This window comes from Vicia villosa, unplaced genomic scaffold, assembly GCF_029867415.1.
Source record: "Vicia villosa cultivar HV-30 ecotype Madison, WI unplaced genomic scaffold, Vvil1.0 ctg.003400F_1_1, whole genome shotgun sequence".
In the NCBI taxonomy this organism is placed as follows: Eukaryota; Viridiplantae; Streptophyta; class Magnoliopsida; order Fabales; family Fabaceae; genus Vicia; species Vicia villosa.
The window spans coordinates 17,654-89,742 of NW_026706197.1; the positions used below are offsets into that span (position 1 = coordinate 17,654).

The following is a 72,089-nucleotide window of genomic DNA, read 5'->3' on the forward strand; positions in this document are numbered from 1 at the left end:
CTGAACTTCTGGAACTCAAGTCTCAGATTAGTCTCAAATACAAAAAGCTGAAAAAGCTATTTGAATTTGAAACAAAGAAGCTTGAGTTGGAGAATTCTGAATTAAAAGAAAAACTTTTAAAATTATCCAATAATGTTGGATTTCCTTCTGATTCACAAAAATCCACTCCTAGTCTAAACCATATTCTGAAAGAATATGATTTAAGTTTCAGGAAGTTCTTATCTAGAAGTATTGGCAGAAGTCAGCTAGCTTCTATGATATATGCTGTGTCTGGAAACAAAAGAGTCGGCATTGGTTTTGAGGGTGAAACCCCATACAAACTTGAACCTGTTGATGAAATGAAATTCACATACAAGCCATTGTATGATCAGTTCAAGTATGGCCACTCCCATGATATTAGGCACACTTCACATGCTCAAAGCTTTCACATAACACACACCAAAAAGCATGTGACACAACCTAGGAAATATCATGAAACTCACATTAAAAATTATCATGCTGTTCCTCCTATTGCTTACAATGTTAAACCCAAGTTCAATCAGAACTTGAGAAAATCTAACAAGAAAGGACCCAAGAAAATGTGGGTACCTAAGGATAAGATTATTCCTATTGCAGATATCCTTGACTGCAAAAAGGACAAAGCACAACATGTCATGGTACCTGGACTCTGGATGCTCACGACACATGACAGGAAGAAGGTCTATGTTCCAAGACCTGGTGCTTAACTCTGGAGGAGAAGTCAAGTTTGGAGGAGATCAGAAGGGCAAGATAATTGGCTCTGGAACTATAAAGTCCGGTAACTCTCCTTCCATTTCTAATGTACTTCTTGTAGAAGGATTAACACATAACCTCTTATCTATCAGTCAATTGAGTGACAATGGTTATGATATAATCTTTAATCAAGAGTCTTGCAAGGCTGTAAATCAGAAGGATGGCTCAATCCTATTTACAGGCAAGAGGAAGAACAACATTTATAAGACAGATCTGCAAGATCTTATGAGTCAGAAGGTGACTTGTCTTATGTCTGTTTCTGAAGAGCAGTGGGTCTGGCACAGAAGATTAGGTCATGCTAGTTTGAGAAAGATTTCTCAGATTAACAAACTGAATCTGGTCAGAGGACTCCCTAATCTGAAATTCAAATCAGATGCTCTTTGTGAAGCATGTCAAAAGGGCAAGTTCTCCAAACCTGCATTCAAGTCCAAGAATGTTGTTTCTACCTCAAGGCCATTAGAACTCTTGCACATTGATCTGTTTGGCCCAGTCAAAACAGCATCTGTCAGAGGGAAGAAATATGGATTAGTCATCGTAGATGATTATAGCCGCTGGACTTGGGTAAAATTCTTGAAACACAAGGATGAGACTCATTCAGTGTTCTTTGATTTCTGCATTCAGATTCAATCTGAAAAAGAGTGTAAAATCATAAAGGTTAGAAGTGATCATGGTGGTGAATTTGAGAACAGATCCTTTGAAGAATTCTTCAAAGAAAATGGTATTGCCCATGATTTCTCTTGTCCTAGAACTCCACAGCAAAATGGGGTTGTAGAACGAAATAATAGGACTCTGCAAGAAATGGCCAGAACCATGATCAATGAAACCAATATGGCTAAGCATTTCTGGGCAGAAGCAATAAACACTGCATGCTATATTCAGAATAGAATCTCTATCAGACCTATTCTAAATAAGACTCCTTATGAATTGTGGAAGAATAGAAAGCCCAACATTTCATATTTCCATCCTTTTGGATGTGTATGCTTTATTCTGAACACTAAAGATCATCTTGGTAAGTTTGATTCCAAAGCACAAAAATGTTTCCTTCTTGGATATTCTGAACGCTCAAAAGGCTACAGAGTATACAATACTGAAACATTGATTGTAGAAGAATCAATCAATATCAGGTTTGATGATAAGCTTGGTTCTGAAAAACCAAAGCAGTTTGATAATTTTGCAGATTGTGATATTGATATATCAGAAGTTGTTGAGCCAAGAAGCAACGCATCAGAAGCAGAGCTTCTCAGAAGCAAAGAATCTGAAGATCAAGTATCAGCTTCTCTGGAGGATCTAAGCATTTCTGAAGAACCATCTGTCAGAAGATCATCCAGACTCATCTCTGGTCATTCAGAAGATGTCATTCTTGGAAAGAAGGATGATCCAATCAGAACAAGAGCATTCCTTAAGAACAATGCAGATTGTCAATTAGGTCTTGTATCTTTGATCGAGCCAACTTCTGTTGATCATGCTCTAGAAGATCCAGACTGGATAATTGCTATGCAAGAAGAACTGAATCAGTTTACAAGGAATGATGTTTGGGATCTTGTTCCTAGACCAGATGGATTCAATATAATCGGCACAAAATGGGTCTTCAGAAACAAGCTCAGTGAGAAAGGTGAAGTGGTAAGGAACAAAGCCAGACTGGTGGCTCAGGGTTATAGTCAGCAAGAAGGGATTGATTATACAGAAACCTTTGCACCAGTGGCCAGGTTAGAATCTATTCGTCTATTAATTTCATTTGCCACTCAACATAACATCACTCTTTATCAGATGGATGTTAAGAGTGCCTTCTTAAATGGTTATATAGATGAAGAAGTTTATGTCCATCAACCTCCTGGTTTTGAAGACTCTATGTCTCCTAATCATGTTTTTAAACTTAAGAAATCATTGTATGGATTGAAACAGGCTCCCAGAGCTTGGTATGAACGCTTAAGTTCTTTCCTTCTGGATAATGGTTTCACTAGAGGAAAAGTGGACACTACTCTCTTTTGTAAAACCTTTAAAAGGGATATTTTAATTTGTCAAATATATGTAGATGATATTATTTTTGGAACATCTAATGCTACACTTGGAAAGGAGTTTGCTGAGTCTATGCAGGCTGAGTTTGAAATGAGCATGATGGGAGAACTCAAGTATTTCCTTGGAATACAAATAAATCAAACATCAGAAGGAATGTATGTTCACCAAACCAAGTATGTGAAGGAACTTCTGAAGAAGTTTAATCTTCTAGACTGCAAAGAAGCCAAAACTCCTATGCATCCAACATGCATTCTAGGTAAGGATGAGGTAAGTAAGAAGGTAGATCAGAAGTTATACAGAGGTATGATTGGATCTCTTCTATATTTGACTGCTTCTAGACCTGACATTCTGTTCAGTGTTTGTTTGTGTGCTAGATTCCAATCAGATCCTAGAGAATCTCATTTAACTGCTGTTAAGAGAATTCTAAGGTATCTGAAAGGTACTACTAATGTTGGCTTAGTTTACAGAAAATCTAAAGAATACAACTTAGTAGGATTCTGCGATGCTGACTATGCTGGAGACAGAATTGAAAGAAAAAGTACTTCAGGAAGTTGCCAATTTCTTGGAAGTCATTTGATCTCTTGGTATAGCAAGAAGCAAGCAACTATTGCTCTATCAACAACAGAAGCAGAATATGTCGCTGCTGCTGGTTGTAGTACACAGATGCTCTGGATGAAGAGTCAGTTAGAAGATTATCAGATATTTGAGAGTAACATTCCTATATTCTGTGATAATACTTCTGCTATATGTTTATCTAAGAATCCTATTCTTCATTCAAAAGCTAAACATATTGAGATTAAACATCATTTCATAAGGGACTATGTTCAGAAGGGTGTTATATCTTTAAACTTTGTTGATACAGACCATCAATGGGCTGATATCTTTACAAAACCCCTGGCTGAAGATAGGTTTAAGTTCATTCTGAAGAACATCAGTATGGATTTATGCCCAGAATAAGAAGATGAGAAGTTCTTATGTATGAGTATCTTCTGAAATGAAAATGGATTATTTTTTTTATATCAGAAGTTCTGATTGAAATCTTTTAGAAATTATGATTCGGTTATTACTAACGTTTCATTGTCTAAGTTGATTCAGAACCTCTTTTAAAGCAAAACAGCTGTTACGTTTTTATCTCGGGATGGTAAACCTGTCGTTACTATTCATGGATAAACGTGCGTGCAGTTGAAGGGACGCCGACCATAGGTAACTGTGCTAGTCACCTCATTTGTCTTTATTATCTCTCCTCACGTCACGTAACATTAAATGCTATTCATCATTAGTTTCATTTTATTTTCTTTTAAATACTCTTCAAACACTTCTCCTTCCCTCTCATATTTTCTCTATTCACTCTATCTTTTTGCATTCATATCAAACCCTACCTGTTCATTTTCTGCAAATCCATCATGAACTCCTCATCAAGCCCAGGAAATCATGAAAATGATCAAAACAACAAGAGAAAAGCTGTTGAAACATCACCTTCCAAACCCAAAAAGATAAAAATCACCTATGATCCTCTCAAGGTGAATCCATTCGAAGCAATGTTATCTGGAAACTATTCCAGACGTGTGTTTCAACCCCCTGGTGAAAGCCCTCCATCATCTCCATCTTCTTCCTCATCTTGTTTCCTTCTAGACTCAACCTCCTCTTCATCTAACCTTTCCTCTCCCTTAACCCATTCCGAAGAAATCTCTTCATCTTCACCCGCTGAGAATGTTGTCTCTGATAAAGATTGTGGCAGATCTGCATCAGAACCAAGTCTCCCTGATCCCTCGCCTGGAAGCCCAAGAAGCAGTCAATGAGGCGTTTCACTCCTTCATGGCATGCTGGCACAGACTTTGTCTTAGCTAGGGTCTTAGGCTTTGGTCTTTGTAGTTTTCTTTTCCTTGTTGCATCTGCTTGTTAAACATCTTCATGTAATATCTTTTGATTATAAATGAAAAAGTTTCCTTGTTTTACATTCCAGTGATTTTATTTGTCGTTTTATACATCTGAATCTTTTGAAATATTCTTTTTGATGTTATGACAAAAAGGGGGAGAAGATAAATGATAAATGATTTGATTAAATCTATCAGCTGCTGGGTAAAGCTCCCACACATTCACTAACAAGAACTGCAAGTTCTATATGGTTTAAGTGTTTTGCAGGTATAAAGAAGTGAAGAAAATCTTCAAAGCAAACACAAGAAGCAAAACCATGGAAACTGAAGCAAGCTGAGTGCTATCAAGCTTCAGAGATCAGAAGCAAGAAAGAAGAATGAATCAGAAGCACTGATAATAGAATTTGATCCATATTTGTCTATTTGTTCTGACAAAATTCTATTTGCTCTGATACATATAATGTTATGGCTCTGATACATATAATGTGTTCGAATATACATTTTATGTTCTAACTCGTTCATGCTGACTTTTGTCGTTTAGTTTTTGTTCTGTAACATTTCAGGATGTAGAGATGCTCTGATGATGCTCTGGTACATTCAACAATGTTCTGATACAAATCTAGCATGAAGTGATGTTGGTAGAAATTCAAGCTCTGAAGCTATCCAAGGGAAGCAGAAATTCAAAGCTGTGAATGTTCTAAAGATCCAGAAAACTCAAGTTCTGAAGCTGTCCTAAATGGAAGCAGAAATCAGAAGCTGTGAATGTTCAGAAGATCAAAGAAATTCAAGTTCTGAAGCTGTCCTGAATGGAAGCAGAAATCAGAAGCTGTGAATGTTCAGAAGATCAAAGAAATTCAAGTTCTGAAGCTGTCCTAAATGGAAGCAGGAATCAGAAGCTGTGAGTGTTCTAGGGATCTAAAGAAATTCTAGTTCTGAAGCTGTCCTATGGAAGCAGAAGTCAGAAGCTATGAATTCTCTGAAGACAGAAGCTTATATGATCGTCTCTACCGAAATAATCAGGGAAGTCTTTTATTAAAGTTCTTCGAGTATTTATTTCAGGGGGAGATTATTTATCTCAGGGGGAGATTGTTAATCTCAGGGGGAGACATATTCATATGCTTATGCTATAGCTGTGTAATTTGTCTTTTGCCGTCTGTTCTTTCTGATCGCAAATTCATATCATTTATATATGTTTTTGTCATCATCAAAAAGGGGGAGATTGTTAGAACAAGATTTGTTCTGATCAATTATCTTAGTTTTGATGATAACAATAATATGAATTTTGCTTAAGATTATATGGTACTCTAATCCAATGCAATTTCCTTTTCAGGAAATATATAAAGAGTACGCATAATTCAGCGCTCAGAAGCTTTGTCTCAAAGGGTTCAGCATGCAACATCAGAACATGGTCTGGCAAGACATCAGAAGATGGTCGAAGCAGAATCAGAACATGGGTCTATGGAAGCATCAGAAGAACAAGAGAACAGAAGCACTGAAGTTCTGATGGTATCACGCTCAGAAGCACTTCAAGGTCAGAAGATCAGAAGATGCTATGCACCAAGCTGTTTGACTCTGATGATATTCAAACGTTGTATTCACAAACATCAGATCAGAAGAAAGTACAAGTGGCAGGCTACGCTGACTGACAAAAGGAACGTTAAAAGCTACTAAAGGCTACGTCAGTAGACACAGCGTGAACAAGGCTCGAGGTAGTTGACAAAAGCGTATAACATTAAATGCGATGCTGTACGGAACACGCAAAGCATTAAATGCATTCAACGGTCATCTTCTCCAACGCCTATAAATATGAAGTTCTGATGAGAAGCAAGGTTAACGATTCTGCACCAAAACAACTCATATTCAACTTGCTGAAACTCTGTTCAAATCTAAACTCAGAATCTTCATCTTCATCAAAGCTCACTATATTGCTTTTGTAATATATTAGTGAGATTAAGCTTAAACGATTAAGAGAAATATCACAGTTGTGATTATCGCTTTCAAGAAGCAATTGTAATACTCTTAGAATTGATTACATTAAGTTGTAAGGAACTAGAGTGATCGTGTGGATCAGAATACTCTAGGAAGTCTTAGAAGTGATCTAAGCAGGTTGTAACTAGAGTGATCGTGTGGATCAGTAGACTCTAGAAAAGTCTTAGAGGGTATCTAAGCAGTTGTTCCTGGAGTGATCAGTGTGTGATCAGTAGACTCTGGAAGACTTAGTTGCTGACTAAGTGGAGAACCATTGTAATCCGTGCGATTAGTGGATTAAATCCTCAGTTGAGGTAAATCATCTCTGCGGGGGTGGACTGGAGTAGTTTAGTTAACAACGAACCAGTTGAGCCATATCCTTTTGTTTGTTATAACCATATCTATAACCCGCAGCCAAACACTTGTTAGAACAAGATTTGTTCTGATCAATTATCTTAGTTTTGATGATAACAATAATATGAATTTTGCTTAAGATTATATGGTACTCTAATCCAATGCAATTTCCTTTTCAGGAAATATATAAAGAGTACGCATAATTCAGCGCTCAGAAGCTTTGTCTCAAAGGGTTCAGCATGCAACATCAGAACATGGTCTGGCAAGACATCAGAAGATGGTCGAAGCAGAATCAGAACATGGGTCTATGGAAGCATCAGAAGAACAAGAGAACAGAAGCACTGAAGTTCTGATGGTATCACGCTCAGAAGCACTTCAAGGTCAGAAGATCAGAAGATGCTATGCACCAAGCTGTTTAACTCTGATGATATTCAAACGTTGTATTCACAAACATCAGATCAGAAGGAAGTACAAGTGGCAGGCTACGCTGACTGACAAAAGGAACGTTAAAAGCTACTAAAGGCTACGTCAGTAGACACAGCGTGAACAAGGCTCGAGGTAGTTGACAAAAGCGTATAACATTAAATGCGATGCTGTACGGAACACGCAAAGCATTAAATGCATTCAACGGTCATCTTCTCCAACGCCTATAAATATGAAGTTCTGATGAGAAGCAAGGTTAACGATTCTGCACCAAAACAACTCATATTCAACTTGCTGAAACTCTGTTCAAATCTAAACTCAGAATCTTCATCTTCATCAAAGCTCACTATATTGCTTTTGTAATATATTAGTGAGATTAAGCTTAAACGATTAAGAGAAATATCACAGTTGTGATTATCGCTTTCAAGAAGCAATTGTAATACTCTTAGAATTGATTACATTAAGTTGTAAGGAACTAGAGTGATCGTGTGGATCAGAATACTCTAGGAAGTCTTAGAAGTGATCTAAGCAGGTTGTAACTAGAGTGATCGTGTGGATCAGTAGACTCTAGAAAAGTCTTAGAGGGTATCTAAGCAGTTGTTCCTGGAGTGATCAGTGTGTGATCAGTAGACTCTGGAAGACTTAGTTGCTGACTAAGTGGAGAACCATTGTAATCCGTGCGATTAGTGGATTAAATCCTCAGTTGAGGTAAATCATCTCTGCGGGGGTGGACTGGAGTAGTTTAGTTAACAACGAACCAGGATAAAAATAACTGTGCAATTTATTTTTATCTGTCAAGTTTTTTTAAAGCTACACTTATTCAAACCCCCCCCCCCCCCCTTTCTAAGTGTTTTTCTATCCTTCAACACTTCCAACTCTTGCTCGGCATAAATGTTGTGGTTTTTAGAGTGGTGCTAAAATCTAAGTTTGGGGTAGTAATCATCAAAGAAGAGGGCAAGTAAAAAAAATGAAAATAAAATTTTTGAGACATATGAAGGTATGTCCCACCAAAAAAAAGAGAGAAAAACTTGCCCGAATGAAAGACTCAGTTACATTAAGCACTCACGGAAGAATGAGTGAAGCAAAAGAGTCTAAGTTGAATAAATTCCCAGTGTAACAAGTTGAGCACAATTACGAGAAACACAACATGAATGTCGAACCCAAAACCAATTGTTTATCCATTTCCTTGTGTATCCCACCGTACCTAAACCCCATTACAACCCAGAAGACCTCGAAAAGTGTGTGAACTTTGTTAGTGTAGTGAAGGTAGAATTTATTCAAAATTAAGAGTTGATATTGCATATCTTTATTTCGTGAGTGCACAACACTTTAACCCTGAGAGATTTGGTGAGAAGTGTGAAAAAGCTTGCAGGTAAAAAGGTACTCTGAAGTGGAAGTGTGGTAGAAAGTTTGGTTCGGCAAGCCAAAGATTCTATTAGAAAGGTAGACGCAAGTTGCAAATAACATCGGTAGTGTTGTGGAAAGAAAAATCCAGGGTGACCTCTGTTTGGTCTCTTGCATCGCTTGAGGACAAGCAATGAGATAAGTTTGGGGTTGTGATCGGTCACCATTTCTACCTAATTTCTATCATGGATTCGGTCTAAATTTGTTGATTCGGTAACACTTTGATCAATGTTTTATTGTTTTTGTTTAAGTATTTCATGTTTGATTGTTTTTATGTTTACTTTGCATTATGTTTTAATTTAAGTTATTTAGATGCTTTTGATGCCGTTTGGTTAGTTGTGTACAAGTTTCAGCTTTGAACAAGTCATCTTAAATGTTGAAGCAACCATGAAGGAAGGAGACGCAAGAGAAAGATGAAAATTCAAGGTTCTGGGGTCAAACACGGCCGCCCGTGCTTCCACGCACGGCCCGTGTCAGATGATCAACTCTCCTCCATACAAAATCCAGGGGCGACACAGGGCCGCCCGTGCTTTCACGCACGGCCCGTGTCAGGATGGCTGGGAGCAAAAATAAAAATAAAGAACAACACGGCCACCCGTGCGTCCAAGCACGGCCAGTGCTGCTGAGAGCGTGAAAACTTCCAATTTTAGGGCTTTTTCATTAAATCTCCACCTTGAGGGCACTTTAGACATTGCGTTTGGCTGAGATTTGTACCTAGACTATTTAGTTGAGTTTGAGAGAATTATTGAGGTACTTTTTGCATCATACGATAGAAAATCACAGAAGAGAGAAGATAGCTTCATCAAAAGTTTTGGAGACGGAGGAATTCAAGGGTTTCCGCCATTGAAGATCAAAGTCACCATTATTTTTGAGTAATGTCTACATTCTTTATTATGTCTTTCTTGAATATTATGAGAGGCTAAACCCCCCAATGCTAGGGGGTGGTCCTGATTTGGTTTTGTAATAACGATGAATTTGTGATTTCGTCAATACATTGGTTTATATTATTCAGTTAAATTATGCAATGTTCTTCTTGTTTTCTTTATCGGTCAAATAAGGATTAATCTATGGCTAACAAATACAGGACTGTAGTTGTTAGGGTTTGTGCATAATTTGATTATAGTAGATATCACCTAGGACTAGGGATACCCTATAATTACCACATAATCTTGATTATATAAAAGCTTGGTTTCAATTTAGGTTCCTACCGATTTAGGATTTAGGTTGGAAGACCAAAGGTTTTCTCACTAAGGACTTAGGAGGAAACACCCTAAGGATGTGGTAACTGAATGTTATGAACTTGTTGAAGAGATCTTAATTCTGAAGTGTTGCATGCCAAATCAACCACTCACCCTAGCATCTCATATATTTGATAACAAAAATCAATTTATTTTCTCATTATTTTTCTTTGCAAGGATTCAATCCACAAAACCAAAACATTAATCTTTTGTTCAATTGAATCATATTTTACGAATCTGTATTTCCTACGCAGTCCTTGAGATCGACATTCGGGGAATTTCCCCTATTATTACTACAGAGGCAAAAATAGTACACTTGCTATTTTTCCGATCATTTCGCCGGAGGAAATAGCCAGACAGACAATGTTGGGAAGGAAGTCGAAGACGTTTCCAAAAATGTTACAGGAGGTTTCGTCGGAAGTGTTAACATAGATTTCGATGGAGTTGTTTCCGGAAGCAATGATCGAGATATTTTCATAAAAGCTACTGGAGACAACACCAGAAAAGTTATAGGAGACGACGTCGGAAAGGTTGTCGGAAGCAGTTTTAGTATAACAGAAAATTTTTCTGGTTCTTTCTTTTCCTCTATATGTTTTTCTGTAGTTCTCTGATCATATTTTTCTTTCAGTTTTCCTCTATATGATTGTAGATCCGACATCAGAGTCATTTTTGAAAACGTCACTGGAGATGTAGCCGAAAGTAGTGTCGGAGAAGATGCCGAAAATTTCGTCGAAGAAGGCGCCAGAAATTTCGCTGAAGGAATTATGTGTGAACCAGAATTTTCTTTTTCTTCTGTGTGTTCCTTTGTAATTCTCTTGAATGCATATTTTTCTTTCAATTTTTCTTGTGACTTTTTTCATTGAATCAGAAAGATTTTGAATCTGTTCCTTCAACTCCTCTCTATATTTGTTTGAGATCTCATGAGTTTCAATCAAATATTGTTTTAGAGTTTCTAGTTGTTGGTGAAATGTTTCTGGTTGTGAATTGAAATTTTGAGGTTATTGTTGATATGAAGTGTATGGGTTAGGTGAATATGGATATGATGTATATGGGTTAGATTATATATGTGGTTTGATTGTGACAGTGGAGTAATAAGGAAGAATGGAATGATGATAAAATAGTAATGGAGCACTAACATATGAAGGGATGAAAGAATATGGATATGTCATGGAAGGATTGAAGTTCAAGGATGAAAGCAACAATTGTTAGGAAGCAAAATTGTAACCCTAACAAAACGAATAAAAGCTGTAAAATAAAAGACAATAAAAACTAACTAAAAAGATAAACTTCAATTGATTTCTTTGATTCCCTAAAATGTATCAAAGACACTACATATAAAAGCTCAAACATTAAAAGAGCCCAATTCAATAACACTTAAAAATAAAGACTAACTAATATTAAATACTAAATTAGCTTAATACCTAATTTATCTAATTAATAATAATTCTCTACTCTGGCATGATGGAAGTCACCGTAACTTTGATTTCTCCGTAGCTTGGTGACGTTTTACTCTTATCTCATTATAGAAGATTCAATTTCATTATCCCTCAACGTTATTTGTTATAAGGTGTCAAAATAGGAAATTGTGATTAATTTAGAAAACGGGTTATGGGTTGGTAACAATGAGTGATGCAGAGCTTGTATTATGTTGGAGTAAAACTAGTGTCTGCTTCTGATTATGAATATAACATTTGTTCTAGCATAAAATCCTTATCTTCTGTATGATCTTTTCAATTGGAATTGTGGTTTAGTCTTATGCGCTTGGATAGATCCATTATTTGAGTAGCTTCCTCCTACTAAGATTATTAGTTTTGCAAGTGTTGAGTCAGCTAGGGAGAATCACGCTGCTACAGGGCTGAGTTGCTACACGGAAACATTGACAGGTAAATGGAAAAGTACAATACTTATTGCAGGTCAATTATATGTTGTGATAGCTTTGATAGATGCATTTTCTTCCCTACTTGGATTACACCTCCCAGATGAGTTGGTAGTTATCATATGCATTGACTTGGATTCCTCTTATTCAGAAGCTGGAAGCTAAGTTGGTGATCGCGACTTTACGTGTCTATTAATCTTATGACTGCAAGTGCACAGTCGTGTCGTGTAGTTTTAAAAGATATCGAATCCACAGGGATTATGAATCGATCTACCGTTATCTAAGGTTACTATGTAAAGCTAAGGCTACTAATATTTTGATTGTTTCTAAGGGGAAGTGATTGTGAATTCTAAGAAATATAATAATAGATGGATATCAGTATGTATTTCGTTTAACTTTAGGTGATCCGAAGGTCCATTGGCTAATGTATTAATTCGATTAAAAATCTTTATTAATTCAATTGATTAAAAGTCCTCCTCTCAAACTCTCGCTCTGTTGATTTAGACTACTGTCCTAACTCGTAATGTACGCTTTCGTCATCCCATTATATTTTAGAAAAGCTTTTTGGAAACAACGTAATTAATAAAATGCTTGTGTTTATGAAGTTGTTATCTACTTAAATCTCCTAATCTCAAACTTTCGCTCTGTTGACTCGGAACATGCTAATATCCCTAACGTACGCTTTCGCCATCCCGCGCGGGTGTAAAAACATTTTTTGAAAATAAATAAGTTCTAATTAGTTTTAATACGCTTTCTCCATCCTTAAAACTAATGTCCTATGTCTACTATCCAGTTAAAGATCTCAAACTTTCGCTCTATTGATTTTATCCTTTGACCGTCTTAACCCCTCAAACTTTCGCTCTGTTGGTTTTAAGACTACTAATTAAATTAGACATACAAACCAAAAACAAGTGATATTTAATAAAATATAATTAAGCCAATTTATTTCGGATCCCACGGTTAACTTACTTTACATACCGATATCTTAGTTAATTAGCCAGACATATTAATACGGTTAGGCATGCATAAATTAATTTGGTTTATAATAAAAGGCATGTTAAATGGCATACAATATATCATGCAATAACAATAATAAATAAAGCGGTAAATGATAAACCTGAAATAGAATAAATCTGAATTGAATGGAATCTTGAAGTATCAAACTTCCACCACAGGTTGGCTGGATCGTTCTTCGGAAATTAACGGGCAGAAATTTAAAACAAGGAATAAAAAGGATAAATCTAACGTACGGCTAGATTTATAAAAGGTTCACAACAATATCCGGTGTGGAAATTGCTGTGAGAAAATTAAAGCAGTTGAATTGAAAGCAAGAAAGTAAATGATGGTCGCAGAATAATTTCGGCAGCACATCGTTAGCAGAAAATCGGACCCCTTGAACTGAAGTAGCAGCCTATATTTATAGGTGAACTTTTGCAGTTGGATTCCGTGAATGTAGCACTTCTGGGCTGGGACTCGGAGACGCACGTCTCCACTTCTTTAGTGAGACTCAGCAAAACAACTTGAGACGTGCGTCTCAAGTGGAGAAAATATAGGGGGAGTTGGAGACGGACGTCTCCTCATCGTGACGTGGCAGAGAGAGACGTTGGAGACGGGCGTCTCCACGTGCTCTTTAGGTCTTTCCAGCTCCTTCGTGGGCTGGTCTCTCTCTTTGGGCTTTTGGGTCTCCTTTTTTTGCACCCCTTTCTTACTTCAGCACCCTTTTTCATCTTTTAGGTACAAATAGTAGTCATTTAGCTCCATTTCTTCTCCTTTTCACAAATAATCTCAATAAGAGCGTAAAACCTGAAACAAAGCAAATACTCGCATAATATCATAATAAAACAATATAATTAACGGAAAAGGCTATAAATATTTATGGATTTTAGGCTAAATATATGATATAAAATCGTGTTATCAAATTCCCCCAGACTTGAACCTTTGCTTGTCCTCAAGCAAATAATAAGATAAAAACAGGAGGACAGTGAAATGAAATACACTTCCACCACGTCGTTCGGTCATACTCAGCTACAGAGTGTTTTCGTTTGAAAATTATGCGGTAGATCCTAGCAATAGACTTACAGTAGCGACACTAGACAACTCCCAGCGTGCATACCAATCCGAATCATGCCATTATAGCTTGACCTTGACTCATCATCATGTTTTACCCTTTTCATTCGCGCGCAGTCACATTAAGCCCATTATCTTGACACGCACATAGCAGAGTAGCCGGTTAGTGACTATGATCCTTCTTATGGAGTTCTGGCACATTTATGTGGTATACTCCTTAGCGCTCATTTGTAGATTGTGGGGAATCGGACAATAGTCCTTCCTACCAAGTTCAGTAACAGGTAACTTCTGAACCAATCAACAATGAGTTTTTAATTTCTTTGTATTTGAGATCTGTGACCGTTAGGTTAAATGATCTAGTGAGGATCACCTTACTTAGTAGGCACATTTCTATTAACGGTTAAGCACATAATTATAATTATAAGGATCATACACTTATATTCATCGACTCTCTGCGTAGTTGGTGTCTAAGACGGTGCCGACTGCTAGAATAAACTAATAAGTGTTACTTCAAAAATTAAAGTCGATGGTTTTTGGTATAAAGGGTACTCAAATCAGTTACGCACACTTGGGGGTTTTAGAGTGTCGGGACGATAAGGGTATTGTCTTGAATCTTTATTGTGATTTCTATGTGTTAAGTATTTGAGTAGCTTCGTACTTCTCGAACGTGTGGGGTTATGCGTTTATCGTTTTGGAGTAAAAAATTTTGTTATGGCTCAAGAAAGTGGAAGAAATTGTAATAGCCACGGAATTATACATATAAGACTTGAAATTCCATAAATATGCTTTATTGAATTTGAAAGGAAAACATTACAAGGAAAGAAAATAAAATAAAATAAAAGGAAATGATAATAAAGCGAGTAATACGACTCCCCCAGACTTAGATGATGCAGTGTCCTCAATGCATGTGAACTACTCCTCATTGTTGCGGTTGCGGGAACTGCTTGCGCCTCTTGTACGAACACGACGACGTCTATCAGTAGGAGAACCATTTACACGAATGTTAAGATCATGCAATTGTGTAGCAATTTCGGTGTATTGGCCTTCGTTCCTAATAGCGTAGTCACGGTGCTCTTGTTGCATCTCTCGAATAAGACTTAGTGTTTCGTTTTGATTTGTCTGCATAGCTTGAAAGAGTTGGTCTTGGCGTTGAATTGCAGCATACATGGCATCGAGAGTAATAGGAGGAGGATTGTTTTGAGGAGGTTGGTTGAAATCAGCTTGTGCTTGGTTGAACTCTTGTTCCATTGCATCCACTGGCTCATTATGATGTTCAGGTTGGTTTTCTTGAGGATTTTCATTAATAAGCCTCCAACGCTGAACGTAACGGATGTTGATTTGCTCTGGGCATGGCAGGATGACATTTGGAATTAGAACTTTGTTGATGACCAGAGTGTAGCGGCCATCATGACGGGGTGAAACCAAGTGAGAGTCACGACAGTAAGTGAGATCGAGGGATTGAGCAGGCATCATGAGGTGGGAAAGTGAGATGAGGTCATCAGCGAGACCTAAGGCACAGGCCAAGGTAGTAATAATGCCGCCAAACAGGAAGGGGTTTGTAGCGGGGGCGTTGAAGCAGCCTTGGATGTGTTGGAGCATAAATGGTGCGGCATTGAAACGGATATTATTTAGCGCACAGTATAAGAAAAATAATTCATTTTGGTTTACCTTGTGGTTGTTGGATCTTGCAAAAATAGTGTGACCCAAGACACGTTGAAAATAACGTATAGCGGGGTTTTGAATATGAGAAGCATGAAGGGTCCTCCAACCGGTAGGAATTTTTCCAGTCAATTAAACCAAAATTCGAAAGCGAGTTCCTCCCAAGGTCGGCCATTTAGTTCTTGAAAGATTGTGCGGTGAGAATTTGGTGCAATGTTAAAATGCAAATACGTAGCAACTGTTTCTTGATCCAAAATAAATTCACGATTAAACATCCGAAATTGGATGTTACCGGTTAAAAGTGGTTGATCAGAAGGAGTGTTGTAATGGAAAGAGCTTAAAAAATCTAAGACGAGCGGCTCATAAGTGGGTACGGGTTCGGTACAGAGGTGGTGTAGGCTAGATTTTGTGAGCAAACGGGTGACACCATCTATCAGACCCAGAGTTTCTAGACATTCGATGTTCACGAATTTCGTGGGGACAACCGAACATTCATAGAAAGCGAGGTATTTGGTTCGTTGAGCATTGTCGTCTTCCTCTCGAAAGATAATGTGTTCAAGGTTGGGAGGAGGTCTCTCAGGGCGTACGCTTCGAATGATTGAACACGGAGGCATTGTGTGTTTGGAAGGAGATAATGTGGAGAAATAGAAGAGTAGAAAAAAAAATGGTTTGGAGGTTGTGGAGAAAAAGAGTGGTGGTGGTGTGGTTTTATAGTGAGGTTTGAAAATGGTGGAGTAAATATAGAATTGATAGAGATTTATGGTGGTGTTTGAATTTTGAATGGAATGGAGAAATGGGAAATGATGTAGAGTTAAAGAGGTGGTGATGGAGGATGAATGTGGTTTATGGTGTTTAAATGGAAGAAATTATGGGGAGAAGGAAGAATATTGAATGAAGAATTTTGAAATTCAAAATTCAAAATTCTTAGAGGGAGAATTGATGCCTCTGCGTGGTCAACGAAGCATAGCAGCTGCTGCCCTTGGGAGACGCGCGTCTCAGGCAGGCAGTCTGCTGGGGGACAAGATATGGAGACGTGCGTCTCCTGTCTGTAACATGCAGATGGGTGGTCCCACAGGGGTGGAGACGTGCGTCTCCTTAGCCTAGGGAGTGGTTTTCACGCATGTACTGGTCTGGACAGTTTCTGACAGGTACAATATAGTGTGATAAATTGTTCAGAATAGTGTCATATTTTAATACTATAAACAACAAAAATAATGGTAACCAAGCTGAATATATAATATGCGTTCAGGAATATATAGCAGTTAATAGCAGTGCAGTATAACACAGTAGCAGTAAATGAATATAAATAATGCATTAAAATTAGAACTGGTACTGAGTGCTGATAGAAACAGAATGTAAAAATGCAGAAAATTAAATTCTAAACTAGGAATTGGAAATTGCTAAAACTAGAAATAAAATCTAATAATCTAAGCGTCAACATCTAGCCACGTCTGTTGTTGTGCACATTAGAATAAATGTGTTTGAAGACTTCGTCGAATTGAGCATTGACGGTGTCGATGAAATTGAAGAAGTGAATTTGCAGAGTGTGTAGCTCGTTGCGCACATGTTGTACTTTGTGTTGCAGTGCATCGATGGCTTGCCCATGCGTGTTCTGACTAGGAGCAGGCTCGATCCTTAGAGGAGCATTTCTTGGGGCCACTGATTCAGCAGATGCAGCAGGTTGTTGTTGTTCAAGCTCGACGTCAGTCATGTCTTCAGATTGAATTTCTTGTGAACCAGTAGGAGTCTCAGGCTCATACTCAGGAATGGCTTCATCTTCAGGTAGAGGCTCATATTCAGGCACATGATCATCCACAGGCATAGGTTCGGATTTAGGTTCAAGATAATCTACGGGTATATGTCCATTTTAATAATATCCAGGAGGAGTGTCAGGTTCAAAATCTTGTTCTGCTACATACATGTCATCATCTAAATGTTCATAAGCTTGTGGTGTTTCTGGAGATGACTCTCTTTCAGGGATTTGATCATAGTAAAGCCAGTTAATAGGGTTGTGCACACTCGTCCTCAGATTCGTTAAGGTGAACTGATCTAGTACTTTATTATCAATGAGTAAATCAAACTGATCAGGTCCAAGGTTACCAATGATACCTCGATTAAAGCAAAAGCGAATGTTCATAGAGTTGTAGGAACCAAAAGGTGTCAATCTAAGCAGTGGTTGTCTCAGACCTATAGCATTTGCAATTATAGTGACGAATCCGCCGATCAGAATAGGTGAAACTTCGTCTTGCGTGATGCGTTCGAAGTTTGCTAGCATAAATGCGATAGCGTTGACTGGACGATTCTGAGAGGTGCAGAACATGATGAATAACTCTTCTCTAGAAACTTCAGTGACATTTTCGGGTTTACCAAAGATGTAGTGAGCGATGATCTTATGCAGGTATCTGAAAGCAGGGTTATGAATGTTCTCGGATTGAAACTCGTTCTCTTCAGGGTTATCGTTACCAGTGATCTTACCCCAAAATCTTTCCAACTCCCAGTAGGCAAGACTTTCTTCAGGGACTGTGGTGTATGCATCTGATCCATGAGGGATTTCCAACATTTCAGCAAAATCTCGGGTGCAAAACTGATATTCTAATCCAAAGAGTCGAAAGAGGATAACTCCTTTCCTCAATCCTTGTCCACAGTTAGGCAGATAAGTCAAAGAGCTCAAGAATTCCAGAGTGAGCTTTCGGTAAGTACTAAACTTGCGGAACAGGTGAGAACCGGTCCAACCGATTTGGTTCAGCAAATGCATGACGCTTTCTGCGATACCTAATCTTTCCATAGTCGGGTGGTGAGGATAGCGAGTCAAATCCATTTGCCTCTCAGCTAGCTTAGCATATCTCGCTTCTTGCCCTCTACCACGGAACACAACTTCCATATTGTCAACTTCTTGCATCTTGATGAGTTAGTAGTTAAGTAAGCCTATAAGTTGAAAATATGAAAATTAAGTTAGAACTAGGCTAGTGTTGTATAAAAGAAAAATAAAGAGAAAAATAAAATTAAAAGTGTAACAAGTTATAATAATAATTATAATTATAAAAAGGAGAGATTTTTTTACGATTTAAAATAGCGGTTATAATTATAATAATTGTTATAAGATATGGAAAGAAAAGCATAAAAACAAAAAAAAATAGGAAAATTAAAATAATTCAAAAATAGAATAGAATATTTTAAATAAAAGATTAAAATAAAAATAAAACTGTGGGTTGTCTCCCACCAAGCGCTTTGTTTTATGTCGTAAGCTCGACGATTTAAAATAAAGATCATTTTTCTGAATGAGCGGGCAGCTCGTCAAGTTTAAAAATTTGAATGTTTTCGTCGTGTTCGAGATGATGGTAATACTTAAGACGTTGCCCATTTACGACAAAAGGTTTGAAGGTTTCTCCTTTGATTTCTATCGCTCTGCTCGGAAATATGTTCGTAATTTCGAAAGGACCAGACCATCTAGATCGTAACTTTCCATGAAATAATTTCAGTCTAGAATTAAATAATAGTACTTTATCGCCTGTGCTAAAAATTTTCCTAGATATACGCTTGTCATGCCATTTTTTCGTTCTTTCTTTATAGATTTTGGCGTTTTGGTAAGCGCCTTGTCTAAGTCCGTCTAATTCGTTTATGTCTAGAAGTCGTTTTTCACCAGCAGTAGTGTAATTTAAATTTAAATTCTTAATGGCCCAATAGGCTTTATGTTCTAACTCTACCGGAAGGTGGCATGATTTTCCATAAACGAGTTTGAATGGGGTGGTTCTGATGGGAGTTTTGAAAGCTGTTCTATAAGCCCATAAAGCTTCATTTAACTTGGATGACCAATCCTTTCTAGATATAGCAACAGTTTTCTCCAATATTTGCTTTATTTCTCGGTTAGATACTTCTACTTGTCCGCTTGTTTGTGGATGGTATGGTGTAGCTATTCGATGATTTACTCCATATTTTCGAAGGAGTTTTTCAAGGATTCTTGAAATGAAATGAGACCGACCATCGCTAATTACCAGTCTTGGCACACCAAACCTAGGAAAGATAACGTTTTTGAAGAGTTTGATCACTACTCGTGTATCGTTTGTAGGAGAGGCGACAACTTCTATCCATTTCGAAACGTAATCGACAGCTACGAGTATATATTTATTTCCGAATGATGATAGAAACGGACCCATAAATTCTATTCCCCAGACGTCAAATATTTCTACTTCTAGGATGCCCTTTTGAGGCATTTCGTCACGTCTCGAGATATTTCCGGTTCGTTGGCACCTATCACAATTTAATACGGCAAAGTAAACGTCTTTCCATAGGTTGGGCCAAAAGAGTCCAGATTGGAGGATTTTGGCGCAGGTTCTAGATGTGCTATGGTGTCCTCCACATGGTGCTGAATGACAATGTGTTATTATACTTCCTATTTCTTCCTCGGGTACACAACGTCTAAAGATTCCATCGGGGCCTCTTTTGAAAAGGAGGGGGTCGTCCCAATAGTAATGTTTTAGGTCATGGAAGAATTTCTTCTTCTATTGGTAACTTAGATCAGGAGGAAGTACACCAGCAGCTAGGTAATTTACGAAGTCCGCATACCAAGGTGTGGCAGAGCGGGCCAAAGCTACTTCTACGAAGTTGTTGGATTTAGTGGTTGGATGGTATGGTTCTAATTCGTTAGCTTCCAACTGAGCGATGAGTCTTTCATAAGGGAAATCATCATCGATTGGTACTTGTTCGGGTTTCAGATTTTCGAGTCGAGAGAGGTGATCTGCTACGACATTTTTCGGTTCCCTTTTTATCTTTAATTTCTAAGTCGAATTCTTGTAATAAAAGGATCCATCTTAACAATCTAGGCTTGGCGTCTTTCTTGGTTAAGAGGTACCTAATAGCGGCGTGGTCAGTGTATATGATTATTTTGGCTCCTACCAAGTAGGAACGGAACTTATCCAACGCTAATACGACAGCTAATAGTTCCTTTTCTGTCGTGGCGTAGTTCATTTGAGCTTCGTCTAGGGTTCTACTCGCATAGTATATGACATGTAGTTTCTTATCTTTTCTTTGCCCTAGAACGGCTCCTACAGCATAATCGCTTGCGCCGCACATTATTTCGAAAGGCTCACTCTAGTCGGGAGGTTTCATAATCGGCGCAGAGATTAATGCTTGTTTAAGCGTTCGGAATGCTTCAGTGCATTTATCGTCAAAAATGAATTCGGCATCTTTCATCAAAAATTCAGTTAAGGGCTTGGTTATTTTAGAGAAATCTTTAATAAAACATCGGTAAAAACCAGCGTGTCCTAGAAAACTTCTTATTTCTCTAACTTTTTTGGGAGGTTGAAGGTTTTCGATGATTTCGATTTTTGCTTTATCTACTTCGATCCCCCTATCAGATACGATGTGTCCAAGTACGATTCCTTGTCGAACCATGAAATGGCATTTTTCCCAATTAAGGACTAGGTTAACGCTTAGGCATCGTTTGAGTACCAATTCAAGGTTTTCTAAGCATGTTTCAAAACTTCCTCCACAGACAGAGAAGTCGTCCATAAAGACCTCCATTATTCCATCCAGGAAATCGGCAAATATTGCCATCATGCATCTCTGGAAGGTTGCGGGTGCATTGCAAAGTCCGAAAGGCATTCTTCTATAGGCGAATGTACCATAAGGACAGGTAAATGTGGTCTTTTCTTGGTCGTCAGGGTGAATAGGGATTTGGAAAAATCCGGAGTATCCATCCAGATAACAGGAATGTGAGTGTTTAGCTAGGAGTTCGAGCAGTTGATCTATGAATGGTAAAGGGAAATGATCCTTTCGAGTGGCTTTGTTTAGCTTCCTATAGTCAATGCACATTCTCCATTCAGTTTGGGTATGTTGTGCTACAGATTCGCCTTTTGCGTTAGTGATTACAGTAACTCCTCCTTTCTTTGGTACGACATGATCAGGACTAACCCATTTACTATCGGATATTGGATATATGATTCCGGCTTCTAACAGTTTTTGGATTTCCTTTTTAACCACATTGCTTATGATGGGGTTTATTCGTCTTTGATGCTCCCTAGAGGTTTTGCAATCTTCTTCGAGCATAATGCGATGCATACAGAGGGAAGGACTTATTCCTTTCAGATCTGATATGTTATATCCTAGAGCGGTTGGGTATTTTCTTAGGACAGTGAGTAGTTTTTCAGTCTCGGTTTGTCCTAAATCGGCGTTAACTATGACTGGTCGGTTAAGTTCTTCGTCTAGGAATTCGTACCTAAGGTCGGTAGGTAGTGTTTTAAGTTCTATAGTAGGTTTCTTAGGTCCAGGTATAGGATCAGGAGTTAATGCTAAACATTCACTCAGGTGGTTATCTTGATATCCCACGCCAGTTGTCATCTTCAAAAATAGGCGGTATAGGAATTCTTAGGATCTCTGTTTCCTTATGTGGTTCGGATTTTATTTCATCTACACACTCGTCGATTATGTCGGCAGAGCAGCATGTGTCAATTATAGAAGGTGCTTTTAGGAATTGGGAAAGAATGAATTCAATTTTCTCTTCTCCTACTTCGAAGGTATGCTTTCCTCGTTTAACGTCTATAATTGCACCAGCGGTTGCTAAGAATGGTCTTCCTAATATGATCGGGATGTTAGAATCTTCTTGGATATCCATTATGATGAAGTCAGTTGGGATGTAGAATTGGCCTACACGCACAGGGATATTTTCTACCATTCCTACAGGGTATTTAACTGAACGGTCAGCTAGTTGAAGAGACATTCTCGTTGCCTTAAGCTCACCCAGATTTAGTTTCTTATAGGTTGAAAAAGGCATCAAACTAACACTAGCTCCTAAGTCGCACAAGGCTTTTTCTATAATAGTCTTTCCTATTACGCAGGTTATGGAAAAACTACCAGGATCTTTTAGTTTGGGAGGCATGTTATTTTGGATGATAGCGTTACATTCAGCGGTAAGTGTTACAGTTTCGTTATCCTCGAGTTTCTTTTTGTTTGATAGAATTTCTTTCAAGAATTTAGCGTACGAAGGCATCTGAGTTATAGCTTCTATGAAAGGTATGGTTATGTTTAATTGTTTTAGAAGTTCTACAAATTTTTTAAATTGCGCTTCGGTTTTGGATTTAGCTAATCTCTGAGGGTAAGGAATTGGTGGCTTTTAAGGTGGTGGTGGAACATAAGGTTTTTCTTTTTCAGGTTCCACTTCGGTGTTGTTCTCATTGGTCTTAGCAGTTTGGTCATCAGTTGATGTCTTTTTGGTTTCCTTTGGCTCTTGTTGTGACATGGGTGCGTTTTGAGTTCTAGGATCGATAGGTCCATCGTAGTTCGTTCCACTTCGTAGTGTTATCGCGTTCGCATGTCCCTTAGGATTGGGTTGTGGTTGAGCAGGAAACGTGCCAGCGGGGGCAGCGGTAAGTGCTTGTTGTTGAGCTACTTGTGAAATTTGAGTTTCTAACATTTTGTTATGTGTAGCTAAAGCATCTACTTTGTTCGATAATTGTTTTAGTTGCTCACTATTATGGATGTTTTGATTTAGGAAGTCCTTGTTGGTTTGTTGTTGGGAAGCTATAAAGTTTTCCATCATGATTTCTAGGTTCGACTTCCTAGGGGCGTTTTGAGCAGCTACAGGCGCTTTTTGATAGCCAGGTGGGACAACAGGTGCTTGTCCAGGCGGGTACAACGCATTGTTGTTCTTATACGAAAAGTTTGGGTGGTTCTTCCATCCAGGGTTGTACGTGTTCGAATAAGGGTTTCCTTGAGCATAGTTTACTTGATCAGATTGGATACCAGTCAAGAGTTGACATTCGGCAACTGCGTGTCCAGTCAATCCACAAATTTCGCAGTTAGGTGCTACAGCGGTGGCTAGAGGAGTGATGGTTAAGTTTTCGATCTTTTGAGTTAAAGCGTCTACTTTAGCGTTAACGCGGTCTATACCACTTACTTCGTACATTCCTCCTTTGGTTTGGGTTTTCTCTAGAGCGGCTCGTTCTCCACCCCATTGGTAATGGTTTTGTGCCATGTTCTCTATGAGGTTGTATGCTTCATCATGGGGTTTGTCCATTAATGCTCCGCCAGCAGCGGCATCTATAGTCATTTTAGTGTTATAAAGTAAACCACCATAGAAAGTATGGATGATCAGCCATGGTTCGAGTCCATGATGAGGGCATAGTCTAAGCATGTCCTTGTATCGTTCCCAAGCTTCGAAGAGTGATTTGTTATTCTGGGTAAATCCGTTGATTTGACCTCTTAGCATAGCGGTTTTGCTAGGCGGAAAATATCTAGCTAAGAATACTCTCTTCAATTCGTCCCATGTAGTTATGGAAATAGAAGGTAGGGATTGAAGCCATGCTCTAGCTCTATCTCTCAAGGAGAAAGGAAAGAGCCGTAATCGAATAGCTTCGGAACTAACGTTGTTAGCTTTGACAGTGTCGGCATATTGCACGAACACAGATAAATGGAGGTTGGGGTCGTCTGCAGGGCTTCCAAAGAATTGGTTCTGTTGAACAGCTTGTACCAACGAAGGTTTCAGTTCGAAATTGTTTGCCTCAATCGCAGGTGGTGCGATACTTGAGTGCGGTTCAGCGCGTGAAGGAGCGGCATAGTCTCTAAGAGGACGAATAGCAGCCATCTTTATCTTCGGGGTAATTTGATTGATTTGATCAGTAAAGATCAATTCCTGATTAATCGGAATTGGTGCTACTTCGGGAAGATTGCGAGCTTGACGTTTGACGTTAATAAAACGTTCGACCTCGTTAATTCGTTGTATTAAATCTCCTCCTTGTGAACGAGTATTTGGCATACAATCGTTCAAAAAGAAAGGAAAGAATTGCCCTAGTCTCTACTGTGCAACAGTGAGTTACGATATCGACTTAAATAGTCCCCGGCAACAGCGCCAAAAACTTGATCGCTACTTTACGTGTCTATTAATCTTATGACTGCAAGTGCACAGTCGTGTCGTGTAGTTTTAAAAGATATCGAATCCACACTATGAATCAATCTACCGTTATCTAAGGTTACTATGTAAAGCTAAGGCTACTAATATTTTGATTGTTTCTAAGGGGAAGTGATTGGGAATTCTAAGAAATATAATAATAGATGGATATCAGTATGTATTTCGTTTAACTTTAGGTGATCCGAAGGTCCATTGGCTAATGTATTAATTCGATTAAAAATCTTTATTAATTCAATTGATTAAAAGTCCTCCTCTCAAACTCTCGCTCTGTTGATTTAGACTACTGTCCTAACTTGTAATGTATGCTTTCGCCATCCCATTAGATTTTAGAAAAGCTTTTTGGAAACAACGTAATTAATAAAATGCTTGTTTTATGAAGTTGTTATCTACTTAAATCTCCTAATCTCAAACTTTCGCTCTGTTGACTCGGAACATGCTAATATCCCTAACGTACGCTTTCGCCATCCCGCGCGGGTGTAAAAACATTTTTTGAAAATAAATAAGTTTTAATTAGTTTTAATACGCTTTCGCCATCCTTAAAACTAATTTCCTATGTCTACTATCCAGTTAAAGATCTCAAACTTTCGCTCTATTGATTTTAACCTTTGACCGTCTTAACCCCTCAAACTTTCGCTCTGTTGGTTTTAAGACTACTAATTAAATTAGACATACAAACCAAAAACAAGTGATATTTAATAAAATATAATTAAGCCAATTTATTTCGGATCCCACGGTTAACTTACTTTACATACCGATATCTTAGTTAATTAGCCAGACATATTAATACGGTGAAGCATGCATAAATTAATTTGGTTTATAATAAAAGGCATGTTAAATGGCATACAATATATCATGCAATAACAATAATAAATAAAGCGGTAAATGATAAACCTGAAATAGAATAAATCTGAATTGAATGGAATCTTGAAGTATCGAACTTCCACCACAGGTTGGCTGGATCGTTCTTCGGAAATTAACTGGCAGAAATTTAAAACAAGGAATAAAAAGGATAAATCTAACGTAAGGCTAGATTTATAAAAGGTTCACAACAATCTCCGGTGTGGAAATTGCTGTGAGAAAATTAAAGCAGTTGAATTGAAAGCAAGAAAGTAAATGATGGTCGCAGAATAATTTCGGCAGTACTTCGTTAGCAGAAAATCAGACCCCTTGAACTGAAGTAGCAGCCTCTATTTATAAGTGAACTTTTGCAGTTGGATTCCGTGAATGTAGCACTTCTGGGCTGGGACTCGGAGACGCACGTCTCCACTTCTTTAGGGAGACTCAGCAAAACGACTTGAGACGTGCGTCTCAAGTGGAGAAAATATAGGGGGAGTTGGAGACGGACGTCTCCTTATCGTGACGTGGCAGAGAGAGACGTTGGAGACGGGCGTCTCCACGTGCTCTTTAGGTCTTTCCAGCTCCTTCGTGGGCTGGTCTCTCTCTTTGGGCTTTTGGGTCTCCTTTTTTTGCACCCCTTTCTTACTTCAGCACCCCTTTTTCATCTTTTAGGTACAAATAGTAGTCATTTAGCTCCATTTCTTCTCCTTTTCACAAATAATCTCAATATGAGCGTAAAACCTGAAACAAAGCAAATACTCGCATAATATCATAATAAAACAATATAATTAACGAAAAACGCTATAAATATTTATGGATTTTAGGCTAAATATATGATATAAAGTCGTGTTATCAGTTGGGCAATTGGAAAAACAAATTTTTGAGTTTAGGTGGTAGAACAACCTTGCTTAAATATGTTTTATCTAGCATATCCATTTTTCTGCTTTCGTTTCATCGTGCCCCTAAGAAGGTGTGTCGGGATATCCAGAAGATTCAATCTAGTTTATTATGGGGAGAAAATGAGGGAAAGAGAAAGATACATTGGGTAGGTTGGGAGAGGATTTGTCAATCGGTGGAGAAAGGTGGCTAAGGGGTGAAGAAGGTGGACGACTTCAACACGACTTTATTGTTAAAGTGGAATTGGAGAATTTTTAAGGGCGAGAAAGCATTGTGGTTGAAAGTGTTGAAAGCTAAGTATGGAAACATTCAATATGTTATAACTTCTGGTACAACAGGCAGAAATTCTCGAGCTAATTTGGCGTGGTGGAAGGACATTGTCAAGTTGGAAAATCCGTCCGCGGTTTCAGTGATGGTTGGCAATTTGTTGTACGCTCTTGGGAATGGTGATATTATTCTGTTTTGGGAATCGTTGTGGTTGGGAGACATTAGTTTAAAGGAAACTTTCTATGATTTTTTTGTCGTCAGCTTGAAGAAAGGTATGAAGGTGGGAGATATGGGAGTGTGGGACGGTGACGGTGATATGTGTGGGTGTGGGGTGATCTTGGCATTATGGAACAAATCATGGATGGTAATATTGATAACACGCAGCAGCAATTATATGACTTGATCGCGGATGTTACGCCGGTTAAAGACCAGTTGGATAGGCCGTTTTGGAGACTTGATTTGGTTTCGGGTTACACTTCAAAAATAAACTACGATATGGTTGCTGGAAGTGTCTTTTTTGGGGATACAAATGATGGAATGGCGAAAGCTTTTAACGCTATGTGGTCCACCGATGTGTCGTATAGCATTAGAGCTTTCGTATGGAAATGCTTTCTTAATATGGTACCAACTAAAGATCAACTCACTCGTCGTAGAATTCCTTTGTCCACTTCTGACCTCAATCGCGTCTTATGTTCGGAGGTACATGAATCCTTAAACAATCTTCTCTTTTTCTATCCGATTTTAGTATTGGTGTGGAAAAATATGGCTTCTTGGATTGGGTTGGTTCCGAATTTTGATCCTTGCACTTGGAGAAAATTTACTTTATGGGGAGATTGCGTTAGGAAGACTAGAACAAGGAGGAGAAATGAGGGAATCATTTGGGCGGCGGTGGTTCGGGGAATTCAGAATTTAAGAAACGACATTATCTTTAACGAAGGGAAATGTAACGTGGATGATCTTATTTGGAACGTTGAGTTGATGGCTTGAAAATGTCTTTCAACGCAAAAATTGTGTTTACCAAGTGTAATTTCTATGATTTTAGTAAAAAATCGTTGTTTTACTTAAAATAAATTACAATTAGTTTGTAATTTTTTCGGTTTTGAGTGTTTGTGCTCTCTTTTTGTAAACGGGTTCGAATATTCCTAAAATTCAATTTATAGAATTTCTTGTTTATAAAAAAAATCATTGACGCACGTTTGAATAAAACATCCTACTTGTTAACATTTTAAAAAAAAGGTAAATTGGTCATTTAATAAAAAAAAATTACCTAATTAATAATTACCTAATTAATAATTTAATTAATCTTTATTATTCATCAATTGAAGCTCATAATTAATAAATAAATAATATAATAAAGTAAAGATATTTACTCACATAAAAATATTGAAATATAATAATAAATTAAAATAATTAATAAATATTATAACAATAACAAATCAACACTATTTTTACCTAACAAATTTTAATTTTAAAATTCACGTTTAAAACAATACATAAAAAACAATTAACAACCACTTTAAACAACTCTAAATCATTAAAAAATATATTTATGCTTGTCTATTTTATATGTTGTGGAATATGCAAACATCAATTTATTTTTATAAAATCAAGAGATATCAACTCATGTTGGAATAGTCAAACATTACACTAATGAAGTGGTAGATGTACTAGGGTACGTAATGTATGACTTAGGAGCAGTTGTAACACCTCTATCGTCATACGCCACTATCCATTCCCTTCGTTGCATTATCAAGTGAGTTAGGGTACGTGCTGACAAAATCATCTCTTACAATAAATGTTATGTGCATCATGCTTCACTTCATTTTTTTTTTTTTTGGGTCAAAGCATTATGCTTCACTTTTCTTACTTCAAATTACATTTGTCGGGGATTCAGCCATTAAGATGATAAAATATGAGATTGTTCATGCGTTTAAATTCAATTTTAAAAGTTATTTGTTTTGGGTCCGCGAAAGAGATAAAGTCTCATATTTAATTCAGGAATCATACAAACAACTTTCATATATATATATATATATATATATATATATATATATATATATATATATATATATATATATATATATATATATATATATATATATATATATATATATATATATATATATATATATATATATATATATATATATATATATTTCAAGTGATCAAAAGTATTATTCAAATATATTTTCATTCTTGTATTATTTCTTTTTTTCTTATCGACTTTGTTGTTGGAGTGTTAACCATCACTACAACACGCTGGGGCTTTAAAAGCGCTTTTTATGGGCTTTAAAAGCGCTTAAAAGCGCTATGAAAGCCAGCGCTGGCGTAGGTAACAAAAGCGCTATGAAAGCCAGCGCTGGTAGGCCCCCCTATAAGAGCGCTTTTCTGGAAAAAGAGCTCTGGTAGGTCCCCACTATAAGAGCGCTTTTCTGGAAAAAGCGCTCTGGTAGGCCCCCCTATAAGAGCGCTTTCCTGGAAAAAGCGCTCTGGTAGCCCCCTCTATAAGAGCACTTTTCCAAAAGCGCTTTCGTATATTGCGTTTTTTTTTTAGTTTTTTATGCTTTTTATTATTCTTTGGCAGCGCTTTTACTAAGAAGCGCTTTTGTAGGTGGACCTTTAAGAGCGCTTTTTAAAAGCGCTGTCGTTGCTAAATGATGTATTTTAATGTGCAGCCTGTAATTTAATCCTCCCAGTCGACCTGTAATATTTTCGACCTGTAATATGTTTTCAACCTGTAATATTTTCGACCTGTAATATATTTTCGACGATATAATTTCAGCCATCAGTAAGACAATATATATATACTAATATAATACCATTATAATATCCAAAATTATATATATACATCATTACAACATCAATAATATTATAGTTCAAATCGACACAAATCCTACATGAAAAATTGCTTAATATAAAAGTGACACAAATCCTCTTTGATTTCTTCCAACTTAAGTCTCGGGTACCCAGCAGCACGGAATTCGTCAAGGTACTACAAAACAAAAACATAATATGAATGATATATTTAGTTAAATGTAATAAATTATATGAAATTATCTTAAGTTATAAATTCATACCGTGAGCGGAATCTCTAATTGATTCGCCTGAAGGATTTCTTTCATAATCCTCAAAACAAAGTATCCGCAATCTGAACTGTTTCGCTGTTGCGGACACTACATAGAAAAACAAATAAGATTTTATAGTTGTCTTGTTTTATCAAGTAGCATAAATATTATAAGCAAAATTGTGAAAAATAATGTACCTGCACTTTGATCCAAGTAATGTTGTTTGATTTAGTCCGGGATACCTGTGCGTCCCGTTGACTTCGGAACACTTGTATTGATCTAATTAACAAATATATAAAAGCATATGTTTAGATCAATCCCACAAATAAGTAAATATATAAATATACACGAATATTTAGAACGATCCCACTTACAAATCAACGATTTCCTTCATAGCCGGATAATTGGTCCAGTCACCATTTACCGAATTCAGATAATACAAGACTTCTCTTATAGGGTTGATAGCAAGCAACAACCAGTTTGCTCTATAAATTAAAACAATAGGTTATATGAAAATTTTTCTATACACAAAAGAAACAGAGATTAGATGAACCAAGAATGAGAAACTAACCCTACTGGTCGGGTATTATACGCCCAAAGATGCAGACTTTCTGAATTGCCGGTGGACATGAATCTATCGACTAAGAGCTGTCTAACTGATTCTGGTTCCGAAGCAATTGCCATTCCGCTGCAATGGGCGGAAGACACGAAACGGAATCTGTTAGACAATACAGTCCCGCGCAACACTCTGTCATACAACAACCTTAAATAAAAACATAATAAACATTAGATTATTTTCATTGAAATGTGTAAATAAATTATATTGTGGGACTAATTAAATAATATATCGGATGAGTGAATATTACCGGATGTATGAGTGCATATTACCGACGCCTAGTTGTTCATGCGTAAAAATCTCTTCCAAGCCATCAATTGCAATATGTGACTTGAATTCAATACCGAAGACACTTTCATCCATATTGATTTCACGTAAAGCACCATCTTTCAAATCGGACATATCACCTATTGTTGCGAGCGTCGTCCGGTATCGAGGCACAAAAGCACCGCCTTTTTTTGCCGCTATCTTCGGAGGACCAGTGGGTGGTACGCTACGAACTTGTTGCGTCACTTGTTGTGACTCCCGAGCGGATGCCTAAAAATCATATAAGTTAGGTAAAATATAAAATCATGCAGATTTAGATTCAGATTATATATTAACACTTTAAATGTACCTCTTTTAGTGATGCAACAGACTCCTCCTCCTGTAAAATCCCTTTACCCTTAATTGCGGGTTTTATAGGAGCAGTCTAAAATTAAAATGTAAAAAATAATTAATAAACGGTTTAGAATTGACATTCGAAAACTAAATGATTCATAATCGTTTTCAATATACCTCATCACTAATGGTAATGAGCTCCGAGGGCCATGCAACAAATGATCCTATTGCATCTCGCAGCAATGTCGTCTCTGAGACCATGTCAGGTACCGGTAGCATCGCATCATGATCTAATACAACATCCACCGATACTTTCAGGTGTCCATCCGAGAGCGGTCTATGGTGAAGTAAATCTCCCAAAGTGTTGTGCACTTTTCCCTTGCCAACTAGTCGATAATTCGGTGACAATAAGTATAGTTGGCAAGATGAAATGCCCTAAACCAATAGTAAATATAACGTCATTATCATTAATAAAATAGAACAATTTGTAAGGAAAAAAATTTATAATTACCTCGGGAAATTTCCTTTGACAGTTGATACTAGCCTTATCACTAGTTTCTTTCACCGATGAAGTGTTGCACTTTTCTCTCATATACATATCTTTATCTCTTGTACTATCCAGTTCTCATTTCTATTTGGATTTAAATCTCGGAGAACAACCTTGTGCATTTCAACATACGGCTCAACCTCAATCTCATTGTGCAGAACATACAAGTGTGCTTGATCCCGTTCGACCATTGATATTGTCACAACTTTATTTCCAATTAGCCTTTTTCCTTCTTTTTTTTCGACAATATGAGATTTGGGGAGTCCAATTGATTGAACATTTGACAGATATTCAGTACAAAACTCAACCGCTTCTTCAACAATGTATCGTTCGGCAATACAACCCTCCGGTCGACTTCTGTTTTTCACGTACCCTTTTAATATTTTCATATAACGTTCAGCAGGGTACATCCGTCTCATATAAGCTGGTCCGCACAATTGTGTCTCTTTCACAAGATGAACGACTAGATGAACCATTATGTCAAAAAACGAGGGAGGAAAATACATTTCAAGATCACATAAAGTAACAACTATCTCTTTTTGCAATGTTGGTAAGATCGCGGGATCGACCACCTTACTACAAATTGACCTGAAGAAGAAACACAGCTTAGTTATTGCGCTTCTTACTTTTTCTGGCAGAATAGAACGTATACCTATTGGTAAAAAGTGTTCCATTATAACATGGTGTCATACCCTAATTTTTGACCCCCCTGAGATGGCATATCTTCAGGATTTTTCATCAGGTCAAGACAAGTTTCCAGAGCAGTTACTTCTCCATCTGGTATCTAATCGAGGATGCTCAAAGACAAGAAAGCTCAGGCAAAGGATCAATCAATACAAGGATTAGTCCCTAATACAATCATGGGGCTCAAGGACTTCATTTTTCTCATCTATGATTGATTAGACATCCAGTCATCTGAGTACAGGTTTACTCAGGTCACCAAACTAGGGTTTTGAGCCTAATCAAGGACTGAAATCAGGGATCACATTTGGGAAACCCTAAAAAGCCCCAGGAAACCATTCAAAGACATCAATCATCTTCAAATAACTCATATGACAAGATCCACTGGACATTACACCTCAGTTCAAAGTCCACACTCATCATTGTCCTCTGGTCGACAATTAGGGTTTTTGACCTAATACACCAAGATAGTTGACTTCTAATCAGGGCATGGATCAAAAACTCAAGACATGATTCAAGAATCTCTACTACCTCAATATAATCCATTTACATCATTCATTTGAGGAAAAGATCTTGTTTCTACACAAAAGCCCAAAAATTCACTTTGTCAGGATAAGTCAACTGTGTGGGATCATCATTGACTTTTAAGATTTTTGGTCAAAAAATGACTTTCAAAGATCAATATCATCAATATATGGATGTCAAAGTCATTTGACCAAAGAAATTCAAAGAAATTCATCAAGGAGCAAAAAGTCGGGAATTAGGGTTTTTGAGGGCATTGTGAGAACTCAAAATTTCACCTACACAACTCAAAAAACTTCCAACATGAAAGTTGTAGATCTTGCAAAATAAAACTACATCTTACAAGGGAACTTTTTTCAAAAGATCAACCATTTATGAAGTTTTGGAAATTTTGAAGTTTAGGTCATAAACACTTAGAAATTTTTCTAAGTGTTTTAACCTAGTTTTCATCCAACTTTGGGCTCATTTTTCACAAATTTCCCAAATGATTCTGAAGAAGACATAAACTAATGATTTGAAGTAGATGTTGTTAGAACAAGATTTGTTCTTATCAATTATCTTAGTTTTGATGATAACAATAATATGAATTTTGCTTAAGATAATATGGTACTCTAATCCAATGCAATTTCCCTTTCAGGAAATATATATAAAGAGTACGCATAATTCAGCGCTCAGAAGATGTGTCTCAAATGGTTCAGCATGCAACATCAGAACATGGTCTGGCAAGACATCAGAAGATGGTCGAAGCAGAATCAGAACATGGGTCTATGGAAGCATCAGAAGAACATGAGATCAGAAGCACTGAAGATCAGAAGATGGTATCACGCTCAGAAGCACTTCAAGGTCAGAAGATCAGAAGATGCTGTGCACCAAGCTGTTTGACTCTGATGATATTCAAACGTCGTATTCACAAACATCAGATCAGAAGGAAGTACACGTGGCAGACTACGCTGACTGACAAAAGGAACGTTAAAGCTACTAAAGGCTACGTCAGTAGACACAGCGTGAACAAGGCTCGAGGTAGTTGACAAAAGCGTATAACATTAAATGCAAAGCTGTACGGAACACGCAAAGCATTAAATGCATTCAACGGTCATCTTCTCAACGCCTATAAATATGAAGTTCTGATGAGAAGCAAGGTTAACGATTTCGCACCAATACAATTCAAATTAACTTGCTGAAACGCTGTTCAAATCTAAACTCAGAATCTTCATCTTCATCAAAGCTCACTACATTGCTGTTGTAATATCTTAGTGAGATTAAGCTTAAATTGTAAGAGAAATATCACAGTTGTGATTATCGCTTTTAAGAAGCATTTGTAAACTCTTGAATAAATTACATTAAGTTGTAAGGAACTAGAGTGATCAGTTGATCAGTATACTCTAGGAAGTCTTAGCAGTTAGCTGAGCAGGAAGTCTTGGCAGTTGGCTGAGCAGGAAGTCTTGGCAGTTGGCTGAGCAGGAAGTCTTGGCAGTTGGCTGAGCAGAAAGTCTTAGGAGTGAACTAAGCCTAGAGTGATCGTGTTGATCAGTAGACTCTAGAAAAGTCTTAGGAGTGAACTAAGCAGTTGTTCCTGGAGTGATCAGGTTGTGATCAGAAGACTCTGGAAGACTTAGTTGCGGCTAAGTGGAAAACCATTGTAATCCGTGCGATTAGTGGATTAAATCCTCAGTTGAGGTAAATCATCTCTGCGGGGGTGGACTGGAGTAGCTTCGTTAACAGCGAACCAGGATAAAAATAATTGTGCATTTTATTTTTATCGTCCAAGATTTTAAGTCACACTTATTCAATCCCCCCCTTTCTAAGTGTTTTTCTATCCTTCAATTGGTATCAGAGCGCCGGTTCTAAGGTGCAAGCACTTAACCGTGTTTAGAAAAGATTCAGGAAGAGAAAAACGCTTCATTTAAAAGATGGTTGATGAAAGTGAAAGGACTATACCTACACCTGCATCTACATCTGGCTCTGCTGAGCAATACAACGGTAACAATGGTTATACTAGACCGCCGGTATTTGATGGTGAAAACTTTGAATACTGGAAAGATAAACTGGAGAGTTACTTTCTGGGTCTAGATGGTGATCTATGGGATCTTCTGATGGATGGTTACAAACATCCAGTAAATGCCAGAGGCGTGAAGCTGTCAAGGCAAGAAATGAATGATGACCAAAAGAAGCTTTTCAGGAATCATCATAAATGTAGAACTGTTTTGCTGAATGCTATCTCTCATGCTGAGTATGAGAAGATATCTAACAGGGAAACGGCCTATGACATATATGAGTCCTTGAAAATGACTCATGAAGGAAATGCTCAAGTCAAGGAGACAAAAGCTCTTGCCTTAATCCAGAAGTATGAAGCCTTCAAGATGGAGGATGATGAAGACATTGAAAAGATGTTTTCGAGATTTCAAACTCTGACTGCTGGATTGAGAGTTCTTGACAAAGGATACACCAAGGCTGATCATGTAAAGAAGATCATCAGAAGCTTACCCAGAAGATGGGGTCCGATGGTGACTGCATTCAAGATTGCGAAGAATCTGAATGAAGTTTCTCTGGAAGAGCTTATCAGTGCCTTGAGAAGCCATGAGATTGAGCTGGACGCAAATGAGCCTCAAAAGAAAGGTAAGTCTATTGCATTAAAATCTAATATCAAGAAATGCACTAACGCTTTTCAGACTAGAGAAGAAGATCCTGAAGAATCAGAATCTGAAGAAGAAGATGAACTGTCCATGATTTCCAGAAGGCTAAATCAACTCTGGAAGACCAAGCAAAGGAAGTTCAGAGGCTTCAGAAGTTCAAGGAAATTTGAACGTGGAGAATCTTCTGATGAAAGAAGATTTGATAAGAAGAAGGTCATGTGCTATGAATGCAATGAGCCTGGACACTACAAGAATGAATGTCCAAGTCTTCAGAAGGAAAGTCCCAAGAAAAAGTTTCATAAGAAGAAAGGTCTTATGGCAACCTGGGATGAGTCAGAAGATGATTCAGAAGATGAGCAGGCCAACTGTGCGCTGATGGCGACAGAAGATGACGGATCAGAATCTACATCAGAATCAGATTCTGAAGAGGTATTTTCTGAACTTACTAGAGATGAGTTAGTTTCCGGTCTAACTGAACTTCTGGAACTCAAGTCTCAGATCAGTCTCAAATACAAAAAGCTGAAAAAGCAATTTGAATTTGAAACAAAGAAGCTTGAGTTGGAGAATTCTGAATTAAAGGAAAAACTTTTAAAATTATCCAATAATGTTGGATCTCCTTCTGATTCAGAAAAATCCACTCCCAGTCTGAACCATATTCTGAAAGAATATGATTTAAGTTTCAGGAAGTTCCTATCTAGAAGTATTGGCAGAAGTCAGCTAGCTTCTATGATATATGCTGTGTCTGGAAACAAAAGAGTTGGCATTGGTTATGAGGGTGAGACCCCATACAAACTTGAACCTGTTGATGAAATGAAAATTACATACAAGCCATTGTATGATCAGTTCAAGTATGGCCACTCACATGATATTAGGCACACCTCACATGCACAAAGTTTTCACATTACACACACTAAGAAGCATGTGACACAACCTAGGAAATATCATGAAACTCACATTAAGAATTATCATGCTGTTCCTCCTATTGCTTACAATGTTAAACCCAAGTTCAATCAGAACTTGAGAAAATCTAACAAGAAAGGACCCAAAAAGATGTGGGTACCTAAGGATAAGATTATTCCTATTGCAGATATCCTTGGCTGCAAGAAGGACAAAGCACAACATGTCATGGTACCTGGACTCTGGATGCTCGCGACACATGACAGGAAGAAGGTCTATGTTCCAAGACCTGGTGCTTAAGTCTGGAGGAGAAGTCAAGTTCGGAGGAGATCAGAAGGGCAAGATAATTGGCTCTGGAACTATAAAATCTGGTAACTCTCCTTCCATCTCTAATGTACTTCTTGTAGAAGGATTAACACATAACCTTTTATCTATCAGTCAATTAAGTGACAATGGTTATGATATAATCTTTAATCAAGAGTCTTGCAAGGCTGTAAATCAGAAGGATGGCTCAATCCTATTTACAGGCAAGAGGAAGAACAACATTTATAAGACAGATCTGCAAGATCTTATGAGTCAGAAGGTGACTTGTCTTATGTCTGTTTCTGAAGAGCAGTGGGTCTGGCACAGGAGGTTAGGTCATGCTAGTTTGAGAAAGATCTCTCAGATTAACAAACTGAATCTTGTCAGAGGACTCCCTAATCTGAAATTCCAATCAGATGCTCTTTGTGAAGCATGTCAGAAGGGCAAGTTCTCCAAACCTGCATTCAAGTCTAAGAATGTTGTTTCTACCTCAAGGCCGTTAGAACTCTTGCACATTGATCTGTTTGGACCAGTCAAAACAGCATCTGTCAGAGGAAAGAAATATGGATTAGTCATCGTAGATGATTATAGCCGCTGGACATGGGTAAAATTCTTAAAACACAAGGATGAGACTCATTCAGTGTTCTTTGATTTCTGCATTCAGATTCAATCTGAAAAAGAGTGTAAAATCATAAAGGTCAGAAGTGATCATGGTGGTGAATTTGAGAACAAATCCTTTGAAGAATTCTTCAAAGAAAATGGTATTGCCCATGATTTCTCTTGTCCTAGAACTCCACAGCAAAATGGGGTTGTAGAACGAAAGAATAGGACTCTTCAAGAAATGGCCAGAACCATGATCAATGAAACCAATATGGCTAAGCATTTCTGGGCAGAAGCAATAAACACTGCATGTTATATTCAGAATAGAATCTCTATCAGACCTATTCTAAATAAGACTCCCTATGAATTGTGGAAGAATAGAAAGCCCAACATTTCATATTTCCATCCTTTTGGATGTGTATGCTTTATTCTGAACACTAAAGATCATCTTGGTAAGTTTGATTCCAAAGCTCAAAAGTGTTTCCTTCTTGGATATTCTGAACGCTCAAAAGGCTACAGGGTATACAATACTGAAACATTGGTTGTAGAAGAATCAATCAATATCAGGTTTGATGATAAGCTTGGTTCTGAAAAACCAAAGCAAGTTGATAATTTTGCAGGTTGTGATATTGACATATCAGAAGTTGTTGAGCCAAGAAGCAACGCATCAGAAGCAGAGCTCCTCAGAAGCAAAGAATCTGAAGATCAAGTAACAGCTTCTCTGGAGGATCTAAGTATTTCTGAAGAACCATCTGTCAGAAGATCATCCAGACTCATCTCTGGTCATTCAGAAGATGTCATTCTTGGAAAGAAGGATGATCCAATCAGAACAAGAGCATTCCTTAGGAACAATGCAGACTGTCAATTAGGTCTTGTATCTTTGATCGAGCCAACTTCTGTTGATCATGCTCTAGAAGATCCAGACTGGATAATTGCTATGCAAGAAGAACTAAATCAGTTTACAAGGAATGATGTTTGGGATCTTGTTCCTAGACCAGATGGATTCAACTTAATTGGTACAAAATGGGTCTTCAGAAACAAGCTCAGAATGAGAAGATGAGATATTCTTACGTATGAGTATCCCTTGATATGAAATTTTTTTTGTTAAGAAGTTCTGATAGAAATCAATTAGAAATTGTGATTCAGTTATTACTAACGTTTCAGTGTCTAAGTTGATTCAGAATCTCTCTTCAAAGCAAAACAGCTGTAACTGGCTATCCAGATGGTAAACACGTGTTCACTATTCCTGGACAAGCGTGCGTGCAGTTGAGGGGACGTCTTCTTAGGTAACTGTGCTAATCACGTCTTTTGTCATTATTATCTCTCCTCACGTCACGTAACATTAAATGCTTTTCATCATTCGTTTCATTTTATTTTCCTTTAAATACTCTTCAAAATGGTTTTCGGTTTCCTATCTCCTTGTTTCCTTCTTAAAGATTGTCTCTCCCTCTCTTCCTTATCAAACCCTACCTGTTCATTTTTTTTTTTTTGCAAACTCATCATGAATTCTTCTTCAAAACCAGCAAATAATGAGATTGATAGAAACAACAAACGAAAAGCTGTTGAAACATCACCTTCCAAACCCAAAAAGATCAAAATCACCTATGATCCTCTCAAGGTGAATCCTTTCGAAGCAATGCTGTCTGGAAATTATTCTAGACGTGTGTTTCATCCTCCTGGTGAAAGCCCTCCATCATCTCCATCTTCTTCCTCATCTCTCGACCTTCAAGACTCAGCTTCCTCTGATTTTTCCTCTCCCTTAATCTCTTCTGAAGACATCTCTTCATCTTCACCCGCTGAGGATGTTGTCTCTGGAAAAGGTGGTGGAAGATCTGCTGCAGGACCAAGTCTCCCTGATCCCTCGCCTGAAAGCCCTAGAAGCAGTCAATGAGGCGTTTCACTCCTTCATGGCATGCTGGCACAGACGTGGTCTTAGCTAGGGTCCTAGGATTTGGTCTCAGTAGTTTTATTTTTCTTTGTTGCACATCTTTTGTAATCCTTTTTTGATTTATCAATGAAAAAGTTTCCTTGTGTTTTACATTCCAGTAAATGTTTTCTTTTGTCGTTTTATACATCTGAATTTTTTTTATATATACTTTTTGATGTTATGACAAAAAGGGGGAGAAAGATAAATGATAAATGATTTGATTAAATCTATCAGTTGCTGGGTAAAGGCTCCCACACATTCACTAACAAGAACTGCAAGTTCTATATGGTTTAAGTGTTTTGCAGGTACAAAGAAGTGAAGTGAATCTTCAAAGCAAACACTAGAAGCAAAACCATTGAAACTGAAGCAAGCTGAGTGCTGTCAAGCTTCAGAGATCAGAAGCAAGAAAGAAGAATGAATCAGAAGCACTGATAATAGAATTTGAATATCATTGTCTATCCTGTTCTGACAAAATTCTATTTGCCCTGATACACATAATGTTATGGCTCTGATACATTATTTGCTTTGATACATGTTTTTAGCCTAAAATGCTCTGATACATTTGGCTCTGATACATATCATGTATTTGAATATACATTTTATGTTCTAACTCGTTCATGCTGACTTTTGTCGTTTAGTTTTTGTTCTGTAACATTTCAGGATGTAGAGATGCTCAGATGATGCTCTGGTACATTCAACAATGTTCTGATACAAATCTAGCATGAAGTGATGTTAGTAGACATTCAAGTTCTGAAGCTGTCCTGAATGGAAGCAGAAGTCAGAAGCTGTGAATGTTCTGAAGATCAAAGAAATTCAAGTTCTGAAGCTGTCCAATGGAAGCAGAAGTCAGAAGCTGTGAATGTTCTGAAGATCAAAGAAATTCAAGTTCTGAAGCTGTCCAATGGAAGCAGAAGTCAGAAGCTATGGATTCTCTGAAGGCAGAAGCTCATATGATCGTCTCTACCGAAATAATCAGAGAAGTCTTTTATTAAAGTTCTTCGAGTATTTATTTCAGGGGGAGATTATTTATCTCAGGGGGAGATTGTTAATCTCAGGGGGAGACATATTCATATGCTTATGCTATAGCTGTGTAATTTGTCTTTTGCCGTCTACTCTTTCTGATCGCAAATTCATATCATTTATATATGTTTTTGTCATCATCAAAAAGGGGGAGATTGTTAGAACAAGATTTGTTCTTATCAATTATCTTAGTTTTGATGATAACAATAATATGAATTTTGCTTAAGATAATATGGTACTCTAATCCAATGCAATTTCCCTTTCAGGAAATATATATAAAGAGTACGCATAATTCAGCGCTCAGAAGATGTGTCTCAAATGGTTCAGCATGCAACATCAGAACATGGTCTGGCAAGACATCAGAAGATGGTCGAAGCAGAATCAGAACATGGGTCTATGGAAGCATCAGAAGAACATGAGATCAGAAGCACTGAAGATCAGAAGATGGTATCACGCTCAGAAGCACTTCAAGGTCAGAAGATCAGAAGATGCTGTGCACCAAGCTGTTTGACTCTGATGATATTCAAACGTCGTATTCACAAACATCAGATCAGAAGGAAGTACACGTGGCAGACTACGCTGACTGACAAAAGGAACGTTAAAGCTACTAAAGGCTACGTCAGTAGACACAGCGTGAACAAGGCTCGAGGTAATTGACAAAAGCGTATAACATTAAATGCAAAGCTGTACAGAACACGCAAAGCATTAAATGCATTCAACGGTCATCTTCTCAACGCCTATAAATATGAAGTTCTGATGAGAAGCAAGGTTAACGATTTCGCACCAATACAATTCAAATTAACTTGCTGAAACGCTGTTCAAATCTAAACTCAGAATCTTCATCTTCATCAAAGCTCACTACATTGCTGTTGTAATATCTTAGTGAGATTAAGCTTAAATTGTAAGAGAAATATCACAGTTGTGATTATCGCTTTTAAGAAGCATTTGTAAACTCTTGAATAAATTACATTAAGTTGTAAGGAACTAGAGTGATCAGTTGATCAGTATACTCTAGGAAGTCTTAGCAGTTAGCTGAGCAGGAAGTCTTGGCAGTTGGCTGAGCAGGAAGTCTTGGCAGTTGGCTGAGCAGGAAGTCTTGGCAGTTGGCTGAGCAGAAAGTCTTAGGAGTGAACTAAGCCTAGAGTGATCGTGTTGATCAGTAGACTCTAGAAAAGTCTTAGGAGTGAACTAAGCAGTTGTTCCTGGAGTGATCAGGTTGTGATCAGAAGACTCTGGAAGACTTAGTTGCGGCTAAGTGGAAAACCATTGTAATCCGTGCGATTAGTGGATTAAATCCTCAGTTGAGGTAAATCATCTCTGCGGGGGTGGACTGGAGTAGCTTCGTTAACAGCGAACCAGGATAAAAATAATTGTGCATTTTATTTTTATCGTCCAAGATTTTAAGTCACACTTATTCAATCCCCCCCTTTCTAAGTGTTTTTCTATCCTTCAGATGTTTAGGGCTTTCCAAATTGTGTTCAACCTTCTTCAAATTCAATTTGAGCTAGGAGTTATGCTTGTTCAAAGTTGGCCTCATGAAGTAAAATTATAGGTCATGTGCAAATTGGAACTTTGCAATTTTGTGCATTTTGCTTCATGAATGGATGCTACACGACCCATAACACATCTGAAACCATGCCATGCATTCATTTTCACCATGCCATAAGAATTGAAGAAGATTCTAAAAACAAGAACATGTGATTATGTAATGATTACATTTGTGAATTTATGGCAAATTGATGAATCACCCAAGGAATCTTCTCACCAACCAATTAGAGCTCATTTCTGGCTCAGAATTGTCCCCTAAGATTAAACAAAATCGAGGGCTAGGGGGATTGATCAAATGGAATCAAAATTCTCATCATTGCATAAGAGATACTTGCAAACTTCCTTCATGGCTAAGAAAGCAAATCAACTTCACTAAGGAAGCTCACTCCTCTGCAGCTATACTGATCCATTTGCCTATAAATACAGATGCATTCCTCATTCAAAAACACACCAAAGCAACCATATTCCTTGCTTTCTCTTTCTCTTCTCATGTTCATTATTTTTCAAAGTTCTTTGGCAAGAAGAATCGATTTCTTCAAACCAGAGCTCATCTTTGGGAAGTGAACATTCTAACATCTCAAGGGGGATCATTTGAGGTGATCCAAGCACCTGGATCACTTCTGTAAGTGGAGGAACACCATTGTTGCTCTCACTTTGGAGCATTTGCAGTTGGAGGTCCATGGAGTAATTCAGGAGGTTCCAAGCCAAGCCAATCATCCAGGCACACTCCTCAGGTCATAGTGAAGCTAACCAGATGGCTGCAGCTCATCTATAACTCAAGAATCAACACCCTCCATGTTCACTTGAAGCTGAAATCGAGGGAGGTCCATAGAACAATTCAGAAGGATTCAGGTTGCAATAAGCATTCAATTAGCATCATTGAGTCTCAGGGAAGCTATTGAGATCATTCATTCAAGCCCAGGTGCTCTCCATCATCCTCACGACCTCCATTTTCAGAGGTAAGTTTCTGAACTCCACCTCTTTAATTTAAGCACTCTTTGTGGTAAAGCTCGATTCTATCTTGTTCAGCATCATCAGAGGATTGAAAACCCTCTATCATCATTCATTTATTCATCTTGTGCATCATTTAATTTTAAAATTAGGGTTTATGTGTTCTTCGTGTTCATAATGAAATTCGTTAGTTACACTTAGAATAAATGAATTCTGAGCCCATAATCATGTTCCTTGTCCAAAAACGAGTGAGATTGATGTTTACATCATGCCATTTAGTTGAGAAACCAGAGAGTTAGGAATTTGAAAATCTGAAGCTCGAGGAAGAAGATGAACATGGCGCGCGTAAAATTTGAATTTCCTGGCTTATCTGAAAATATAATATATTGAGTGTATATAGTTAACAAGCTGCGCGCGCAGCTCAGTTGGTTAAGTTTTGAAATGTGATCATGAAGGGCGTGGGTTCGAAACTCTCTAGGGCCAAACCAATTTTTTAGCATCCATTTTCATTCTTTTTTTTATACAAACTTCACACAATCAATAAACTTATCAAATTAAATCATTTTCACTTCATTTTTCACACACTTGCTATTTAATATACCTACTTTGTGAATAATCAAAAAAATCATAAAAAAATTATTTATTTCATGTATTTTTATTAGGTTTAAAATAGTATGTTTTAGGTGTTTTCTTAAATACTTTAATACATATTTTCACTTTGTTTTAACCTAAATTATTTTGTAAATAAAGTTTATGATAAAACCCTAATTGTTTAGGTCTTAATTAAGTAAAAAATCTTTATTTTTACTTTAATTAAGTTGACTTTTGTCAATTCTCAAAACTGTTTTCAATCTCCGAATAAATCAAATGATTAGGGTTTTCAAACAACAAAACCTTGTATCATTCCAAATCATTTTCAAATTGCTTTTACACCAGTACTGTAAAGTACTGGGCCTCTAATAGAGTGTAAGTCCCAAAAACCTTCTCTTCTTAGCTTGTTTTCAAAACTGTATTTTCAAAATCTTCTTTCTGTTTTCAAAACATTCTTCTGGTATTTGAAGGGCATTATTCCCGGTGAAACTCTTCAGATACCTATGTGACCTTTGTCCATCTTCACTTCTTCTGTTTTCAAAAAACCCTTAACTGTTTATCATATATATATATTCAACTGTTATCAACAAAACAACAAAAATTACTGTTGAGGCTCTGTACATACTTCTTCAATGGCCTCCACTCCATCCAGGTTAGGCTTTACAAGCTTTCAATTTACAGTCTTTATTTAAATTACTGTCAAATATAAACTGTGCATATATTAGTTTAGAACTATGTTTGAGTATAAACCCTAGGACAGTTAAACTATATATATATATTATAGGAATATGGCCTAGGATTGAGAATGTCTTCCCGGTGAAGGCTCTTTCCTAATTAGAGATCTGTAGTTCAAACCCCCAAGATGAATTATTCCCGGTGAAACATCTTGGTAAAAACCTTAGAATCCAAAAAAATAGGACACATCCACCCAAAGAGGAATTATTCCCGGTGAAACCTCTTACCCATTTGCTTAGAGCCAAAATAAGTTCAAAACTACATAGCTTTCTCTTGTGCTATAACAAGGACCCTCGATTAGCCTCCTCTTGGGCTTTGTACAAGGACCCACAGGCTTCTTAAAAGCATTTCCAGCTTCCTCTTGAGCTTGTATACAAGGACCCATCAGGTTTCTTATAAACATAGGAACAGGTCTTTAGCCACCTTTTAGCCTACCCTGGTGAGTTTCTTCCAATTTAAACCAGACTTTAAACAAGCTAAGTTTGTCTCAATTTTGCATTGAGTACACCTTTTGGAATGAGAGACATGGACAGTCTCTGTCACCCTTATCTTCATCAATCTTCCTTAGCAGAGTCTAGGATCCATGCTTTGGGTCATCCTCAGCATTGAGTCAGCCTTCATCTTGGGCTTTAAACAAGAAGTCTCCATTAGATAATCTTTCTGCCATTCATTTCCAACAAAACCCCTGGAAAGGGTTAGCCTCCAAAGTCAATTAAAATCAACCTCCATTTCAATAAATCCCTGGAAAGGGTTAGCTTCCACACATTCTTTCATTTTTAATACAAAACCCCTGGAAAGGGTTAGCCTCCAAAGTCAATTAATAAATAATGTCATAGTTTCCCCAAAAAGAGTCAAAACCCCTGGAAAGGGTCAGCCTCCAAAAAACATGATAAAGTCAGTCTTTTACCAAACAATTTCTGCAGCTGAGTCAAAATCCCTGGAAAGGGTTAGCTTCCAAAGAAAAACAGTCTTTTAATAAATAAAATCTCCTCAGTAGAGTCAAAACCAACAAAAACAGTTAGCCTCAACCTTGGGCTTCATACAAGGCACCCAAACAATAAAACTCCCCTGTCAAGAGTCAGCCTCAACCTTGGGCATTGTACAAGGCAGATAATAGAGTCTCCCCAGTGAGTTCTTCATCACTTAGTAGCCACAACCTTGGGCTTTGTACAAGGCAGATAAACCATATTTTTCATGTGTCAAAGATTCCTAACACTTAGGATCTTTCCCCATATAATCATCCATACTTAATTCATTTAAGAGTCCGCCACAACCTTGGGCTTTGTACAAGGCAGAAAATAATGTTTTCCCTAGCAACAGTCAGCCACAACCTTGGGCTTTGTACAAGGCACACAAAATAGAGTCATTCATAGTCTTAAAAATTCAATTATCCTCAACAGTTAGCCACAACCTTGGGCTTTGTACAAGGCACACAAATAGAGTCTCCCTAAGTAAAGTCAGCCTCAATTCTGGGCTTTGTACAGAACACAAAATTACCCTGTAATTAATCCCCAGTGGAGTCATCTCCCAGAGTCAATAATATTAATTAATCAATCAAAAAGCCTCAAGCTTGGGCCTCATACAAGCCAGCTAAAGTCAAATCTTTTATACAGTAGATAGACATAGCTTATCTCTATAGAGAGATATTTTTACTACTCTACCACATTCAAACAAACAAACATTTCATTTCAATTTTAATCAAGTCTCCCATTTAGGATTTTGAAAGGCATGAGCTGGCAGTAAAACCCAGACATGTGGTAACTTTCCCTAATTTGGATGAGCATCTTTCTTTCATTTAAGAGGCATTTGACTGGTATACTTGCACATACACAAGTAAGGTCCCCCTCTTGAACGAAATGAATTCAGTTATTCTGTCACTCCTTTAAATGTTTGTGGTAGAATAGTACAAATACCTCTCTGTAGAGATGATTTCATGTCTCTTTACTGTAAACAGAGATTTAATTCCAAGCTTCAACCTTGAGCTTCAAGCAAGGCACCAAAAAAAACAATTAATTTCCCTAGTTAGTTCCCCGAACTACATTAAGCTCTGACTTCCACTAGGGATATGTAGGCATGAGGTTCACAAGGAATTTCAGCGAGCTAATAAAATACCAAAAATAGTCAGTTTGTCTGTCTGTCTGTCTTTCTTTAATCAATTCAATTCCTTCTCCTAACACAAAGGAGAAACTTTCCCAATCATTAGCAATAAACACAATCACAATGACACAGAGAAGGTTCCTGTAGAATACTACAGATATGTAGGGTGTTTAAACACTTCCCTATGTATAACCGACCTCCCGGACTCCAGAATTTCTAGTCTAGGTGAAATCCCCACACTTAGCAAACTCCTAGGGTTTAGTTGAGATCTTTTTTCCCCTTTCCTACTCGTAGGACCAATAAGAAAGTTCGTGTGATATCGTAGGAAGAACTGAAATAAAATTCATCCCACCACGGGCGCATTCTCCTTCCAAATTTCGCGTGAAGGGTTTAGCGTGCCGTCCTCCCAAGTGAAACGGGGAGGTAAAGAAAACGACCACCACACATGGCAATCATGCGTCTTCAAACTCTTTAACTTGAGGTCTTTCATGGACACAAGTCTTCTAATATCTGAAGAGTAGCCTTCTGGAACTTTAACTTCACTGAGGAACTTACACAATATTTTATTCTCCTTTCTAGATAGAGTGTAAACAGCAGGTGGCAGATATGTTCGTTTTCCTTTCGTCACGGGTCCCAATTAAGTTCTCATTCCCATGTTTACCATGTCCTTCCTTATGTTGAGGCCATCCTTAGACTTTCCTTGTATATTGAGTAACGTACCTATGACGCTGTCAAATACATTTTTTTCAATATGCATAACATCCAGGAAATGTCTTACGTACAACGACTTCCAATATGGAAGTTAAAAAAAAATTGACTTCTTCTTCCACCCACCCTTGACAAGTGAATGTGCAAAAGGCTTGCCAAACTGAGTGCTCATATCTTTCACCTTTTCAAAAATTTGATCACCTGACAAAAAAGGCGGGGCTGTACGATGTTCGGCCTTTCCATTGAATGCTTTTCTCCACCCACGGTAGTGATGATTAGAATTTAAGAATCTACGATGGCCGAGAAAGACATTCTTCTGACAAAGCTCCAATCGTGTCGTATCGGTTTCGTCTTCACAAACAGGACACGCCTTTTGACCTTTATTGCTGTACCCGGATAGATTTCCGTATGCTGGAAAATCATTAATTGTTCCAAACAACATCGCCCTCAAGTTGAAACTTTCCTTCCTATACCCATCGTAAACCTCCACACCGTTCTCCCAGAAAAACTTTAAATCTTCGATTAAGGGTGCCAAGTATACGTCTATGTCATTCCCTGGTTGTTTAGGCCCAGAAATTAGCATAGATAACATCATGTACTTACGCTTCATACATAGCCACGGAGGTAGGTTCTAAATCATAAGAATCACAGGCCATGTGCTATGCGAGATACTTTGAATACCATGCGGGTTCATTCCATCAGTAGACAATGACAACCGAAGGTTTCTTGCTTCTTTTCCAAATTCAGGATAATCAGTATCAACTTTCGACCATTGTGGTGAGTCTGCCGGATGTCGCAACTTTCCATCAATAATTCTTTCATCTACATGCCAAGTCAAGTGTCTTGAATCGGTCTCACTACGATACATGCGTCTAAATCTCGGAATTATAGGAAAATACCATAAGACTTTAGCAGGAGACAACTTTTTCTTATATCGAGGGGCACCACATTTAGGACACTCATTCAACGCTGCATACTCGTTTCGAAACAAAACGCAATCGTTTGGACATGCATGTATCTTATCATAGCTTATGCCAATAGAGGACAACATCTTTTTGGCCTCATACGTTCGATTGGGAAGAACATTATCATCTGGTAGCATATCTTTCATAAGGGCTAATAACTCTATGAAACTTTTATCCGACCATCCATTGTCCGCCTTTAAGTTGTACAACTTTAACACCGTAGACAATCTTGTGAATTTTGTACAACCCTCATACAACGGTTTCTCTGCATCGCTTACCAACCTCTCAAACATTTTGGGACAATCCGCAAGATCTTCTTCAAGCGCTTCTGCAATCTCTTCGACTCGATCGCAATCGTATGTGTCTGTGCAATCGTCATTTGAAGCATACTTCCTATTACAACTCGACTCAGCATTCCCGTTACTTTTCTCACCATGCATTGTCCAACATGTATAACTTCTATCAATTCCAAACCGTAGTAAATGGGATGCCAACTTATTCCCGTCAACCTTACCCCCATAACAGCAACCCAGGCAAGGACACGGCATTTGAAGCGGGTCTTCGGAGTGCGCAACCGCAAACTCAACGAATTCCCATACCCCTTTCTCGTACTCTTTCGACAATTGGTTTGAATTCATCCATGTCTTATCCATGTCTTAATTAAGCTAAACAAATGCTTTTGCTTCTTGGTTTCTCTATCAGGTACTAAGGAATTCTGTCAAGATAAGAAATAGCTATCATCATTATGTCTTGATCAGAATACCTAATGAGATCCTATAAAGTGTGAATAATAGAAATAAATCTTGTCAAACCACTCAAGTCTTGAAATAGAATGTTATGCAACTATAGTACAAAAATATACTACTGTGAATAAGCAACACTTAAGCAATACCTAATGAGATCCTATAGCTTTCATATTGGTTAAGTTAGTAGTTAGCTAGAGATAGGAAGTTACAGTTGTCTCGATTGTTTGAGTCTCTAAAAGAAGACAGTACCTTATTTCAGCCTACCCCCAATTTCTTAAAGAAGACATTACCTTATTTCAAGGTAATATAAGTCCATAAACCAAAAAACTGGTTGAGAGACACTAAATTGAAATTAAATAGAACCATAAACAATAAACTATAAGCAGAAAACAACAAACTATGAGCAAGAAGAAAGGGCTAGTAACCTGAGTTGGACTTGATGTGGGAGACGGGTAGGTTTGAATCAGCGTTGTACAAGTAGAAACCAGAGCCTTCAAAGTAAATGTAAAATTAAACACACACGATGCAGTTAAATACACCACTACTAACACAATATCAAAATAACCCCAATCTAGATTGAACATATTAAAGTTAGTTTCTATACTGCAAAATTCATCATAATACCAGTAATTTGAGAAAGAAATTTACTAATAAGCCAGATTCAACAATTTCGAATTTACTGAATAAACTATTTAGGAACTCCTAACATTTTCAACACAAAAATAAAACAATAAGGGAGACCACAGGTACCTATATCAAATGGTTAAAACCAATGAAACCAGTATGACAATTCCAAGGCAGATAAGTTGGTAACTATTGTTTTTCACTTCTAACTCTTCTTTTTGATTGATATTTAACTCTACTTGTTCGTGATATTTTTCTTTTTGGTAAACTTTTTAATTAAATTATTTACATTTGATAACTTCAGCAGAATGAATGCATAAAGAAAGTTAAGATTATATCCCTTTCCTTTGTACATCTCTCAACTCTCAAGTATATTCCAAGTTAATATGACAACTCATCATTTAAAATTATCTAACAAATTCTACAAGAGCATATTATGAATTAGAAAAGTAAAGTCCACATAGAATAAGTAAAAACACTGGCTGCTTAATATATGCTTTGGTGGGTTTTATATTTCTCCTCTATTTCTTTCCTCAAAATAACAATCATGCCCTTTTATATATTTTTTTACTGCAAATGTGACAAGTGAAGCTTAGTTTCGCTGGAACTGGTAATCCTTAGTCTATCTCACAAGTTACATGGAAGGAAGCAACTACTACTTCAAAAACATTAACTATGATACAAGTTCTCCCTACAGTAACAAATAATGCGTGAGATTTTGAGGGGGAGGAAAGATTACCATAACCAGAAAACTAAATTTATTCTAACTCAATTTACAGAAAACCCAATCATTAGTTTCAACAACATCCGTATCAGAAAGCAACAATGATTTGTTCAAATTTCGCAACACTATAGCCATGTACCATTGCTATTTGACAAACCCTAACGCCAATTGCAATGACTGATAAAACCTTTTCTGATTAAACAAACCCTAACGCCAATTGCAATGACTGTATTCAAAATTCGAGCATATATAAAACCCATCTAACCGAACAAGATTCATTAGAAATCAAAGATACCTGATGTGAAAATAAAAATCGATTCGAACTCAGCTATGCAGAATGGGAAGATATGGGTTGCTGAGCTACGGTGGCGAACAAGATTTGTTATCTTCGCGTGTGAACTTTGTTGCTGAGCTACGGTGGCAAAGAGAAGAAGATGATTGTAGGATGAATGTGGTTGCAGTGAAGAGAAGGAGATGATTGTAGGGCTCTACAGCGGCGATTTTGGGCGAGAAATAGTGATGAACCGTAGCAATGTCGCGAAGTGAGATATGGGTTTCGTTAGCTTAGAGAAGAATAGTACTGAAGGAAAATAGCGTGTTTTGTTAATTTTGTTTTAGAAATTTTAATTTTAAATTAGCTACGAGAGCGCTTTTCAAAAGCGCCTTTGTATCCCCCCTATACCAGCGCTTTTAGAATAAAAGCGCTTTCGTATCCTACACTTATAGCAGCGCTTTTGAAAGCGCTTTCTTAAGATGCCCTATACCAGCGCTTTTAGAAAGCGCTCTCGTACCCCCACCTTTACCAGCGCTTTTTGAAAGCGCTCTCGTACACCCCCCCCCTTTACCAGCGCTTTCTAGAAAGCGCTCTCGTACCCCCACCATTTACCAGCGCTTTTTTCCCTTGTTTTTTTGTTTTGTTTTTAGCGAAATCTATAAGAGCGCTTTTCCCTAAAAGCGCTCTCGTAGGGGTGCTGCTAAAAATCATATTTGGCATAGTGCATGTATGTTAGGCTCCTCTCTATTGCATCAGAAACACAAATCTCCCACAACAAAGCACTACATAATCATTTTACCGATCATTTTTAGTTTTGAACTAAGTATTGGCACTGTTTGTAGAATCGACTTCTGATTCTTTCAAGTTTTCATTAACATGTCTGTTTTATTCAAGTTATGATTATTATAACAGGCACGCTATGATTTAAAAAGGCACTCTCAATCCTGTTTCTCATATCACCTTAGATCTTTCAAACTTCAGATTATCTTTGAGCTTCATTGTCGATTTGTTGGCCAAAAGCTACCTAGTGAGAAAAAGCCTCTGCCACATAGCAGTATGCATATTGAGAAGCAATGGAAGGATATGTTGCTATTAGGTTTTTGAGACCAGAAGATGGTGGAGAAATTATTAATGTGACAATTACCACTACTACAGAAAAGTCGTACCACAATGGTTGAAAAAGGGATACCACCACGTCTGACCAACCGTTGTGAGGTAAAGGATGATATGGTCGCGAGACCGTGATTATAAGTCAAGACGCACGCTATATATCACAACACTTATGCTTATCAACCGTTGTAATATATATATATATATATATATATATATATATATATATATATGTATATAACCATTGTATTTGGAATATAAATAGCATTTCATCACGAATACAATAGATAACCATTGTAGAAAGTACCCAGAATTTATTATATAATATGTAGATTGCTTGTTTTTTTCACACACATCACTAAAGAAATACAACAATTCAAATTGATGAAGAAATATAGAATCTAAAAATAAAACTATTCTTGAAAAATAACATAAACAAACCACTGTTTTTTGAAGTGCATGCATGTCACAACTAATATCTTGCTCTTTAACATTTAGAATATGGTTCAATGGTCTAAGTCCTTCATGGGATTGATTCCTTCGCTTCTAGTTTAATTTGAATAGCATCAATTTATTGGCAAAGTCTACCTCATCATTGTCACTTATCATGATGATTGTGATGATAACTTATCATCATAACAATCATGATGATTAGTGACGATAATGAGATAGACTTGGCAAATAAATTTATGTTATTAAACTATAAGAGAAGATATCAATGTAATGAAGGAATCAGGTCATTGAATCACATTCTATATGTTAAAGACCGTGATATGAATTATGAGACAGATGCAATTCAGAAAACTGAGATTTATATAAGTTGGTTTTCAAATACAACTTAATTTTTAGATTATAAGTATCTATGTCAATTTAAATGAATATATTTTCAGTGAAGGGTTAGTAAAACAAACAATCTACATACAATATAGTAAACTGAACTTGATCTTCTGTCAATCTGCATGAAAACGTAAAGAACAAAACAATGCTAAGTTACAAGAAAGCCTTTTTCTTGTGACTTAGCAATGTTTCGTTCTTGTTTTGAGAACATTAATTAACAACAATAACATACATCAACATTTATCAGTAACACAACAATAACATATAACAACATTAAAAAACATATCTTTTATAAACAAAACACTGGCAACATACACAACATACAACAACACAAGATATAATAAAATGTTTCAAGTACTCACCTTTTATTGAAAACAATCATGGAACTGGAATCAATGATGAATTTCATCTAGTTTATGATGCTATAAAAAAGAAATACAAGGTGGATGAAGTTTACACAATAGCTTTATAATTCTTGAAGGTTCGAAAAACACAATAAGGGGGTTGGATTGGGTTTTTAATAAAATAAAAACTTAAGACACGTTTGGTTAACCTGGTTCGTTTGAACTCAAACTACTTCAGTCTATCCGCCAAGGTAATTTTGCCTCTCTCTTACGAGGACTTAATCCACCAAATCAAACTTGATTACAACAACTTTCATAATGACAACCGTCAAAGTCTTCTTGAGATAAACCACAACCTGGTTTCTCAAGGAACAATATGACAAAATAAATCTTATGTGTTTACAAATATGCTTCTAATAAGTTGTATCACAACTGTGATGTATACACAATATTTAAAAGCAATGCACAAAAATAATAAGAGAATGAATAGAGATTTTGATAGCTTGTACGTGAGTATTTTGTATTTTTAACTTCAGTAGTGTCTTCAATATATAATGCAGCTTTTGAACCGTTTGAGAGACACACTTTTCACCTTTGAAATGTTGAAATAATATGATTTAAGACCTTTCAAAAGATAGAGATTCTTTCCATAGAAATGATGATCCATTCGTTAATAGAAGATCTTGAATTTAATGACTTGTAACAGAACTAAGTATCAGAATATAATGTATCAGAGCATTACGTCAGTGTTTGGCGCAAGAGGCATTTTCCTTATCAGAGTTTTATCATAAATTCTGCTTTTGAGAAAACATAGTCAAAACCTGAGCAGTCGATAGCCTTACTACTATGATCTTGGAGAGCTTGTTGTAGTGGCTATCAGAACATGATCTTCTTAGAACGGAGATCAAGTGACAATTACTTCTTGTTTTTACAAACATTTTTCACAGTCATCAGAACTTCTTGTTCTTATAACCTTCCTTCAGAGATTAGATCTTATTATTCTTGTAAACCTCTCTCTCGATGCAGCCTTCTAATTTGTTTTCTGCTTCAGAACTTCTGAAATACAAATAACCGATTAGGGAGCGTATATGTTCTATTTAGAGATATGTGTTTGTTATCATAAAAACTATTTCAAGGATGTAGAACCAAACTTTGTTCTAACAATTCTTGTATTGTTTTTCACAGCAACATAAACCATATGTACCATAGCAAAAGTATGAGATTTGTTAAGGTGGTTTTCTTTATTAACTTTCCATGTAAGAAAAAAAAATACCATGACATTAATAGGATTACATGGAACACTCACTAAATTAAAAATAAATGAGAAACCATTTTTAAGAAGAAACGTAAACGAAATTGGAGCATAAGTTTAATGAACAAACATGAAGATAGTGATTGGTGAAGACGAATCTGAAGGTTACAGTATGTGTGATGAGTGACATGGATGTTAGGGTTTTCTTTAGAGGGAGAAGAGTGAAATGTGTTAGGGTTTTATTTTGAGAGAAACAAAACTTATGTACTGAGCGAGAGATACTTTCGCTTATATACTAAAAAATATCACTTTTCACTACGGTTGACAAGATGAACCATGATGAAATGATTGGACTTTACACCACGGTTGATTAAATTAATTGTGATGATATACTAGGACATTACCTTTTTGTGACAATAAAATGGGATATTGAAGGAGCTAGGATTCGAACCATGTAACTCCTGGTACATTTCACTACGAATTTTAACATTCACCATAGTGAAATATCTTTTAGTAAAAACAAAAAACAAAAGCGCCAAAAAATGAGATTCCACCACGATTAACGAAAGGTCGTTGTAATATTGTTTGACGAAAGGTATTTTTCGTCGTAGTATAATCTTGTCGTAACTGCCACCATAGTCAATCATTTGTTGTCAGGGTTCCTCATTAATGAAGGAAGTTGGTGCGACATAATATATCTTAGGATCTGTTAATTTTCTAGTTTATGGTTGGCATTATGTTTGGTAAAACTAACTTATAGGAGCATGTTGAACAAGATGTTATTTCCATTTCTACTGAAGATACATGTCAAGGAAGATGTCCTATGTAGGATCATCCGACATCGTGACTCTTAAGTACAGTTGGATCTATTGAAGTATATTTTTAGTTACAGGTGCAAAATATTTTGGAATATTGTGCAATCCTATGTGGATCTTGATTTAGGGATAAGAGATTGTCTCTGTTTTCAAGATATATGATTAGTTTCTAAATATGGAGAATATTTAGGAGACTGATTATTGGAGCCATATCTTCATAGAGAATATTTTGGAGTATTTTCTAGAGTGCCATGTGAAGGTGGATAAAAACACAAGAAAGGGGGGATTGAATTGTGTTCTTTATCAATTTAAAATTCCCTTTCTTTAAATTCTTTTCTTTCCTTTTGTATCTCATCTTCTGGGTATGCTTTAATGTTGCGGAAGCATGTTTGGAATGGGTTTGCATAACAAATGAGTATTCATTATTAACTTCTTTACATCATCAGAACTTCTGACTTGTCTCAGTACAGTTCTGAAGATTTCTGCGTGAAGGTTCTAAGTTAAAATGAATTGTGCAGAAAGTAAAAGACACGTTTATTTTTATCCTGGTTCACCTTCTCAATAAGGCTACCTCCAGTCCACCTTATTCAGGTGGTTCACCTTCTTGATTATATCTGCACGATCCTCCATCGTGACTAACAACCTGCACAGCCAACTGCTATGACTAACCCTGCACAAGCTACCCACGAGTGACTAACCCCTATATGATTGAACCGTTCAGTGATCTCTACGAGATATAATGTTCATCAATCTAGTAACATGCACAACAACGCATTGTGACTAACTCCCTGCACAGCTACCTGCTGTGACTAACTGCAATGGACTGTTCAGTGATCTCCACGAGATATAACATCCATTGACTCCTACACAGCCAACTGCTGTGACTAACCCTGCACAACCAACCTGTTGTGACTTACTATAGATGATGAACCTTTCAGTGATCTCAGTGAGATATACCGTTCATCTATCTTCTGGAGATTACAAGTGTGCTTCTTAGATAAGCAGTTTTTCTCTTTTTCTTAAGTACATCTGTTTACGACACACTGACTTGAAGTCACTTCTGGTGCCTAAACATTCTATCAGAAGTTTCTAAGATATAACACACTACGAGCAACAACTCTATGTGTTTTACAAATAATTACAAGATACAATAAATATACTTGTAGTCTTCTTTTCTTCAACTTCTAAATAAGATCCATGCATGTATGTTGATAAACCGAATATAAGCATTAACTCCGAATTTTAAGTGCTTCTTCATGCTGATCTTTGTCTTCAAATCTTCTTAAGCTGATTTAGAGCAACAACTCTATTGTTGATTTGATATTCATCTTCTGAAAGAAAATTAAAAGCAGCAGCTTTTGTATTAATTGCTTCTTTCAGTTTGGTCTTTTCTTATCAGGGTAAGGAGATTAGAGCTTCAGCTCTTGAAATTTAATTCCTTCTTGTAAGACCGTCTTCTTTTCTTCTTCATAAGCAGATATGGAGCAACAGTTCTCATGTTAATTGCTTCTTGCGTGTAGATCTTCATCTTCTTCTTGAATACTAATCATGAAGCTTGTTACAACTAATAACACATTTAGTGATCATAAGCAAACATGAAACACTTTCGAGCAGCAACTCCGTGTATTCCGTTTATCCTAGACATTCAATGTGAGCAATGTAAGAACTGATCAAGTATTAGTGAACGTCTGATGACTCTATTGGAGCATATTGCATAACATGCAGAGTTTCCTCTTTCACTCTTCTCACAGGCATCTGATGTGTATTTCAACATAATTGATTCCTCACACACTGGGTGTATGTTGCCTCTTGATGTAACTACTGAAGCATGGTTTCTCATTTCTTCATTCATACTTTCATGCTCAGCTTCTCACTACAGATTTTCTCCTAAGATATTTCTTTTTCTTCACTCTGTAGATGTATCCTGGATACATACTCTGATGCTCACTCTGGACGCATACTTAGATGCATACATGGACGCATACCTTCAAGTTTGAAGTTTGATCTATTTATAGAGCTTGGTATGTTACCGTTGGAATCTAGCCATTGAGATTTGTTTGAATGCTTCGTCTAGATTGAACCTTTAATGACAAGTGTTGTTCTTGGCAGAACCTTATCTTCAACATGATGATTGCAGTTGATGGCGTGCTTCTTTGGTTAAGCTTGTGTTTTGTTGTTTGCGTTTTGTATGTCACTGCGTTGCACTTTCAAAACTTCTGATCTTTTTCACATATGATTTTCTTGCTGTATCGGATCTTCATGTATCTGATATTTATTTTTCAATTCTTTTGAATCTTCTGATGTACTTTCTGATTCTTTGCTTGTTGTATGTGAGCGTTGATATTGCTAGTTCTTCTTAATGGTCTTGTTCTTCATTGTTGCTTCTTTTGCTTATGATCTGCTGATCTTGGCTTGTTTGACGTATTCTTAACCAGAACATCTAATGAATGATGTTTAACTTTGTCATTCTTCTAGATGTTTGATTTCATATCTGAGCCAGTTTCTGATGTAGTCCTTGTACTCTTTTTCTGATGAATCCTATATAAGATTTATAGCATAGTATCTGCACACTAAATGAAACCATTAGTACTAAAATTGTTGCTCACAAAATATATGTTCGTTATCATCAAAACCAGATTCTGAACATAGATTCTCAATCTTGTTCTAACACCCTGTTGCGTTTTGAAGTCCAAATCCAGTCCAGAAGATTGTTGTAAATAGAAAGCAACAAACCTAGTTATTTCGTGGAATTTACATTGTAGTTTGTGTTAGGGTTTATGCAGTCTTGTGTACTATAAGCCTCACTAATATATTCTTGATAGAAAAGTTGGACGTTTTCATTGAGTTGTAAGTTCTGTGTTTATTCATAAGCTTTTAAGCATTGAGTGATGGTGTCTTGGAATTGTGTCTTCCAAAGTTTTGTAATTGATTATCACGGTTGTGATTGAGGGGGATTGAGAATGCTCTCATACCTAGGTGAGTCTTTGGTAGAAGTATAGCACGGGTAGTGATTAGGCAAGAAGGCAGTAAACCAGAGGTTGTTTACATGTGAATTGGTGGTTATTTGCATAGTACTTCAAACTAATACTATCATAGTGGACTTATCCCTAGCTTGGTAACCTCCAAAGTAGGTATTATTATATACCGAATTGGGTGAACAATTACTTGTGTTATTTTAAGTTTCTGCACTATTTTATTGTATACATTGTCATTGTGTGTTGTTTAGAGATCATTGTCTCGACATCTCTTAGGACATCTGAGATCTAAACACCAGAATTTCAATTGGTATCAGAGCAGGCATCATACTCTGACTCTGGGTGAGATTCAAGGAAGATACTCTCTGGTACAATGGACAAGGAAGGAGGAGGATTCGTGAATAAACCACCTATTCTTGATGGAATGATTTATGATTATGGAAAATGCATATGATGGATTTTCTAAAATTTTTGGATAGCAAAACTTGGAAAACAATTATCAAAGGTTTAGAACACCCTGTGGTGAAGGGTACAACTGAATTAAAGACAGAAGAGGATTGGTCTAAGGTAGAAGATGAATGTGCTCTTGGAAACTCCAAAGGTTTGAACGTTTTGTTCAATGGGGTTGACAAAAATATATTCAGGTTAATAAGTACATGTACCGTGGCCAAAGATGTATGGGAAATTCTCATAACCACTCACGAAGGTACATCAAAAGTAAAAATGTCAAGACTTCAACTTCTTACCATCAAATTTTAGAATCTCAGGATGAAGGATATTGACTGTATTCATCACTTTCACATGAATATTCTTGATATTTCCAAATCATCTAGTGCCTTGGGAGAGAAGATTTTTAGAAAAATCCTCAGGTCCTTGCCTAAGAAGTTTGAAATGAAGGCACAACTATTGTAGAAGCCAAAGACATCTGCAACATGAAAGTGGAGGAGCTTATTGGGCCACTTCAAACTTTTGAATTGGTTATCAGTGATAGATATGAAATGAATAACAAGAGCATAAATTTTTATTTTCAACACTAATGAAGAAAGGATCAATGTGACATGGAAACCGATGAAAGAATTTCTAATGCTATTATGATTCTTGGGAGGCTGTTCAATAAGGTACTGAAGATAATGAATAGGCATCCGATACCTAATGTTAAGAACATGTCATTCGACATCAATAAGAACAATAACTTTCAAAGAGAAGAAAAAATAGAGGAGAAACCCAATCAAGGAAAAGGTGAACCTGATTATGAAACTGCTAAGCATGTTACATCCTTCACTGGTAGATATGATTTGACAAAGATTCATACTTTGGAGAACTCACTTTTGAGGAACTTGATGCGTCATACAAGGAGTTGTGCCTAAGAAGTGAAGAAGTATGTCAAATGGAAGAAGATCAAAAGGAGGTCATTGCTCAACTACAAGATGAAAAGGTGGAGCATTTGTCTATCATCTCTGATATAAAGGATGAAGTTGTATTGCTCAATTCAAAACTTGACAATGTAACTAAATTTGTTAGAATGTTGATCAGTAGTTATGGTCATCAGTTGCACCATGTCTGGAGGATCAGTTTCTGAAGTCATTTTTGAGTTGATGAGTGTGGCCCAAGATAAATTTTACCGAGGCCCCACGGTGGGCGCCAATGTTCTTGTGTAAAAGAACTAGATATAGTGGAGCTTGCCCTCAAAGGTGTGGAAAGCTGGGAAACTGGCTATTATTGCGGTGAGCTTTGCGGATTTGGAAGCAGTGAGCAATGCACTTTGTTCCAAGAGAAGTGTCTTTCTTATCCCTCTATCGGAGGCCCCTTTTTATAGCCTCAAATTTGTCCCTTAAAGCCTCATTTAAAAGGTGTCTCTAAGACTTCCATGGTTACAGATGTTTTTCCACATCCTTTATTATCCAGCCATGAATGGCATATTTAATCATTCGTTACACTCGGGTTGTCTATAACAGTCATGCGTTACGTCCGAGTTATAAATATGAATTTATGTATGCCTCTAGTATGCGTCCTAATGCCTAGCACTGTAGCTCATTTGGGTGCAGTACTCGGCTAGGTGCAATCCCCGACGAGGTGCAGTACTCGGCCAGGTGTAGTCTTCGGCCAGGTGTAGTCTTTGGCCACGTGTAGTCTTCGGCTAGGTCATACACCATACCTCTCTCCGTAACACATCCTAGGTCGCGTCCTCATACACATCCCGAGTATGGAACATTATTATTATTATCCAACTATATACTAAAATAGCATAAATACCAATATCTAGCCACAATTTCACCAAATAATTCACAATCAATTAATTAAATAATTAAATAAAAAACAGGCGTTACACCTTGGTGACATAGTTGAATAATTCTAATCAAGTTTGCAATTAGCCCTTTAACAAGTAAAACATTTTCAAGACTAGGTTATCCTGCATGATCCAGCTTACCAACACCTTTTATTTCACCTTTTGATCCATCTCCAAAAGTGACATAACTGGTAGAACAAGGCTTGATATCTACCAAGATCTTCTGCATACTGGTCATGTGTTTAGAACTCCCACTATCAAAATACCAGTCTTCTCTAATAGATGCTCTGAAGGAAGTGTGAGCTATGAGAGAAATCATAACCTTTTTGGGAGTACACTTCTTCTTTGGTTTACCACCACTTCGTTCCTTTTTGTGCTGTGAAACTACCTTGGGATATCCATGCAACATGTAGCTTACGGCTTTTATGTGACCAAACCTTCCAGAGTAGTAACATCTTTGATTCTTCTTCTGATGTTTCTGAAGATGTTGATACCTTTGATTGCACATCTTTGGTTTTCCTTTAGCAGATATAAACTTTACACCTGCTACTTCGTTTTTGGCCTTTCCTTGATGAGTATAGCCAATCCCTTTGTTGTTGCCATCATTCTTCCCTATTTGAAGAATCTTATCTAGCAAATTTGAGCTACTGTTGAGAATTCTAATGGACTTAGTCAATTGTCCAATTTAGAGTTGAGCAATATAACCTCTCCTTTCAGCGCAACGATGATAGACAGTTGCTTCACTTTCTCATTCTGGAGTTGAGCCATAATCCTTTTTTGATCTTCAACATGATGATTAACTTTAATAATTTTGAGGCATAATCTCTTGTATGCTTTGGAAAGATCCTCAAAAGTTAGATCTTCACTATTTGATTCTCCATCGCATACTCCAGATAGGGTAATAACATGCTTGGAAGTTTCAGTGTCACTATCAGACTCATCTTCTAACCATGACACAGTCAGCCCCTTTCTATGCCTCTTGAGATATGTAGAACATTCAACTCTTATATGTCCATATCCTTCCCACTCATGACACTGAACTCCTCTCCCTAGATATGGCTGCTCTCCAGTTTTGAACTTCTTATCAGCATCTTGAGTTTTACTGATGTTGAGAGACTTTTTCTTGACATTGGTTATTGACTTCCAATCGAACTACTTAAGCACCTTGTTGATATGTCAACCAAGTAGCACAATGTCTTCTGAAATATTTTCACCTTTGTCTTTTGAACTCTTGTTAGGGACTAAATAGTACTAGTTTTCATATATTGTTTTTGGTCCCTTTAACCACTTTTTACTCAATAATCACACTTTTATTCATGCAATTTAATAATTTTGCAATTTTGTTCATTTTAGTTCATTTGAATTGTTATTTCACATGTTTGTTAGTTTTGTAGCGTTTTTAAAAGGTTTGAAGATCATGGAAGCAAAGAGGAATTACTTGAAGACTTGGAATAGCAAAAGAAGTGGTGATAAGGCCAGTTTGCCCCGCAAACATCCTTTGCGACGCCAACTGATAGATGCTGAACAAGTCCAGTTTTGAATTGCAACTGATGTGGCAAAAGATTCACTGTTTGCCCCGCAAACATTGTTTGCCCCGCAAACACTACGCTGCAGAATTTTATCTTTTACTTTGTTGCCACTTGTCATGAGAGATGGGCTTATCTTTTGAAGAAGAAAAGTTAGTACGAATTAGGGGTTATTTAGGGAGATAAAAAAGGGGGAATTTTAATATTCTATTCATTGTGAACCAAACATTGAGGCTAGGGTTTTGGGAGAGAAAAGAACAACTTTGTGAGAGATTGATGTTCTTAGCTTCGTCTTCATTCTTCTTGCTGTCAACCATGGTGATGAGTAGCTAAATCCCACTTTGACAAGATTGGAGGTAGTAGCTATTCTTGTTAACTATGTATTTTCTCTAGCACTTTTGTATGAACTTCATTAGTATTGAAATGGATTAATGTTGTTGATTTATCTTTTATATTTAGATTTGATTTATGATTGAGAAATATATTTCAAGTCTTGGCCTACAACATTTTCTCAAGTAGTGAATACATGCTAGAGATAGATTTATTTGCCACTTTTCTATTTGTATAAAACAATCAAGATTAATATATTGATAGTTAGAGTGAGAGATCATCAAAAGATTAATATGTTAACTTTCACAACTTTGTTTAGACATAAACATTGTTGAGAGGATACTAGAACATTGTCATTGCTATTGAAGTTATACACTAGTTGTTAAAGTCACATAGAAGATAGGAATAGTGAAACCAAAACCAATCTTGTAATTCTTTTATTATTGAAACAAGTCTTATTTTAATGCTTACTTCATCTTTTGAATAGAAAAATAGAAACTCAATTCAATCTACTCTTGTTACAAATTGAACTTAAAACGATAGTAACTATAGAACGACGGTAATATCACCCAATCTTTGTGGATACGATAAAAAAATATTTGCCTTGAATATACTATTCAACAACTCTCAGCATTAGACATAAATGCTAGGCTATTCGTTTTTTTCATAATTTTCTCCAAATCCTATCTCAAATGTTTGAAGAGATCCCATAAGATCATCAACCTTCATGGTGTTTATATCTTGGGCTTCCTAAATAGTAATGACCTTTATGTCAAACCTCTTAGGTAAAGATCTGAGAATCTTTCTAACCAGCTTGGCATCAGAATATTCTCTCTAAGTGCACCAGAGGCATTGGCAATATCCATAACATTCATGTGAAAATCATGAATACTCTCATATTCCTTCATTCTTAAGTTCTCAAACTTAGTGGTTAGAAGTTGAAGTATTGACATCTTTACCATAGAAGTTCCTTCGCGTGCAGTCTTCAGGATTTCCCAAGCTTCTTTGGCAATCATACAACCACTGATTAGTATGAAGATGTTCTTTTCCACACCATTGAATAGGGCATTCGATGCTTTGGAGTTTCCCAGGCGTCTACATCATCTTTTTCATCCCAATCTGCCTCCTCCTTGACAGTAACATTGTCATCCTTGTCTTTAACCTCAGGAGGACTCCAACCCTTGACAATTGCTCTCCAGGTATAAAAGTGCAATGCATAAACAATAAATAACACAAGTAATTTTTCACCCAACTCGATATCAACAATACCTACTATGGGGTCTACCAAGCCATGGATAAATCCATTATGATAGTATCAATTTGAAGCTAAATTCCCCCGTTTACAACTTCTCACTTAATCGCTACCCGTGCTAACTTATACCTAAGACTCACCTATGTATGAGGGCCATCTCAAATACCCCTCAATACAATTACAAATAATAGAAGACACACTTCTAAAACACAGTCACTCAATGCTTACAAGCTTATGAGTGAACACAGAGCTTACAACTCAATGAAAATACCAAACTCTTCTATCAATATGATATATGAATGGTTCACAATATACAAGATTGCACAAACCCTAACACAAACAACAATGTAAGTTCACACAAAATAATAGGTTTGATGGTTGCTATATATAACAATCTTCTGGACTGGATTTAGGCTTCAAATCACTGCAGGCCACTCCAGAAAATCTTCCATGATCTTTTCCATGAAGATAGGGCTTCAAATATTAGTTTCCTAAATCTTCTCCAAATTTAGAAACCAATCAAATATGTTGACAATAGATTAAATCTTTTATTCTCATATTCAGCGCCACATAGGATTGCATAATATTCCTTGAATCTTCTGTAACTATAACGCACATATCCAAAAAGCCCAGCCCAGCTGTCCTGGACACGATGTCGAATGATCCATAAAGGATATCTTTGTTCGAAATGTCTGCTTAGTTAAAGATAAAACATCTTCTTCAACATCTTCACATAAGTTAGCTTTACCAAACTTAATGCCAACCAAAAACCAGAGAATTAACAAGAAGGTTTAGAAGAATAGTTCCTTGGAACGAGACAAAGGAAAAATTTATTCTTCTTCCAACTATATACGTTGAATCTCGTGTTTCTTAATTATATACGTTGGAGAATTCTGATTGAGATTTGAATGGTTGGGCAGGATACTTGGATTTCATTTGTGTTGGGCCTTTGGCTGGCCTAGAACAATGTGTAAATAGATATTTCAAACCAAAAGGGATTCAAAGGGTAATATTGAGAGACATAAAGCTCTTCTAGTTGCCAATAGATTTACTTAAACAAAAAAAAATTAATTATAGAGATACTTTCTCGTTGTTTCTTTAAAATACTCTCTTAGGGTGATAATGAAATTAGTAGCTTATTTTCATTTAGAGTTGCATTTGATGTATGAAAATATTGCGTTTTTAAATGGAAACATTTAAGAGACAATATATATAATACAACCAGTAAAATTTGTGTTAGGAGACCTGAAATTCTGGTATCAGATATGTGATTTCAAATGAGATGTCACAACACGAATATCTGTTGATAAAAACTATGGAACAAGATGGTAGCAGTAACGAAAAATAGTGCAAAAAGGTAAAAGACACAAGGAACTGTTTACCCAGTTCAAAACAACCTTCCTACTCTGGGGGCTACCATGTCAGGGATGAAATCAATATACGATAGTATCAATTCGAAGTTAAACCCCCCGTTTACAACTTCTAACTTAATCACTACCCTTCCTATGACTTCTACCTAAGACTCACCTAGGTATGAGGCCCTCCTCAAATCCCCTTAATCACAACCCATGACAGACAACAAAAACAATCAAAAGTAGAAGACACTCTTCCAAGACACACAATTCTCAATGCTTAAAAGCTTATGAGAACTGACACTACTCTCTTTGCCTAACAGCTTCGAAGATTAAACAACATTCAACACCTACAGGTTTGTGAATGAACAAACATGGAACTTACAACACAAAAATAAGGATTCTTAGAACCCTAAAAATACAAATATCAGATCCACTTCAAACTAGGTTTAGGCCAGTCTATTTATAGAATTAGTATTGACTGTATTGGGCCTAAAACCACAACAAGGAGGCTGCACAAAAATTTGTTGCTTGATCTCCAAGAAAATAAGTTTTTTAATCCAACCTTTCCTAAATTGTCTCCAATTATAGAAAGTGTGAATATCTCTGACTGAATCAATCTTGGATACACATAAGCTAACTGAATATTCCACTATATTCTGTAGCTAATGAAACAGCTGATATACTTGATAGATCAGCTCCAACAAACACGATGTCATACCTATCATGTTGTGACATCTTGTTCAACATGTTGAAAACTGTATGATATGGCATTTTATTCAACATGTTTTTGCTAGGATGGTTTTACCAAAATGCATGACAATCTTAGAGATACTACAATCCCCCCTTTAGCACATTTTGGATAAAACAACCAAATAATCCTTGCATTAGAAGAAAAACAACAGAAAGAACATAGCAGGGTAACAACAAAGCAGGGTAATAGCTCCCCCTCACCATATGCTAGCTCATACTATCAAAGTATACACTAACACAGTAGCAAGAAATTTAGCATACTCCCCCTTAAGCACAAGCACCTCCTGTATACTCAGTTACTACTCCCCCTTTTTAGCCACAAAGTGACAAAGGTAGTAGAACAAAGCTTAAGTACTTGTTAAGCAATTTTTTTCTTAGAACAAGTAAAATTAAAAATATCCTAGGCATTTAACCCTTACAAAATCATAGACTAAAATAAAAAGAATCATAAGGCAAATCCAAACAGAATCACATGACCAGCAGTCATGCAATAGAAACCACAACAGAAGCTCCTTCTTCTCAAATGGTACCAGTAGAAGTTGTACCGAACTCAACATCTTTAGCTCTTCCACTAGCAGATGCAACTCTTGAAGTAATTACTATAATTCTTCATGAATACATACCCCAAGTTTTCTCTTAATATGAGTATTATTAAGGCCTTCTAGAGGACTAATAGCAAGCTCCCTTTCAATATTACCATGCTCCAGAGTCATAATCCTTATCTCCCCAGTATCTCTACTGAGATGATGACTGTCATACCCCAAAATTTTCCCGATACGATTCACGTCTATTAATTTATTAAGGGTGTTAAAATTAAGAGTTATGGGGTTTAACATATCTATTGTTAAACCCACCCTCTTATAAAGCCTTTTTAATTAAATTTAGATGTATAATTAACAAGTATTTAAGCCCAATCATTTGACCCAATCTACCCCACTATAAGGTTTTGATCATTTTTCTATCATAATTGATTAATCATTTATTTATAGTCTATTTTTATTTGAATATTATTATTATTATAATTTTACTAACTAGTAGTATTATTAGGATTTTAGTATTAAGATTAATAGTATTATTAGGATCATTATTAATTTTAATAGTATTATTATTAGGGTTAGTGCTAATTATTTTTATATTATTGTATAACTTTTATTTAAGGGTATTGTATTAATAATTATTATTCTGTTTTATTACATTAATTATATTGACTCATTAGTATTATTAATTTTATTAATTGAATTAATTACTGATTAAGTGGGCCAGTTACAGGGTATTGGGCCAGGTCACGTACGGACCAGGGTTTGGACCGGGTGGACCTGACCCGGGTCCTATTCATCTCCTTCCTCACGCAGCCTCCTCCAAACCCTAGCTGCGTAAATCTTCAGCCCAAAACCCAAATCAAGCAAAATCAAATCTTCAACGAAACAGAAATCAAATCAAACATAACAATAAAATCAATCTTTATTAAATGAATTCGTAAATCATACAATTTTGTTCAAATCAATTACCAATCGAAATCTAAATTTACAACCAAATCTCTAAATCAAATAACCTAACTTAAATCTAATCTAAGGTTTCCTAAAACTAATCTAACCTAAAATGTAAATCAGATCAGAATCAAACCTAATCTAATCCCTAATTTCCTAATCTAAATCAAACCCTAGGCTATAAAAGAAAGAAAAGAAATTAGAAGAGGTAGTTTTTTCAGGAAAAAGACTCTTGAAGCCGCCGCGAATACGAACCCTAAGATCTTCAAGTTCTTCTTCAAGCTTCGATCGAACCTGCAAACAAAAAGAAAGAGAGGGACCAGGGAGGGAGCATACACGTTCCTGAAATAGAAGACAAAAGGTAACACAATTCAATCCACGTAGCTTAATTCTCTTGATTTGCATGCTTGATTGGTTGTTTATTACATGAATCTGGGTTTTAATTAAGGGTTAGGGTTCATCATTGGGGTTAGGGTTCATGGTTGTTAGGTTTAGGGTTCATAGGGTTAGGGTTTGGAGGTAGGTTGAAGATGAAGATCAAGAGTATCTTCATCTGGGTTTTGGTGTTTTTCTGAAAATTTGGGTTGGGGATGAATGTTCCGATGAACATTCATCGGAAAACTGGGCATGGTGGTGGCTCTCAAGGCAATTTACGGTGGTTCGGGGGTGGGTTCCTGGGTTTCTTTGGGTTCGTGTGAGAGAAAAGAGAGAAGCTGAGAGTGAAGAGAGAGAAAGGAGAGGAAAAAATGAGCCATCGGCTCAGATCTCCGTTTGAATAGACGAGGTAAGTTTCTTGATGAGAGACGCGTGGCCATCTGATCGCCGTTGGAAACTTTCATCCAATGCACATCCCTTAGCGTGGATCCCCCAACAAAAGCGCATGCAAACCCTTAGATCTTCTTTATCTTGATCTGAAGCTATCAGATATGGATCAAGCGTACATTAGACATGAGCGTACACCACACCCCCATACACCTTCACCCCACTGGATCCAACGGATCCATGACATTCATGGGCCTAGCCCAATGCTTTTTACACCCCCTTGAATTACCCATTAACTAAAGAATACACCCCCCTGCGAAAATGAAATTAAAATTAATTTATTTGTTAATGTTAATTGGTTTGGTTTAAATTGCTTTTTTTATGACTTTTCTTCGATTTGATTATATTTACTAATCGCGTTGGTGGAAAGCATATTTTATATAATAAGAATAAGATTAGCATTTTTTATTTATTATTTTAGGGGTTTATTCGCTAATCGTTTTAATCAAATCAATCGATTGCGATGATTAGCTACAAAATTAATTTTGTTAAGCTAAATGGGGTTTATAAATCAGGATCCAATTTATTAATCGTTTTGTTCAAACTAATCAATCGCGATGGTTAATAATAAAATTAATCAACTTAAACAATTAAATAACTTATACGAATCAAATGCAATTTGCTATTTGTTTTAACGAAATCAATTGGTTATGATAGTTAGCAATAAAATTCACCTTATTTTAATTTGTTATTTATGTTGATCAAAGCTATTGATCAATGCGATTAACAATATTATGGTTTAAAATATTAATCCGAGTTGTACGCCACATCAAAATACGTCTCTTTCACAAACTGTGAATTTCAAAAACTACGACAATTACTAAATTCCGTACAGTAATTCAAAATACCTTCAACACATTCATATTAAATCTAAGGCGTACATCCCACCCCGAACTACGTTGACTCTGATCCTCCCCAAGGAGGTACGTAGGCACTTGGTAACAAGGCGAGTCCCCTTCCCCAAAATCTCAATCAGGTTCAATCTTACTGTTAACCCTAATTGACTTTTATATCATTATCTACGTTGAAATACAAACCTTACCATAATACTCTTACAAACCTTAAATGCAAACCTTAGGAAAGGGTTAAGGGTGTCTAACACCTTCCCTTAACCTGATTATAATAACTTACCCAGAATTCTTTAAAACTTCGTAGGGTTTCCTATTCACCCTGGCAGAATAGGTGGTGACTCTAATCTTTAATTTTTAGGGTTAGGATTTTGGATTAAGGTTTAGGTTTTCCCTTTTTTTTAAAGATTTAATTTCTCTCTTTATTTATTTATTTACATTTTTTTATTTACAATTATTTGAGTAAATGTTTGCTTAATTATTTATGTGAAATATTAATATTGCACTGTGGGATATATAAAACTGTGGTTAAAACATAAGTGTGGGAATTATCCTTAAGACTAGGGGAGACTTGCATCGCCTACGAGTCTTATTGATAATTCCACTCAGAGTGGGTCGAATATTTGGAAATGTCCAAAACGAGGCTTGACTTTGTTGAGGGCAGGACTGGGTATTTGGCTGATCTCTCCGAGAACCTACCCCTAAAACTCGAACCTCATGGGCAAATGAGTTGTTCTAAAATCCAAAGAGACAAAAAGTCTCGGATGCTACGAACGGCCCCATGAGACCTTTGTAGAAAATACCTATGGAAGGGTAGGCTCCCTAAGTCGTTACGTCGAACCTATGAACTTAGGGCTTATGTGTTTATGCGTTTAATTATATGTTTTTTTATTATTTTTTTATATCATTTAATTGTTTGCATTCATCATTCATCATATGCATTCCTTCATCATGTCTTATCCACAGGAATAAAAAAATAATAAAAAATATATTCTATTGGTGAATATCCAGGAAAATGAGTACTAAGAAGCCCATAATCCGCTTTACTATCTCAATCCCAGACATCAAGAAGCTGAAAATAATCAAGGAGAAAATGTCGTCAAGTGTTTTGGATAGGTTTGTGGCTCGTTATGGGGATATTCTGGATCTGCTAAGGGTAAAGGTTTAAGAAGAAGCTATCACCGCTTTGGTTCAGTTCTATGATCCGCCGCTTAGGTGTTTTACTTTTCAGGATTTTCAGTTGGCTCCAACCTTGGAAGAGATGGATGCTATGCTAGGATTTTCAAGGACTAAAAGGGAATTTTACACAGGAGTTGGGAAAGAAGTTGAAATCTCAGATTTGGCCAAAGCTTTAGGAGTGCCCGCTACGGATTTGGAATCTAATTACAAGACTGATGGGGATGTACATGGGATTAAGAGATCCTACTTAGAATCTCAAGCTTTGTGTTATGCTCAAAAGAAACAATGGGACATTTGCGGATATTTTCTGGCTCTTTTAATTTTTGGTGTTGTTTTATTACCTAAAAACGTTGATTATGTTGATCCCGCTGCGATTCATGTGTTTACATCCTTTAGGATTTTTGATAAGGATCCAACTCCCACCATTCTTGCTAACATTTACTATGCCATCCATGCTCGGTGTGAAAGGAAAAAGGGGATGCTATTTTGTTGCATTCATTAATTTTACTGTTGGTTGACTTCTCACCTTTACAAAGCTAGTTATTTGATCAAAGACTTGACTAGACATGAGTGGTCTCAAAAACTAAGGGCTCTCAAAGCATATTCTATCTTCTGGTATGCAAGGAAGTTGAACTCCGAAAGGATCATTTACAAGTGTGGAGAATTTAACAAAGTGCCTCTAATGGGAACTTTAGGTTGTATTAATTATAACCCCGTGTTAGCATTGCGCCAATTGGGCCATTCTATGGATGGTGAGCCTTCCAAACAACAAGTGGAGGAATTGATTTTGCATGACAACAGAAAGGGTGATCCTAGAACATTAAAGAAAGTAATCCAAGCTTGGAAACAAGTTCAAACAAAGAACTTTAGGCCGAAGAATGTCATTGTAACACCCCATAATTTCAGTTTATTAATTTAATTTGGATTTAAATTAAATAATTGGAATTTTAGTATTTTTATTTGGAATTATTTGGAAAATGATGAAATATTGACATTGGGCCTAGAGTGGTGGTTAGCAGTAAGGGGGTGTTAACTAAGCAAGCCCATTATAATATTTTATTTTATTTTTCATAAAATAAAGGAATTGGGAAAAGAGGAAGTGGAAGCACTAGTGACAGAGTCTGAGGAAAACAAGAACACGTGAAAGTGAGAAGAGCCAAAGGGGGAGAAGAACTTCGAAGATTCGACTCTAAGGTAAGGGGGGATTCTTCGGGTTAGTATTCCTTATGTGATTGTAGGCGGTAAGATTGATTATGATTATCGTGTAATTCAATCGTACGTGTCGGGTTGGGAATTTTGTTAGGTTTTGATAATCTAGTATGAATTGACATGATTCTGTTGATACTTGTGATATATGATGTTAATACATGTCAATAACTTGTTTGAAATGTGTAATTGTGTGAAAATAAATGATAATTGTGTGTATGTTCGTATGTACCTGAATTGGGAAGAATGGGATAGGGTAAATGCTGTCAAAATGATGAATTTTGCTGTGCAGGTACGTAGGAACCGGTTCCCATGTGGGACGAACCGGTTCCCCCTTGTAAAAACAGAGAAGTATGGATTCTGGGTAGCTGGGAACCGGTTCCCATGTAGGGACAACCCGGTTCCCCATAGTAAAAACCAGAGACGTGATTTTTGAAGCTGCCAGGAACCGGTTCCCACGTAGGGACAACCCGGGTTCTGCAGCATATTTTCTAAAAATGTTTTATCTTTAAAAACCCGTAACTTTTGATCCGTGTATCTGTTTTATGTGCCGTTTTGGGCGTTGCGAAGCTAATGAGATGCTTATTTGATAAAGTGATGAAATGGGCAGTGGCCAACTTTATTTTAGTTCGATTTAATTGTTGATGAATTGAAATATGGTATGTGTATATGTGCTTATATATATGATTATTGATGCATGTATTTATGTTGGTGATGGGATTATGATATCCAACGAGTAATTTTGTTATATAACATGTCGTAGATGATACATGTTTTGTGATTATGCTGTTGGGTTGTTTGATAATTTATTACATTGTGTGCAATGATGATAAATGTAACGATGTATAATCGTGGTGATGATTGATGATTTATGAATGTTAATATGCTGTTAATATTAACATGTGGATTGTGGTGAATGTATGCGTGTGATATATTTGTATGAATGCTAGACTTATGCATGCTTATCGGTGATGAATTGGTGATGATAATGAAACGATGTGTTACATCGGATTGGTGATGTTGTAAGCATGTTATATGTTGCATTCATTGGCATACATTTTCGGTGATGGATCCCGGTGATGAAATGGATCAAATTGGTGGGCATAATTCCCATTGTGTGGAATTTGTGCTGGTTAAAACTGTATCTCGGTGATGAAATAGATCAGTTGGATGGGTGTATCCCATGTATTGGTACCACATGCATAGTGTCAGTTGAATCATATGCATTGGTTATAACATGATTGGATGAAATCCAGTGTTATGCCTTGGTGTGTTTATGTGATTGATGTATTGAGGAGTTGTTGTTAATATAACTTGATCATTGAATGAAATTGATGAGTTGTGGGCCGATGGCCAATATTGTTGAATTGATGCTTGCTTGTTGTAATGATTCCGATTATATGTATGATTGAGTGGATGATAATTACTATGAGATTTTATTGCTTATGACTGCATAATGCTTATTAATTCGAATGAAACTCACCCTTACTTTGATGATTTCAGATTAAGGATGTAGCGGCTTCTTGATTGGGTACGGATAGCTCGTAGGCTAGTCCGTAGTTCGTGTCGAGTCATGCTCTGATTGTAACACTGGGGAACGCTAGTTTAGAGACGAATTACTCTGTTGGCTTTGTTGTTTTATAATTGTATTGTAGTAACTTGCATGGATGATGAATATGCAATGTTATGAGTTATAATCCGCTGTGTTGAACATGAATTTTGTTTATATTAAATGGTTCCTCATGTGGCATGACAAATGACTATGATATTTTATGTTAAAGAAATTG

At 36.8% G+C, this 72,089-nt stretch overlaps 1 protein-coding gene and 1 non-coding gene across 2 annotated transcripts; both read left to right on the plus strand.

The window, feature by feature from the left end:
- The first annotated feature begins 23,749 nt into the window (after nt 1–23,749).
- Nucleotides 23,750–23,853, plus strand: LOC131640930 (small nucleolar RNA R71). Its single transcript, XR_009295382.1, has one exon. It is a non-coding gene; the product is annotated as a small nucleolar RNA R71 (small nucleolar RNA).
- A 3,057-nt stretch (nt 23,854–26,910) lies between these two features.
- LOC131640928 (uncharacterized) lies at nt 26,911–27,540 on the plus strand. The gene has a single exon (XM_058911283.1). It carries the CDS (start codon nt 26,911–26,913, stop codon nt 27,538–27,540), a length of 630 nt encoding a protein of 209 aa, XP_058767266.1.
- The last annotated feature ends 44,549 nt before the right edge of the window (nt 27,541–72,089 follow it).

Coding starts and splice junctions, on each gene's coding strand:
- LOC131640928 (XM_058911283.1), top strand. CDS start 26,911: ATGGATGGTAATATTGATAACACGCAGCAGCAATTATATGACTTGATC.